Raw genomic sequence first — 72,089 nt, forward strand, 5'->3', positions numbered from 1 at the left:
AGATGAAAAATGCCATGGCCACCTTTTAAAAAAGTGGTAGGCCACATCTTATCGAGGTGTTGGGCCTATCTATATATTATTGACATCTTTAGCAAATCGTGGAAAGCCCACTTGACATATGTTGCTCAGGTATTTTGCAGAATCAGAGAACCAGGTTTAACCATTCGAACAGACAAATGGACACAGCGGAGTTGTGATAACTGGGGCACCGGGTCGAGGCAGTCAAAGTATGTCCTAAGCTTGCTATAAAGTGGAGTCCAATCTGAACTGGCTTCAACCTACCAGCCAGCATCATGTAAGAGCCTGGGCATCCCACTACAGCACTCTCTTGTGAAGACCATGTTCTATACCCCTCAATGTGATTATTGCTCTGATTCCTGTGCTGGCTGCTCTCGACTTCCTAGTCCAAACTAACACATCAGAAAATTGTATTGTAGCAGTATTTAACACGGTCAACAAAAAAGGGGATAAACAGCCCATTGCATATATTTCCCAGCAAACTGTTGGGGCAAGATATGGCATACACCATAGAAAAATAATGTTTTGCCATTGTCTGGGCACTGTAAGTTGCAACCTTATATACATAGTTAGGAGTTTTCTGTGCTGGCATCACAGGACCAATGGAGATAATGGGCGACTGTTGTGATGGAGTCTATCCCTACAAGAACACGGGAAACACAGTTGATCTCTCCAGGCAGAACAAGGATACTAGTCGCTGCACTCAGTGGCGGAACTACCATTGGCGCGGCAGGTGCACCGTGGACCATGACGATCATGTCTGAGAAAACTTACAGTAATAAAACACCCAAGTACGCCGAACATGTGCTTATAACATAGGTTGCGGCACTTTATGTGCTAGCAGTCGGGTTCCCAGGATCGTAATTATGGGAAGTTCTCTACATGTTCTGAGGTAGAAAGTCCACCAAGAGGTTAAATATACAATCAGCCTTCACTTAAAAAACATTTATTATGATTACCCTTTTATATGCCAAACGTACATACCAGTGTTTGATGGCTTTAGGGAGTCAGCAAGTCTTCTGGCCTCCAAACCCGACAGCAGGCTAATTAGCAAAGGGTGACAGCGTGCTGTGCGTCTCCCTACCTGGAGAAAGAGACTGGAAGCCTATGCAGAGAGACAACGTGATGTGAGACACAAAACAGATCTTTTTAATAAATAGTCCCTCATTAAGTTGTTTAAGTATTTACTTTCTTGTCTGATAAAACTAGATGTGGCTGCCTGCTGCGCTGCAAAGTGCCCCCGTACACCCCAGGAGACAGCATCTGCTACCTATGATATAATATAGTGAAAGAAGCACTGGGGAGTAGTAGCTGGTGTATATGTGTATCAGATTTCTATCTCATATATTTTTACCTCCAGGGAAATGTAATAATAACAGTTGGTCTAATGGTTCCTGGAGTGATTGGAAGAGAGGGGACAAACCTCCATCCCTGTGGCCAGGTCAGATCATCTGAGCTCCCAGGCAGGTAACTGGCTGATTAGCAGGTTATGGCTGTGGCAAGTCAATAAAAGGGTGTGACAGCCTGCTGTCCATGTCTCACTGTCTGGGGAGAGAGGTAGGGAAGCTTATGCTTAGAGTCAGCTGATCTTTTAAGTGGGACAAACTTGTCATGTACATCTATTGTGTGTGAGCTGGATCCAAGGCCCCCAGTAGAGGGAACTTATGTTAGAGCTGAACAGACTAGGATTTATTTTATGGCTTTATATTGTGATGCTCAATAGATGCCCAATAAAACTAGTTGCACAAGACTGCTGGAGTTTTGTATCTGTTATTGGCTGCTGTGTAACCAAGTGCTGCTCTTATTTATCATGGTATGTATGAATATGTATGGTAGTTGTATGTATGAATATGTATGGTAGTTGTATGTATGAATATGTATGGTAGTTGTATGTATGAATATGTATGGTAGTTGTATGTATGAATATGTATGGTAGTTGTATGTATGAATATGTATGGTAGTTGTATGCATGAATATGTATGGTAGTTGTATGTATGAATATGTATGGTAGTTGTATGTATGAATATGTATGGTAGTTGTATGTATGAATATGTATGGTAGTTGTATGTATGAATATGTATGGTAGTTGTATGTATGAATCCATGTATGGTAAAATCCTGCTGCTCAGACTACAGTATGATAAGGGAATGTTTGCAGATTACCAGACACAAATTAGATAATACATTTGGGAAAAAAAATGTGGGCTCTTGGAAACAGACTGTATTGTTCTGTTTCACTAGAATAAATGAGAAATATATCTTTATAATGTAAGCCTTATCAGGGTTTCCCAAACCCAGTACTTAGGGCTCCCCAACAGTGCAGGTTTTCCAGATCACATGTGACATAATTAGGACCACCTGTGGATCTGCTACAATGTGTCAGTCAGTAATGAATACACCGTGCTCCAGCAAGGAGATATGGAAAAATGGGATTTTTATACTTACGTAAAATCCGTTTCTCTTAATCCGTTGGGGGACACCGGGACCTTGGGGTATAGAGTAGGACAGGCGAAACGCTGGCACTTTAACTTTTAGTTAAAACTAAAGCTCTGGCTCCACCCCCTCTATACCCCACCTCCTGCTAGAGGCCAGTCTATGTTTAACCAAGCCCGCAGAAATGGAGATAGAGAGAACCAAAGAAAAAAGAGAATAAACTCAACAACACAACATTCTCTTAAACAATCAAACAACATGTCAAACAGAAGGAGAAACCAGAGCGTTAAGGGTGGGCGCCCGGTGTCCCCCAACGGAATAAGAGAAATGGATTTTACGCAAGTATAAAAATCCCATTTTCTCTAACATCCCTTGGGGGACACCAGGACCTTGGGGACATCCCAAAGCTGTCTCACGGGAGGGAACGCTCAGAAGAAACGGCCCAAAGCACCTTTCTCCCAAAACTTGCATCCCTAGAGGCAAATACATTAAATCTGTAAAACCTTGTGAAGGTGTGTACAGAAGACCACGTGGCCGCTTTACACAACTATTCACTGGAGGCACCATGGCGTGCCGCCCAGGAAGCACTTACAGATCTTGTAGAATGCGCCCGTAGATTATCAGGGACAGGCTCCCCAGCCCCACTGTAAGCCTGGCGGATAACAGCTGTAATCCACCTAGCAATGGTCACCTTAGAAGCTGGCCAGCCTCTTTTGTGAGCATCATAAAGAATCAAAAGATCCTCAGTTTTACTTAACTTCTGAGATCTTGTAACATAAATTCGCAAGGCACGAACAACATCTAGATAACGAATAGACTCATCGTTATCGGAAGAAGAGGAATCAGTAAGAGCCAGAATAACAATATCCTGATTCATATGAAACTTAGATACAACCTTAGGGAGGAAGGAAGGTTTAGTTCGAAGAACTGCCCTATCCTCATGAAAAACTAGCAGAGGATGCTTGCAAGACAAAGCCGCAAGCTCTGAAACTTTGCGTGCTGTAGAAATGGCCAAAAGAAAAACGTTTTTCAAAGTTAGAAATTTGAAATCCACCGAATTCAAGAGTTCAAATGGTGGATGCTGTAAAGCCCTCAACACTAGATTCAAATCCCATGGCGGAACCGGAGGCCACCAAAACCATCATACACGCACTCATCATCTCCCGCCTGGATTACTGCAACCTCCTCCTCACCGGCCTCCCCCACTCCCGTCTCTCCCCCCTCCGCTCTATACTCAATGCGGCCGCAAGACTCATCTACCTCTCACGCCGCTCCTCCTCTGCCTCCCCTCTCTGCCTTGCCCTACACTGGCTCCCCTTCCCCTACAGAATTATTTTCAAACTCCTCACCACCACTTACAAGGCTCTCTCCCACTCTACTGCCCCTTATATCTCTAACCTCCTCTCCATTCACACTCCCACCGCTCCCTGCGCTCGGCCAATGACCGCCGCCTCTCCTCCACTCTGATCACCTCTTCCCATTCCAGAATCCAGGACTTTTCCCGTGCAGCCCCCCTTCACTGGAATGACCTCCCTCGCTCCATCCGCCTCTCTCCTACTCTGGGCTCCTTCAAACGTGCACTCAAAACTCACCTCTTTCTCAAAGCCTACCAACCATCCACCTAACCCCCATCTCCTCCGCTCTTTCTCCCCTCTCTCCCATTCCCTCAACTGGCTCTTCTTGTGCCTGGTCTGTTTAACCCTCCCTTAGGATGTAAGCTCGCATGAGCAGGGCCCTCTTCCCTCCTGTCTCCTTACCCGTTCTTCTGCTCCGTGTCTATTGCATCTGCCTGCCTGGAGTTTCTGAAGTATTGGTACTTTTTGTTTATTGTTCTGTACTGTTATACCCTGTATAGTCTACTGTTTGTACTATGTGCGGCGCTGCGGAAACCTTGTGGCGCCTAACAAATAAATGATAATAATAATAATAATAATAATATAAGGAGGTTGAACATGGAGAACACCCTGAATGAAAGTTTGCACGTCAGGTATAACAGCAAGTTTTCTTTGAAAGAAAATTGAAAGAGCCGACACCTGACCCTTAAGAGAACTAAGAGGCAAACCTGCATCCAAACCCTCCTGCAGAAACCCAAGTAACCTGGCCAGACGAAAAGAAAATGTAGGATATCCCTTCTTCTCACACCAACCAATATATGTCCTCCAGACTCTATGATAGATTCTGGCTGAAGCCGGCTTTCGAGCACGGAGCATGGTCTGAGCCACCCGACTCGAAAACCCCATAGCTCTTAGGATCCTGGCTTCAACAGCCACGCCGTTAAAGCCAGACGATGCAAACCCTGATGACAAAAGGGACCCTGGGTTAGAAGATCTGGTCGTATTGGCAACCGCCACGACAGACCTCCTGCCATGAAGAGTACGTCGGTGTACCAAGCCCTGCGAGGCCAATCCGGCGCTACTAGAAGTACTGGAACACCCTCTCTCCACCTTTTTCAGTACTCGTGGAAGCATGGCTATCGGAGGAAAAAGGTACACTAAGCGGTACTTCCAAGGGACGGACATAGCATCTACCGCGACTGCTCCGGGATCTCTTGCACGGGAACAGTAGCTGGGAACCTTGTGATTCAACCGAGATGCCATCATGTCGACATCCGGTTGACCCCATTTCACCACTAACTGTTAAAACACCTCCGGATGGAGAGACCATTCCCCTGGATGCAGAGTCTGCCTGCTTAGGAAGTCTGCTTCCCAATTTTCTATTCCAGGAATGAAGACGGCAACGAGTGCCGCAATGTGAGCTTCGGCCCACAGAAATATCCTGTGAGTCTCCTTCATCGCCAACGGACTCCTGGTGCCGCCCTGATGGTTGAGAAATGCCACTGCTGTGACATTGTCCGATTGAATCTTTACTGGCTTTCCCTGCAGCAATTGTTGCGCACTTCTTAGAGCGTGAAACACTGCGTGCAGTTCCAAGACATTTATTGGAAGCTTGGACTCTTTGAGAGTCCAAAGCCCCTGAAACCGAGCCTGAAGACAGACAGCCCCCCAACCCCGAAGGCTGGCGTCTGTTGTTATCAGAAACCAATTACAAATTGAGAACAAGCGGCCCCTGGTGAGATTCTGCCTGTGTAGCCACCAGATCAGAGACTGACACGTCTGCGGAGACAGGCGAAAAACCTGACTCGCCAGATTGCAATGAGATTTGTTCCACTGCGACAGAAGTTCCAACTGAAACTGTCGTGCATGGAACTGAGCAAACTGGATTGCTTTGAATGATACCATATTGCCCAGAAGCCTCATTGCATAATGAATGGAAGGTCTCCTTGCCACCAACAGGTATTTCACCATCCTCTGTAAAGCTAAAATCTTGTCCTGAGGAAAGAATACCCGTGTCAGATGGGTATCGAATAGGAGACCCAGAAACACCATCCTTTGGGATGGGATTAACTTGGATTTTTTGAAGTTGATAATCCAACCGTGTGACTCCAGGGTCTGGATTACTACCTGAATATGCAACAGAAGCTTCTGCAAAGAATCTGCCTTTAAAAGCAGATCGTCCAGGTAAGGGATGATTGTAATCCCCTTGGCCCTTAGCAGAGCAGCCATAACCGCCATGATCTTGGTAAAGATACGTGGGGCTGTGGCGAGACCGAACGGGAGAGCCTGAAATTGGAAGTGCTCTGACCGAACCGCAAACCTCAGCAGGGACTGATGACCCTTCCAAATGGGCACATGGAGATAGGCATCCTTGATGTCTAGAGCCACCATAAATTGTCCATGTTCCATGCCGAGAATTACCGAGCGTAAAGATTCCATCTTGAAGCTGGGCACTCTGACCTGAGTGTTCAAAGCCTTTAGATTGAGAATCGGTCTGAACAAGCCGTCTGGTTTTGTCACAAGAAAAAGATTGGAATAAAACCCCAAACCTCTTTGAGAATGAGGAACCGGAATAATCACTCTGGAAGACAGAAGGGATTGAATCGCTTCTGTTAAAGCCAATCACTTTCTTTGACATGACGGAAGCCCGGTGGTGAAGAACCGTCAAGGTGGAAGACCGAGCAGAACGATCTTGTAACCCTGGTTCACCACTCCCCGGATCCAGACATCGGTAGTGGACTGACACCACCGATCCCTGAACCGCAGAAGACGGGCTCCCACCACTGACAACAGTGGAGGAGCAAAAACCCCGTCATGCAGACTGTTTGTCTGCCGGCCTTGCGGCTGGACGTCGTGCAGACCAGGCCTGACGTCCCCGCTGCAAACCCCCTCTAGGAGTGGATGGCTGACCTCTAGAGGATTGTCCTGAGGAATATTGTCCTTGAGACCTACCTGCGGAACGAAGGGCCCGAAATCTGAACATCCTCTGTTTGGGAACACTGACCGGGAGGAAAGTGCTCTTACCTCCTGTTGCCTGACTAATAAAGGAATCAAGCTGAGGTCCAAACAGAACACCTCCAGAAAAAGGAATGGACTCCAAAGCCTTTTTGGACTCTACATCAGTCTCCCAGGACTTTAGCCAAAGAGTCCGACGCGCTGCAACTGCCAAGGCAGAAATGCGCGCGCCAATCGTCCCTGCTTCCATAGCAGCTTCTCCTAAATAATCTGTTGCCCTTTGAATCTGCTCCACTAAAGGAAGCAGTTCAGAGGATGGCCTGCCTGCCAACAAACCGTCAGACAATTGTTCCGACCAGCGATCAACAGCTTTGTTAACCCATGCTGATGGCAAAGCAGGCCTCAAAGAAGCACCAGCTGCAACAAAAATGGACTTAAGAACGGTCTCGACCTTCCACTCTGTACCATCCTTAAGTGGCCTGGTTAGGCAGAGGAATAGTAGTTACCTTTGCCAACCTTGTCACTGCTGCATCCACCTGAGGAAGCGTCTCCCATTTAGCGAGAACTTCAGGGGGAATTGGATAACACGACTGCAGTCGCTTAGTCGTCTGAAACTTCCTGTCTGGGGAAGTCCACGATTTCAACTGTAACTCGTCCAAACGGGAAGAAGCCGGAAAAACAACTTCCCTTTTTTTGCGTCTTTCAAAAAGAGAGGATCCAAAAGCCTCAGGAACTTGTTCCTCAGGAATATCAAGTACCTGACGCACTGCCTGAAATAACTCCTCCACACTCTGACGATCAGGTGGAACCTCCTCCACCAGAGAAGCAGCATGTATGTTAGAGCCTAGCAGTAACTCACCCTGTTCCTGGGAACCACAATCAGAATCGGACTCATGTCCCGAAAAAGATGCCGCCACCCACTTCCGCTTACATGAGGAAGACGGTGCGGCCGAATGCATCATCCTCTCCAAGGAGGAAGAGACCGCTACCAGACCATGTACTGAGGACGCCAGACCCTGTACCCAGGCTGGTTCTACATATTGCACTGGAGCAGCAACAGGCAAAACCTGAGCTAAGGAAGCTGAATCAGAAGATTGAGCAGCCTGAGACTGTACCTTCTGAGCAAGCAGTTCCACCGTCTTAAATAGAGATCGAGCCCAAGCAGGCTCCTCCGTGTTAGAACAGACAGCAACTGTTTCACCAGGAGTAGTCTCCGTGGGCCGACAGGAAACACACAGAGCCTGTGTTCCTGGCTGCCCAGACGGTAACTTAACATGACATACAGCACAGGTGAAACATAGCATAGTAGCACCAGCCCTGCCACGTGTAGATTTTTCCCTCTCAGACATGTTCAAAGATGGGACAAAACAGTACAGTGAAATACACACAATACAGATAACAAGCAGCACACAAACTACAAGAGAAAGTGAGCCTGCAATACAGCCAAAAGCTCTTTAGTGTATAAAAAATACAAAGGCTATACACACCACCCCCAACCCTTTACCTTACAGTATACAGGATAGAAAAGGGGAGAAGCAGGAGCTTTTAAAATGGCTGCCTATTTAGGTGTCTGCACACGAGGATGAAGAGACTACCACGGGGGAAGTGCACAAGAGGAAAACACTCCCCACAGGGCCCAGCTCTGGACTGGCTATCATCTAAAACTGATAAGCACCTCCACAAATCCACAGCCTAGCAGGGCTCACTGAGACAGTGACCCTTGCCTGACCCTTGTTCCCTGAGCTAAAAATAGAACCTTATCTTTACCCAATTAAACAAACTGCTTTAGTAAAAAAACAGCCAGCTCAGGGAACCCACTGCAATTTCTACTGTCTCTCTCTCAGCACTATGCTGAGAGTTTCACTTACCTGCTGCCAACCCTCCAGACGCAGTGTGTGCAGACAGCATGCTCTCTGTACAAGGAGGACAGACCCCAGCCACCACCGACTGTGTCTGGCTCCATGGAGAGGGAGCAGGCAGACAAGGAGGACCTACACGGCACCTCCGCTCCCCCCCCACAGCCGTCCGTGCTGTGCGCTTCACAGACATTCCCCATCACTGCCACACACTCTCATCGCCGGTCGCAGCCGCGGGAGAGTAGAAATTAATGAATGAACTGTAGCAGGGAGTCTTCCCTGACAGCCGACTACGCGGCTGAATGAGCCGCCGGCTGTCAGACCTCAGAGACCCCCTGACCACAGAAAACGGCTGCTAGGCAGCCCGTGCACAGCCCGCTTCGCCGGGCACTTGAACTAGACTGGCCTCTAGCAGGAGTTGGGATATAGAGGGGGTGGAGCCAGAGCTTTAGTTTTAACTAAAAGTTAAAGTGCCAGCGTTTCACCTGTCCTACTCTATACCCCAAGGTCCCGGTGTCCCCCAAGGGATGTTAGAGAAACCTGCACTGTTGGGGAGCCCTGAGGACTGGGTTTGGGAAACCCTGCCTTAGATGTAGTATTTCTGACACCAGTGTTATATATAATCACGTTTTACACTTAGGTAGAGTACTACTGGCATCTACTGTCTAAAGTTATGATTGGATTACAATGATCTCTTATGGTAACAGAGTATAAAAGGTATATAAGACTCTTCATTGTGAAGATTGTGAATTATCTTCTAACCTTGGACAGGACTGAGGTTCCGGCGCAGATTCAGACATTGTATGTTTTCCTCATTTATAAAAGCTAAGTAAAAGACCTTTTCTTTTTACATATTCTGTATCAGTTGTCATAATTTTTTTATTTAACACCCAAAATCCATTTGTTATTAGCACCTTTCTCTGTGTATAAGCACAATAAAAGTATGAGGGATTAGTACTACTCTATGCTTCACACAACACTGAAATGCAGTTACCTTTCAGGTAGTATTTATGAACTAGAATTTCATTATTGTAACCCCGATAATCAAATACAATACACCGCAGACAAGAGAGACAGCTCACCACCCAGGGTGGTTGTTATGACTATGGACAAGTCACAGTCTTTCAGCTGGAATTAAAAAGAGAACATCTTTCAAATAATACCATACCTCCCAACATTTGAAGGCCCGAAAGAGGGACACATTTGCCACGCTCCCGTTGAGACTAATCCCCGCCCACGAACGTCCTTTTGCGTATGCTTAGTAGGCACGGCTGCTATTTTGCGCATGCGCAGCAGCATTTTCAGGACACGTCCTGCCCCACTTCCTCTTAGACCACCGGGGAAACTGGCTGCTATGTCCCGGTATCAAATTGTAAATCGAGCAGGAAAGTCCACTGAAATCAGGACACTTGGGAGGTGTGTAATACCCAACAATAGTGTAACATTGTATATAATGCACAATTTCTTATAGATATCAGGATCCATACGATCAAGGCAATAAGATGTTTATTGTCAGGAAAATAAAAGTAAAAGGCAATAATCAAAGATGTGTGATACAAAATGTAAATAATGTTGCTGCATACTTAGTGGCAGTGTAGGAGGCAAATATTCAGCCAAGCAGTTACTACAGTAGATGATCCATCGTGCAGAGAATCCAGCCACATCTCACATACGTTGTGTACAAAAGGTCTCAGCTCTGGATTTCTGCTATAAGATGAGCTTAACTGCCTGATGCTCAGTCATCGCAATGCACACAAAGACATCTCCTTGATCTAATAACTATGAAATGAACGGACACACTACAACAGTGCTAACATCTAGAGAACCTCCAGCTCTCCATGCATCTTCTGATGCCGGCTCATATTGGAGCAGTGGCGAAAGGACTTCCCACACTCCTTACACTTGTAAGGCTTCTCCCCCGTATGGACACGATGATGTTTCTTCAGTTCCGAGCTGAGAATAAAGCTCTTCCTACATACATCACAGGTAAATGGGCGCTCACCTGTGTGGGTTCTCCGGTGCCTTATAATCTGGGACCTCTGACTAAAGCTCTTCCCACAGTCCGTACATGTAAATGGTTTAATTCCCGAGTGAGTTCTTTGGTGTATAACGAGGTCTGAGCTGCGAATAAAGCTGTTTCCACACTCGATACATATAAAAGGTTTTTCCCCGGTATGTGTCCTATAATGAACCATCAGGTCGGCACTCTGACTGAAACGCCGCCCGCACTCTATACAGGCGTAAGGTTTCTCCCCTGTGTGAATTCTCTCATGGTTCTTCAGCCCTGAATTCTGGCTGAATTGTTTTCCACAGTACACACAGGTGTAGGGTTTCTCTCCTGTGTGAATTCGCTCATGCTTCCTAAGGACTGAGCTTCTGCCAAAGTGTTTCCCACAGAAGATGCAACCATAAGGCTTCTCTCCTGTGTGCGTTCTTTGATGAACAATAAGATTGGATTTCCCAATAAAGGTTTTCCCACAATCTGTGCATACAAACTCTCGTCCTGTCCTCTTCTGTTCTGAAGCTTGGAACTTAGTGTGACCGTCACAGATACCACTACTGGCAGCAAGCATGGGACTGAGTTCCAAATTTAAGGGACTGTGCAGCTTTTGGTGCTCTAAATATTTCACCTCGTGACTAAAACTCTGTCCACACTCAATACAGATATAGGAACTAGAACTGATAGTCAGGGAGGACTCTGGACTGTCCTCACTCTCTGACCCACCAAAGCAGACGCCTGGATTAATGAGGCTTCTCCGCTGATTGCTGGTAATCAGTAGATTCCCAAATGCTTTTGAAGGAAGAGGAACATCGACTGCTAGGGTTTGTGGCATCTTTACTGGATCACACCTAGTTCTGCGGTTTCTTCTCCTCGGAGTTTCATCATTTCCATATGTCTGCTCAAGGTTTTGCACCGCTGTCATGTCTTTTGTTGAATAAACAGTTTGACTCTCTAAAAAGATAGGTAAATTCAAGATAATTACTTACATACTGGTAACCCGCTGTTACGCGAGATAAACAATAAAACAGTAGAAGTGAATTGTATTCATGTCGTTGAGGAAGAATGAGGCTTTTAGCAATAAATGTGCAGGATCTTCCAATTTTTGTCTCACCCTGCCTGGCCGGACCACTGTTCCACCTTCCTGTATAAAAGTACTGTTTAATGTTAGGATCATTTACAAGAACTCTTTATGTTTACTCCACAAATGAACGTTTGTGAAGTAAAAAAATAAATCCTAAAAAAAGATAAAAGTGGGAGTTTGTTAATCACAGCGATCATTCTTGTTACTACTGTCCATTATAACTCCCACCAGCTATATCGTCTGCAGTATAATGCACTGAAATGTATTAACTCCATTATGTTACCCAAGTGTTGGGCTTTCTGTAAGTGTTGTAGTGTTGGGGTACTGCAGACTCTGGAGTATATATATATATATAACATCACGTTAATATATATTATATATTCACCTTGTCATGCAGTAGTGAGCACTAATATATAGAGGAAGCAGCAGTCATGTCTAATGGACTTCTATCCATTTACAAATCACTGTTACACTTTCTGCCTTTGAAAGACAAACAAACCTGATAAGCTAAATGCAGATACATTAAATTACAAAACTGACAAAAAGTGTAAACATCTGACAGAAGGGAAATGTAATTTTATGGCTTTGTCAAAGCGAATACTAGCGAGACGCCTGTCTAACCTATTTCCTCAATACACTAACTGTGGATGAATATCACAATAGTAGATAAGGATTAGAATCTGCCGAACTAGGCAGGAGGATGCTTATATAGACTGGACTATATGACAATTATCCATTTATCCATTAAATGGAAGAGGAAAAACATATAGATTACAACTATATATTTCAAAGAAGTCACAGAAGAGAATCAGCTCCATAATAAGGAAATAATACAAAGCTAATCAGAAATGAGACCATTTGGTTTAATTAATATAAAAGCAACAGCTATTTCACTTTAAAACAAGACTCTTTGTAACTCGAGCAGTGTTTGTAAAGTGGATACACAGCTCTATATTTAGTGTGAAGATACAGATATATACTAAAATGGGGCTTCATTTATCTAGATGAAGGACAGATAACAGACATTGCACTTGACTCTACAATTTTATTTTCACTTGACATAATTTTGTACACAAAATTGAACATTTAAGAACTTTCGTTTTTTTTATTAATTCACATATTTACAATTTTGCTGGTAATCAGGGGTTCCATAAATTTTTAATTAAAATACATAAAAAAGTTATGACTCACAAACTAAGTGTACACAAAGGGTTAGCATGAAAAAAGATAAGATGCACTGGGAAATAATATAATGTAAAATGGACCAATCTGTTACATGTTACCGTCATATTGTGTTGTGTTACTTAGTGTTGTGGAAAATATCTATCCTGTCCCTCACACTGCCCAGCTGTCCTGTCTGCCCATCTCTGCACACAATGCCCACACTACACCACGTATACTACATAGCCTCCAGTACATCACTAAGGGTCCTCACATTGCCCAGCTGTCCTGTCTGCCCATCTCTGCACACAATGCCCTCACTACACCACGTATACTGCATAGCCTCCAGTACATCACTAAGGGTCCTCGCAATGCCCAGCTATCCTGTCTGCCCATCTCTGCACACAATGCCCACACTACACCATGTACACTGCATAGCCTCCAGTACCATCACTAAGGGTCCTCACACTGCCCAGCTTTCCTGTCTGCCCATCTCTACACACAATGCCCACACTACACCACGTATACTACATAGCCTCCAGTACCATCACTAAGGGTCCTCACACTGCCCAGCTATCCTGTCTCTGCCCATCTCTGCACACAATGCCCACACTACACCATGTACACTGCATAGCCTCCAGTACCATCACTAAGGGTCCTCACACTGCCCAGCTTTCCTGTCTGCCCATCTCTACACACAATGCCCACACTACACCACGTATACTACATAGCCTCCAGTACCATCACTAAGGGTCCTCACACTGCCCAGCTATCCTGTCTCTGCCCATCTCTGCACACAATGCCCACACTACACCACGTATACTGCATAGCCTCCAGTACCCTCACTAAGGGTCCTCACACTGCCCAGCTATCCTGTCTCTGCCCATCTCTGCACACAATGCCCACACTACACCACGTATACTGCATAGCCTCCAGTACCCTCACTAAGGGTCCTCACACTGCCCAGCTATCCTGTCTGCCCATCTCTACACACAATGCCCACACTACACCACGTATACTGCATAGCCTCCAGTACCATCACTAAGGGTCCTCACACTGCCCAGCTATCCTGTCTCTGCCCATCTCTGCACACAATGCCCACACTACACCACGTATACTGCATAGCCTCCAGTACATCACTAAGGGTCCTCACACTGCCCAGCTATCCTGTCTGCCCATCTCTACACACAATGCCCACACTACACCACGTATACTACATAGCCTCCAGTACCATCACTAAGGGTCCTCACACTGCCCAGCTATCCTGTCTCTGCCCATCTCTGCACACAATGCCCACACTACACCACGTATACTGCATAGCCTCCAGTACATCACTAAGGGTCCTCACACTGCCCAGCTATCCTGTCTGCCCATCTCTGCACACAATGCCCACACTACACCATGTACACTGCATAGCCTCCAGTACATCACTAAGGATCCTCACACTGCCCAGCTGTCCTGTCTGCCCATCTCTGCACACAATGCCCTCACTACACCACGTATACTACATAGCCTCCAGTACATCACTAAGGGCCCTCACACTGCCCACCTGTCCTGTCTGCCCATCTCTGCACACAATGCCCACACTACACCACGTATACTGCATAGCCTCAGTACATCACTAAGGGTCCTCACATTGCCCAGCTGTCCTGTCTGCCCATCTCTGCACACAATGCCCACACTACACCACGTATACTACATAGCCTCCAGTACATCACTAAGGGTCCTCACACTGCCCAGCTATCCTGTCTGCCCATCTCTACACACAATGCCCACACTACACCATGTATAGTACATAGCCTCCAGTACATCACTAAGGGTCCTCACACTGCCCAGCTATCCTGTCTGCCCATCTCTACACACAATGCCCACACTACACCATGTACACTGCATAGCCTCCAGTACATCACTAAGGGTCCTCACACTGTCCAGCTATCCTGTCTGCCCATCTCTACACACAATGCCCACACTACACCACGTATACTACATAGCCTCCAGTACCATCACTAAGGGCCCTCACACTGCCCAACTGTCCTGTCTGCCCATCTCTGCACACAATGCCCACACTACACCACGTATACTACATAGCCTCCAGTACATCACTAAGGGTCCTCACACTGCCCAGCTGTCCTGTCTGCCCATCTCTGCACACAATGCCCACACTACACCACGTATACTACATAGCCTCCAGTACATCACTAAGGGTCCTCACACTGCCCAGCTGTCCTGTCTGCCCATCTCTGCACACAATGCCCACACTACACCACGTATACTACATAGCCTCCAGTACATCACTAAGGGCCCTCACACTGCCCAGCTGTCCTGTCTGCCCATCTCTGCACACAATGCCCACACTACACCACGTATACTACATAGCCTCCAGTACATCACTAAGGGCCCTCACACTGCCCAGCTATCCTGTCTGCCCATCTCTACACACAATGCCCACACTACACCACGTATACTACATAGCCTCCAGTACATCACTAAGGGTCCTCACACTGCCCAGCTATCCTGTCTGCCCATCTCTGCACACAATGCCCACACTACACCACGTATACTACATAGCCTCCAGTACATCACTAAGGGTCCTCACACTGCCCATCTGTCCTGTCTGCCCATCTCTACACACAATGCCCACACTACACCACGTATACTGCATAGCCTCCAGTACCATCACTAAGGGTCCTCACACTGCCCAGCTGTCCTGTCTGCCCATCTCTGCACACAATGCCCACACTACACCACGTATACTACATAGCCTCCAGTACCATCACTAAGGGTCCTCACACTGCCCAGCTATCCTGTCTGCCAATCTCTACACACAATGCCCACACTACACCACGTATACTACATAGCCTCCAGTACATCACTAAGGGTCCTCACACTGCCCATCTGTCCTGTCTGCCCATCTCTACACACAATGCCCACACTACACCACGTATACTACATAGCCTCCAGTACATCACTAAGGGTCCTCGCACTGCCCAGCTATCCTGTCTGCCAATCTCTACACACAATGCCCACACTACACCACGTATACTACATAGCCTCCAGTACATCACTAAGGGTCCTCACACTGCCCATCTGTCCTGTCTGCCCATCTCTACACACAATGCCCACACTACACCACGTATACTGCATAGCCTCCAGTACATCACTAAGGGTCCTCGCACTGCCCAGCTATCCTGTCTGCCCATCTCTACACACAATGCCCACACTACACCACGTATACTACATAGCCTCCAGTACCCTCACTAAGGGTCCTCACACTGCCCAGCTATCCTGTCTGCCAATCTCTACACACAATGCCCACACTACACCACGTATACTGCATAGCCTCCAGTACCATCACTAAGGTTCCTCACACTGCCCAGCTGTCCTGTCTGCCCATCTCTGCACACAATGCCCACACTACACCACGTATACTACATAGCCTCCAGTACCATCACTAAGGGACCTCACACTGCCCAGCTATCCTGTCTGCCCATCTCTACACACAATGCCTACACTACACCATGTATACTGCATAGCCTCCAGTACCATCACTAAGGGTCCTCACACTGCCCAGCTGTCCTGTCTGCCCATCTCTACACACAATGCCCTCACTACACCACGTATACTACATAGCCTCCAGTACCATCACTAAGGGACCTCACACTGCCCAGCTATCTTGTCTCTGCCCACCTCTACACACAATGCCCTCACTACACTACGTATACTACATAGCCTCCAGTACATCACTAAGGGTCCAACCTCAGAAACAGCCGGAGAACGTAAATTAAGAATCCTGCATCTGAAAACAAGATGAAAGTCCTACAAATAGAAGCATGATATAATGGACTGCCATTATCAGTGCTGTAATACAGATATGCACTTATAACCTGACCTAGTCCTTTACACGTCACTTCAACAAATGGGAAGACCCAACCTGCAAATATATTTACTGAACTAGTAATCTCTTAGAATCCCAACACTATGACCATTATTTACATCTCTCACCTGTGTGAGACGTTTCCAACATTTCATGTGTGGCGCTTCTTTGCTGCAAGGTATCAATGGCGCTCCCCTGCCGGAATAACGACGCCTGACTCATCTGACGGTAATCTACAGAAAGAGATAGAAGCAAAGCTCGGCACTCAGAAATATACATAATATAGTACAACCCCAAATGATTCAGGATTCTAATACAGTGTTTGTCTGGGGAACTACAAAAACCAGAAACTTAGAATGATCTGAACACGGAGCTCACTCCCTACTCAATGTTACCATGTTCCCAGAGGCTACGGACCCATAAACGGCAATGAGTGTTCTCCTATCACAAAGAAAACACAATGCATCAGCTCAATAAACACTCATGGAGGAGGACTGGTCACCAGAATGTAGAGATTGGGTGCTAGCTAACCCCCCCCACCCCCCACCACCATTCGCCCTGTAGAAGGTCTCTCTGCTAGACCCCTACCTGCGGATATCTATCATGTCCTCTAACTGCTCCTTACTTCTGGAATTTCATCCGCTCTATGTGACTGCTCCTTCAATCATCAAGATTTCCAGCATCTCTGACTGCTCCTAACCCCTGGATCTCAATCCCTCTTGACCTGCATCATCTTAAAAGCTAAATATGGAAAACCAGAATATGGGATAGCTGAAATGGTAAAACGCTTACTTAACACACAAGACGTAGCAGGACTGAGGTCAGTTATCTCCAAATGCTTTTACATATTGATGCAGGAGTTAGAGATAAGTCCATTTACAGAACACTCCTGACAGAACTGAATGCAGACTAGTTATTATACATCTATGAATACTAAAAGAATCAATAACTGAACTATTCAACCGGTCACCAGTATGTAGAATGTAGGCTGTGACTGGATTACTTATAAATAACTTATGGTATAAATTTATTTAAAGGAAATAGCGCAGGGCGCTTATTTATATAATTGCACATGCACTTATATTTGATACTGTGTAAATTTTGGTAAGGGAAATTTTTAATTTCTGAGACCAGGGGGAGAAAAATTAGTTTTTTCTGTTTTAACCTTTCAAGAGGAAATGCCTTATTTCTGCTATATATCCGATACAATAAGCCTTTGTTTTGTAAGCCTTTTGTATATCTTGATGTAAGGAAATGCCTTGTTTGGGGTTTACAACTTTTCCTGGGAAATTCTTTTCTTTGGAGGAAATGTGTATTCTGCAACTGTTGGAAGAAAGAACTCATGCTAATCTCATGCTAATTAGACCTTTTGATGTATGAGGGTCATAGGAAGATGTAATTAGACTTGCTGTCCACTGTAAGATGCAGGATATCACAGCAAGGTTTTAAGATATCACAGATAAGTGTAAATATTGTTAGCTTTGCAATGCATGTAAATCTGTGTTTGTGTAAACACATTGCATCCTGATTCTAAAAATAGCTGTGTCAAAATCAGTATAAAAAGCACTGTCTTGTATACTGAAATGTATCATTCTGATGTCCATCTGACCTGACCACTGATACCTTTAATCAGTGGAACCGTCCTTGTAAGGGCACCTGAGCGAAATAAAACATCAATCTTTGCTTAAAGACCCTGCTTGATAACGTCTTCAATACTGCTGCAATCCTGTGACCTAATCTAATCCATTGTCTGGCTGTTTCTGAGGTTGGACCCAGCTCTCCAGCACCACCACTCTGCCGCTACCCAGCAGCTGGCCAGTGTGATAGGCCAGGGGGCATCCATCCACAGCACCATGATCCATAGTAAGCAGTCAGGGGTAACAGCCCAAGTGTACCAGCACGGGAGTACACTAGCAGTGAAAGTTACCCAGAAGGAACGTGGTTCTGGGCGCCATAAAGGAGTCCAGTGGTGGCAGCAGGCTCCTCCTACTGCGATAGGAGAGGCGTATTTGGAATAACGAAAGGGGACGGTGGCAAAGAAAGCCTAGCCGCTTCCCAGCAACAACAGACAGGGTGACATAGGCGGTCCAACCTGTCACATAGGCCCTCTGCAGAAAAGTGAAAATTGAGGAAGAAGCTGCAACTACAGGCAAGTGAGCCTGAAATCAGTGCCTGGGATATGAATGGAAATACTGCTGGAGCAAAGGATTGCAGAAGATGGTCTACATGTTTTATGTACAAATGGGTGTGTGTGCGTATATGTCATGTGTGTGTATCTGTGTGTGTGTCTGTGTGGGGGGAGGGATGGGACACAATTTACAGGTCATTGCTTCTGTCTGCTCTCTGTAGCAGAGGCTCTGTTCACACACACGAATAGATGAAAAACAACTACCTGCATATACCCTCGGTGAAGACACAAGAGCCCTCGTCCCCTCCCCATGTTTCCACATGACGGACAATGAGGAACACACATAAGCAAAAAATATTACATTGTAACTGCCACGGAGAACATACATAATGGAAATAATATGGAAATGATATAGAGGATATAAATAATATAAATAATGAGAATGAAGATGGTGCAGATGATATATGGGAATTGTACTGAGATATGGTATCCATGTTGAACTGTTTTATATTATGTGTAAGATTATATGATGGTGGATGTACATTGTAATTGCCTGTGTGAAGCAACCAGAATATATCATCTTAAATGAAGCTCTTTATCTTCTGATATACATAACATTGCCTCTGTGATGTGTCAGGATTCTTAGCAAGAATTCCAGAGTTTAATGTAAAATGAAGCAAAGTGGTTTATTAAGCACGAAACATACAGATTGGACTGAGGTGAATGAAAACAGCAGATAAACACAGGTACTGGATGTCAGATGGCAGGATTGCCAGACAGAGCTGAGGACTACGGTATCCAGGCAGGTGGGATGATCAGCAAGCAGAGAACAACTGAATGTCCATGTTAAGCAGGGACAGTCTGCAGCACAGGAACTGGATAGCGGAAGATGCAATAGTCTGCAGCACAGGAGCTGGAGATGTAATATACTGCAGGCACAGGAGCAGGATAGATGAAGATGCAATAGTCTGCAGCACAGGTGGTGTAACAGTCTGCAGGCAGGAATACACAGAGGTCAAGGTAAGCAGACAGGATCGGAGAAGGTGCAACAGCCTACAGGCACTGACAAATGAGGGTCAAACAAACCGGGGGTCAAAAATCAGATGGTCCACAAAGCAAAGCCAGGGTCATAAGCTCAGATGCAAACAGAAGGACAAGCAGGAGTCTGTACCAGGAAGTCAATGAAGATCCATACACAGGAGGATACAGAAGAACCAGCAGAAAAGACAACAGATGAACTGGCACAGTTGGCAGGAAGAGGCAGTCTTATAAAAGCCAGCCACAGGTGAAAGGGATCCAAGGGTAATGAGCCTGAAGATACATATAATGGAACAGTCCAGACAGAAGCCCTCGCAGGCAAGAGCTAAAGAAATCAAAGCAGCATCCCCATAGAAGATGCAGCAGGAGGCAGAATGTGACATGATGTTGTGACAGGATTGATATCCTAAGCTACCCTATGCCTTCCTTGCCATTGTATCCTCCTTAATCCCAAACGTGCCCCCTCTAAGCGCTATAGGAGGCGCTCTGTTGCCATCACCAGTCTCCTTCATCAGCACCTGGAACAGCTTACTTTTACTGCTAGAGAACCCGATTGCTGGGCCCCTGGGCTGGTACCTGTGACCTCATCCTTCAGATCAGGGTTGCTGACCGCTCACAAATCCCAGAGCTGCAGGGTAGCGGCAGAGCGTTGTTACTAGACGCTAGGTCTCAAACCTCAGAACAGCTGGATAACGAATTAGATTTGGTCTAATCTGTAGGTCACAGAATTACCGCAGTAAGTAGGTGTCAGGCAGAATCTTGAAGCAGTGATGTTTATTAGCTCATAAATGGTCCTTATAAGGCCTGTTACACATTAGTTAGAGGTACTAGTGAGCATCCACAAGTAGAGATGATATATATTTTACATGGACAACAGAGCTCTTTTTATACATTTTTAGACACATAACCTAGCAGGATGTAATCCAGCCTCCTGCCCCTGTAACCCATATAGATGATTATATATGATTAGTGCAGCCTGCACTGAATCAGTCTGGAGGGGTTTTACACTTTTAACATGTTGCTAGTGGCAGGGGGGAGTGTACTTCCCCGATGTCCACAAGCTGCCAAGGAGAGGGAGGCACAGCCTCCTCTCCACCCACCTAAAAATACTTCCAGGGAAAATGCCGTCAGGGTCTGGACTCCCCTCGGGCCGAAAACAGTACCAGAGGATGAGTGAACAGACCTCGGGGCAGTAGCCCAGAGCCTGCTGCTCAAATACAGGACTTAGCCTGCTAGATCCCAATGGATTCGCTGCATCGCCTGGATTCATTGATACTCACCATGTTCATTCTTCCTGGGGCAGCCGATTTGGGACCTGGATAATACCTCTGACAAATTGGATACTCAAAATCTCACTAGAGGCCTAGTAGCTTGCCAATGGATAAAAATCTGATCCCCCTTCCATGCAACGAGTGTACAGCAAAATATGGTAACTCACAACTAAGAATAAAAAATTTGCTTATCTGAATAATAAAACTCACAAATTCTCCCAAATCTGGAATCAATGGTATTATTATAACAACTCATCCCATCAAAAATCCCCTAATAGCGAACGTTTAGACCTTACCTGGTAGTTGCATAATTCTAACTTAACCTGCATTTGATGCTCTTGACTGTTCCTTACATGACATTTATCTTCTTTGGAGTTTGAAAGGCCCCCGGAGTACAAATTTAACCCCCCCCCCCCACCCTATTCTCACCTCTCCTCTTTATGATTACATTTTAATATGCACCTCCGTAGCAATCGTGGTCTCCTATTTGTGTGTTTGTTCACCTGTGCAACTTTACATTGGTGTCAGCAAGTATTATCCTCCATATTTTTTGAGCAATTGTTGCCTTCATGTATGTACCCAACGCCTGTTTTGGTTGTGTTTTGTTATAATTGAAAAATTAAAAAAAAGGTTGTGTGTTTGGTGAGGTTTCCAATAAAACACTGGGAACCAGATACCACTTCCAGAATGGAAATCACAGGAGACTCCATAAGGACCAGCTTTAGTGTTACAAATACTGATCTACAGAACATTGTGTCTGTATGTCACATATCCTGCGGATTAATAATATGGAAAATGAGGAGTGATCCTATTACCACACCATACAACCTACAAGTTTATATAGTCTGCACTGTGTGTTTTGAAGTTTTCATTGTTTGTTTTTTAGTATAATGTATTCTTCTTACATCCTCCAATATCACAGTGAATCCCTGTTCTAGTTATCCTCTAATTTATATAAATATTGTCCTCCTGATCTCTATTATTACTTATCCAACATATCTCCTCTAATATCAATGTGTCCTGCTCTACCAGTACATACAGATATATAATTACAGACACCCCAGAGAGGACCCTATAATATATATATATATATATATATATATATATATATATATATATATATATATATATATATATATATATATATATATATATATATCTATATATATATATATATATATATATATATCTATATATATATATATATATATATATATATATATATATATATATATCTCATTACAGACACCCCAGAGAGGACCCTATCTACCAGTGATGGAGGCTACATACAGATATATATAATTACAGACACATCTAGAGAGGAGCCTATCTACCAGTGATGGAGGCTTCATACAGATTATATATATATATCATTACAGACACCCCAGAGAGGACCCATCTACCAGTGATGGAGGCTCCATATAGAGGATATATATATATATAATTACAGACACCCCAGACAGGACCCTATCTACCAGTGATGGATGCTCCATATAGAGGATATATATATATAGAGGATATATATATATATATATATATATATATATATATATATATATATATATAATTACAGACACCCCAGACAGGACCCTATCTACCAGTGATGGAGGCTCCATATAGAGCAGGCCTGTCCAACCTGCGGCCCTCCAGATGTTGTGAAACTACAAGCCCCAGCATGCTTTGCCAGTAGACAACCTGTTGATAGCTGGAAGGGCATGCTGGGACTTGTAGTTTCACAACATCTGGAGGGCCGCAGGTTGGACTGGCCTGATATAGAGGATATATATGTAATTACTGTTACGAGTCGCGGCAACTTGCTTCCTGTTCTGCCTCATGACGACCGGGACGTCACTTCCTCCCGGCCGTTGCCTAGGCAACGGTCCGGACGCCAGCAATGGTTAGCGCCGTGTCCCGGCATCTAGGGCAGCCGGGTGCATGTGCATAATTACAGCCCAGCTGGGCTAAGTGTTCCCTGCTGTGCAGGGCACTGTTCATTGGCCCCTGCATGTTTATAAGCCCTTCCTGCCATACTAAGCCTGCTGTGTACCTTTGCTCTCTGTGTTCCTTGTGGATTCTGACTAATGTTGCTGACCCTTGCTTGTTTACTGACTACGTTTGTTTGCCTGTGCCATTTGACCTTTGCCTGGACTCCTACGCTGCTGATTTGCCTGTGACCTCTGACCCCGGCTTTGTGTTCTGGATATTCTGTCTGCTGCCGGCCTCGAACCTTGCCTGGACCTCACTCTGCCATTTGCTCCTACCCTCTATCGCTGGGTTCCCCTCAGTCAGCGCACAATTCACGACCCTCAGCTGTCTGCGGCCAAGCCTGTCTCCACCACTAGGGGCTCCAGCGAAAACCAGACTTCTGAGCAGACTCCGGGTTTTGTGTTGCGGGCTGTTGGGGTTCCTAACATTATAACCGGCCCCACAAGATTTACTCTTGAAGTGAGTAAACAATTTTCTCGGACCTATGGAACCCAGTCCGGCTCAAGTACTGGCGGGACTAATTCAGACCCTGTCCCAGATGGTCCAAGAATTGTCTCAGCGGCAAACCGCCCAAGAGCAAGCATCAAGAGCCTCACAAGCCGCTCAGCCTTCCGTGGTAGAACCTAAAATGAACCTCCCAGATCGCTTTTCAGGAGACCGCAGGCTCTTCTGCAATTTTCATGAGAGCTGTAAACTCTATTTCAAATTAAGGCCACTTTCGTCTGGATCACCTCAGCAAAGAGTGGGAATTATAATCTCCCTTCTACAGGGGGATCCTCAATCTTGGGCGTTCAGCTTGGATCCCAACAGTCCTCAGCTGCAATCCGTGGACGCATTCTTTCAAGCTCTTGGTTTGATCTATGACGACCCGGATCGAGTGGCTTCCGCAGAAGCGCAACTGCGGTCCTTAACGCAAGGACGACATTCTGTTGAAGATTACTGCTCCAATTTCAGCCGTTGGTCCTCGAACTGTGAATGGAATGACCCGGCTCTTCGTAGTCAGTTCCGACTGGGGTTGTCTGAAAACAAGTTAAAGATGCGCTTGTCCAGTATCCTACTGCTGGGTCACTAGAAGAGCTCATGCAATTAGCCATTCGGATCGACAGAAGATTCAGGGAAAGGAAAGCGGAGAAGGAAAATCCTTCGGCCTTTCCTCCTATGCCTTCTCCCATAGATCCAGTGGAACCAATGCAACTGGGAGTATATCGGTTGTCTTCGAAAGAACGCACCCGGAGACGAAATCTGGGCCTCTGCCTATACTGCGGAGAGAAGGGCCATTTGCTCCGTTCTTGCCCCATCAGACCGGGAAAAGACCAGGCCAAGTGAACACGGAGAGAGTTCACTTAGGTCTACAGGTAATCTCTCCGAAAAAATTCCCTACTAATACCTGCCCAACTCTCGCATGGCGAACAGGAGATATCTATTCCTGCATTTGTGGATAGTGGAGCCGCTGGAAACTTTTTAGACTTGACACTTGCCCGGTCCCTGGGTTTCTCAGCAGTCCCTCTGGAAACCACTATCACTGTACATGAGCTCAACGGGAACCGCCTGAACAAAGGTGAGATCCATCATTGCTCACCTCCTCTTCTGTTAAAGGTGGGTGCCCTTCACTCCGAGACCATCTCATTCTACTTAATCCATTGTCCTTCGGTACCGCTTATCCTGGGTTATCCGTGGTTGGCCCTCCATAATCCCAGAATTGATTGGACTACGGGAGAGATAATCAAGTGAAGTTCCCTGTGCTCCTCCACCTGTCTATCCTTTCCACTTAGGGTGACTCATACTTGCCCAGTACAGTTACCCTTTCCGTATCGGGAATTCTTCGATGTTTTTCCAAGAAGGAAGCAGATATCCTCCCTCCTCACCGGGAGTACGACTGTGCCAATGATCTTATCCCAGGGGCCAAGCTACCCAAGGGAAGGTTGTACGCCCTGTCCATTCCAGAAACATTAGCCATGGAATCTTACGTAGAGGAGAATCTGCGAAAAAGGCTTTATTAGACCGTCCAAGTCACCTGCAGGGGCAGGCTTCTTTTTCGTAGGTAAGAAGGACGGCAGTTTGAGGCCCTGTATTGATTATCGAGGGTTAAATAGGGTAACTATTAAAAACACATACCCTTTGCCTCTTATTTCGGTCATCTTTGACCAGCATAAGGATGCCATGATCTATTCAAAGATTGACCTTCGAGGAGCATATAACTTGATTCGTATCCGTGAAGGCGACGAGTGGAAAAAGGCCTTCAATACCCAAACAGGCCACTACGAATATCTCGTCATGCCCTTCGGTCCAAGTAACGCTCCAGCCGTTTTCCAAGACCTGATTAATGACGTCCTTCGTGAATTTCTGGGCTCCTTTGTAGTCGTCTACTTAGATGACATCTTAATCTATTCTCAGTCCCTTGAACAACATGGTGAACATGTACAACTGGTTCTTCGGAAACTCCGTCATTATCACCTCTATCCACAGTCTCATTTCTGGGGTATATCATCTCCCTGGAAGGATTTGCCATGGATCCCGTGAAGGTGCAGGCCATTCTCGACTGGGTGCAACCCTCGAATCTTAAGGCTATACAAAGGTTCCTAGGGTTCGCCAACTATTATAGGAAATTCATCAAGTCCTTTCTACTCTCGTTTCTCCTATCACAGCCTTAACACGCAAAGAAGCGGACACTAAAAAGTGGTTCCCCATTGCTATCTCTGCCTTCAAAGCCTTGAAACAGGCCTTTGTATCAGCACCGGTGCTCAGACATCCAAATCCAGACCTTCCATTTGTCATTGAAGTGGACGCCTCTGATGTAGTAGTGGGAGCGGTGTAATCCCAAAAGGATTTGAGTGATCATCGCCTTCACCCCTGTGCCTACTTATCCCGGAGATTCTCTTCTGCCGAAGAGCATTATGATGTTGGCAATTCGGAGCTGCTGGCCGTCAAGTGGGCTTTAGAGGAATGGCGCCACTGGCTTGAAGGTGCGAAACATGTTATTACAATTTACACTGACCATAAAAACTTGTCCTACATTGAATCGGCTAAATGGTTGAATTCTAGGCAAGCGCGGTGGTCCCTCTTCTTCTCCCGTTTCCACTTCATCATCCTCTACCGGCCGGGCTCAAAGAACCTCAGAGCTGATGCTCTGTCTTGTAGTTTTGTCTGTCTCTGAACCCTGTCCATTGTTCCCGCTTCTTCTATTTTGATTGCCTTCACGCAGGAACTTGGTAAAAACCTTCAACAATTTCAGCCACAGGCACCTCCTGAAACTCCAGCGGACAGACTCTATGTGCCGGTACATCTCAGAAAATTGGTCCTCTTCGAGTGTCATGACAACAGGACTTCTGGACATCCCGGTGTTGCAAAGACCATCGAAATCCTTTCTCGTGTAGTCTGGTGGCCATCATTATCTGCGGATGTTAAAGAATATGTATCATCTTGTGATCTGTGTTCCAAGAATAAGAGTTCTCGAAATTCTCCCTCTGGGTTACTTATGCCGTTACCAGCCCCAGTCAGACCTTGGACCCATTTGTCCATGGATTTCATTGTTGATTAACCTCCGTCTTCTGGGTGCAACACCGTCTGGGTAACGGTAGATTGATTCAGTAAAATGGCCCATTTTTTTCCGTTGACAAAATTACCCTCAGCACGCTCTCTGGCCGCCTTGTTTATTAAGCATGTTTTTCGATATCATGGGTTGCCGGAGGATATAGTATCAGATCGGGGATCACAGTTCATTGCAGCATTCTGGAAGGCTTTTTGCTCCCTCTTAGGGATTAGGCTCAGTTTATCATCAGCCTACCATCCACAGTCTAACGGGCCAAACCGAGAGGGTGAACCAATCCCTGGAGCAATATCTACGGCTCTATACATCTTAAAATCACGACAATTGGTCTGACCTTCTCCCATGGGCTGAATTTGCGAACAACAACGCATGCCACACTTCTTCTCGGTACTCTCCCTTTTATTGTAACCTTGGATATCATCCCAGAGTCAACTCATTGTCCTCTCTTTCTAGGGATAGGCCACCCGGCTTAAGAAGATCTGGAAATCAGTTCATCAATCTCTACTCCGAGCATCTTTTAGGTCTAAAGTTTTTTCCGACCTGCATCGCTCTGCCTGTTCCCTTAAGGTAGGAGATTCAGTGTGGCTTTCTACTCGGAACATAAGACTCCGTCAACGCTGCAAAAAATTAGGACCCAAGTTTATTGGTCACTTTACCATCATAAAACAAGTCAACCCAGTGGCTTTCAAACTGAAGCTCCTGAATCTCTAAAAATTCCAGTACGTTCCACTGTTCCTTGCTAAAACCTGCCCGGTCTTCTCAGAAGTTCAGACCTCGACAGTCCTCTAGGCCTCACCCAGTCTCAGTGGATGGACATCAAGAATTTGTTGTCGAGAAGATCTCGATTCTAAAAAAGTCCAGGGTCAGGTTCACTACCTCATTCATTGGAAAGGGTACGGCCCTGAGGAACGGTCATGGGTACCACAAAGGAATCTGCACTCAGATAAACTACTCCCTGATTTCTTCAGAAAATTTCCTGACAAACCTAGGTGTCGGGGTTCCTTGACCCCTCCTCAAGGGGGTGGTACTGTTACGAGTCGCGACTCGCTTCCTGTTCTGCCTCTGAGTCTCGGCCGTGCCTCATGACGACCGGGACGTCACTTCCTCCCGACCGTTGCCTAGGCAACGGTCCGGACGCCAGCAATGGTTAGCGCCGTGTCCCGGCATCTAGGGCAGCTGGGCGCGTGCGCATGTGCATAATTACAGCCCAGCTGGGCTAAGTATTCCCTGCTGTGCAGGGCACTGTTCATTGGCCCCTGCATGTTTATAAGCCCTTCCTGCCGGTTATAGTCCCTGCTTGCCATACTAAGCCTGCTGTGTACCTTTGCTCTCTGTGTTCCTTGTGGATTCTGACTAATGTTGCTGACCCTTGCTTGTTTACTGACTAAGTATGTTTGCCTGTGCCCATTTGACCTTTGCCTGAACTCCTACGCTGCTGATTTGCCTGTGACCTCTGACCCCGGCTTTGTGTTCTGGATATTCTGTCTGCTGCCGGCCTCGAACCTTGCCTGGACCTTACTCTGCCATTTGCTCCTACCCTCTATCGCTGGGTTCCCCTCAGTCAGCGCACAATTCACGACCCTCAGCTGTCTGCGGCCAAGCCTGTCCCCACCACTAGGGGCTCCAGCGAAAACCAGACTTCTGAGCAGACTCCGGGTTTTGTGTTGCAGGCTGTTGGGGTTCCTAACAATTACAGAAACCCCCAACAGGACCCATCTACCAGTGATAGAGGCTCCATACAGATATAAATAATTACAGACACCTCCAGAGAGGAGCCTATCTACCAGTGATGGAGGCTCCATACAGATATATATAATTGCAGACACCTCTAGAGAGGAGCCTATCTACCAGCGATGGAGGTTCCATATAGATATATATAATTACAGACACCCCCAGAGAGGAGCCTATCTACCAGTGATGGAGGCTCCATATAGAGGATATATATATATATATATAATTACAGAAACCCCAGACAGGAGCCTATCTACCAGTGATGGAGGCTCCATACAGATATATATATATATTTACAGACACCCCAGAGAGGAGCCCAGAGCTGGATTAAGGCTTCGGGGGGCCCGGGGCACTTAAGACAGGGGGGGCCCTAAAATCTAAAATTAAGGGCATAGTGACACATCCTGCATTACATCACCTACAGCCCACAGTATGACACTTACAGCTCTCCCAGAGGGCTCGCTTAGGTTGTCTGCATAAGAAAAATCATTGCTTCCACAAACTAAAATACTGTACATTAAAACAATCATCAAAACACCACATTAAAATGGGTATTGACACCACACATTAAAACTAGCAATGATATCACACATTAAAAATAAAATTTATAATGCACATTAAAACTAGCAATGATACCGCTACCCTCCTACAGACAAAAAAACTGCATTGTTGTGTACACCATTGAACAGTCACGAAAAATTGGGATTGTCCCACTAGAATCACAACATTTCACAGACTTTGCTGCTCTCTCCTACCTGTTCTTCTCACTTTCACCACCTGTGCTGCAGGTTTCTTTAGTTGCGGCTTGTCTGGATCCTGGAATGTTAGGGGCCCTATTTGGGGGAAAAAAATGGGTACATTTAGAAAATTACAGCCACCCCCGGCGTTAAATCAGTACCACCCATGATTAATAATTAGGCCTTTCGCCAGCCCCAACATTAAAATAATAGTATTCACATTTAATAAATAAACCTATTTACCTCCCTACAAACAGCCCCAGCAATAAATTAATAGTATTTACATTTCAGAAATATACCTATTTCCCGCAACCGTCACTTGCATTAAATAATTCATAGGCACATTTAATAAAGGGACATCATTTTCCCCAAACCACCCCATCTTAAATTAATTGTCCCGACTATTGTGTCTCTCACCCTTTTTACTTACTGTGCCTCTCTTCTCCCCCTTTTTCCTCCATACTGTGCCTCTCTTCTCCCCCTTTTTCCTCCATACTGTGCCTCTCTTCTCCCCCTTTTTCCTCCATACTGTGCCTCTCTTCTCCCCCTTTTACCTCCATACTGTGCCTCTCTTCTCCCCCTTTTACCTCCATACTGTGCCTCTCTTCTCCCCCTTTTACCTCCATACTGTGCCTCTCTTTTCCCCCTTTTACCTCCATACTGTGCCTCTCTTCTCCCCCTTTTTCCTCCATACTGTCCCTCTCTTCTCCCCCTTTTTCCTCCATACTGTGCCTCTCTTGTCCCCCTTTTTCCTCCATACTGTGCCTTTCTGCGTTATTCCCTTTTTTTTTAACTTACCTTTCTTTTAGCTTCTTTCTTCTCTTCTGTCTTCTTGTTTCTTTCTTGGTCCTCTTCGCGCTGATACTCACTGAATGACAGGCGTGACTTGATGATGTCACGCCTGTCATTCAGTGTTGACAGTGCAGAGAGGAGGGAGGAGGAGGGACGCCAGCGCCACGGTGAGGTAAGTAGTGTATCTTTTTTTTTTTTTTTTACTACCCGGCTCCCCCCACCAACGAAGGGAGCCCCCCGCCCCCAGCCGATAAAATCAGTAGAAGTTATGCGCGCGGCGGCGGGGGGCCCTCGGAGAGAGGGGGGCCCGGGGCACGTGCCCCCTGTGCCCCCCCCTTAATCCGGCTATGGAGGAGCCTATCTACCAGTGATGGAGGCTACATACAGATATATAATTACAGACACCCCAGAGAGGACCCTATCTACCAGTGATGGAGGCTCCATACAGATATATATAATTACAGACACCCCCAGAGAGGAGCCTATCTACCAGCGATGGAGGCTCCATATAGAGGATATATATGTAATTACAGACACCCCCAACAGGACCCTATCTACCAGTGATGGAGGCTCCATATAGAGGATATATAATTACAGACACCCCCAGAGAGGACCCTATCTACCAGTGATGGAGGCTACATACAGATATATATCATTACAGACACCCCCAACAGGACCCTATCTACCAGTGATGGAGGCTCCATACAGATATATATATATATATATATATATATATATATATATATATATATATATATATATATATATAATTGCAGACACGTCTAGAGAGGAGCCTATCTACCAGCGATGGAGGCTACATACAGATATATATCATTACAGACACCCCCAACAGGACCCTATCTACCAGTGATGGAGGCTCCATGCAGATCCAGGTTTCTGTGGGTCATGTCACTGTCAGATGGAGCCACTGCATTCAGCTTCGTGTATCACAAGATATCCATTGGGGAGTTTGGACCCCATTCCACGTGCCAGTGCCGCTCAGTAGCACCCTGCATGAAGAGATACAGCAATTATAAGTCATTGTGTCTCTTTGGTTCACATGCAATGACTATAACTAAACTGTAAGATCTGTGGGACAGTAACACAGTTTGTTTTATGAAGGTCCGAGGTTGGCTCAGCTGATCTGTGAGGGATGTGAGAAGACTTCTTATCAGCTGAATACATCACCTCCCTGGGGTTGTGACATCATTGGAGGGGGCTCTCAGTAATGCAGATAGAAAGAGCACGCAAGTAGAGACTAACATACCAGAAGTATGACCATTTTCTCCTGTTTATGTGTATATGTGAAGCATAATTAATTAGTGTGTTTTAGGTTTCATCATGAATAACACTCACTTTATGCAGTAATGTCAATGATAACCATTTTGTTTGGTCCACCAGCCAAAACCCACCCTGGTAACACAATATAATAAAGATATTACAGAGCTTTGTGGCTGCTGTTCTGGATAACAATTATTTTATTATCACTCACGTCTACCCCTGTCCTCTCCCACCTGGACCGTTACCCCCTCCCAAAACTGATAACCAGTCATCTCACACTCCCTCAGTTTATTCTAAATTCATTGGCCAAAACAGTCTTCTTTACCTAGTGCGGTCCACGCTGGTCACATGACTAATCACCTGATACAGAGCCAGGCCCCGCCCCCTCCGACATAAAAGGATGTTTTCTCCACCCATAAGTGCATATTATGTTCCAATCTCTGCATATTTATCCTGATCTCACCTGGCCCGTTCTGTGCATTATATCCATCTCCAGTCATCTCATATGATTGTACATCTCCACCTAAGAAAGCACAATAACCATCAGTAATACACTATAATGCCTAAACAAAGAGCAGCGTTGTCAGCGCTGATGCTGTAGGTAGCACAATGAGCAGCCCCCATACCAGACAGTAGATAGATACATAGATATATATAGACATAGGTGTTAGTGTAGTAAGATTAAGGGCGGACAATAAATGTGTTTTATGTTTCTATTCCCAAACGGCGTTCAAACTTTTACAACTAATGTCAGCGGCCAAAACATTCTTCCTTTAGGCACAAAAGTCTGTGCTACTCATGGGACTGAGTACCTGATGCAAGCACTGTCCTCCCTCACCTGTATATTAGGTATAACACTGGTAGCGGTCTCTCTCACCTGTATATTAGGTATAACACTGGTGGCTTCTTCTCTGACCTGTATATTAGGTATAACACTGGTGGCTTCTTCTCTCACCTGTATATTAGGTATAACACTGGTGGACTCTTCTCTGACCTGTATATTAGGTATAACACTGGTGGCTTCTTCTCTGACCTGTATATTAGGTATAACACTGGTGGACTCTTCTCTGACCTGTATATTAGGTATATAACACTGGTAGTGGTCTCTCTCACCTGTATATTAGGTATAACACTGGTGGCTTCTTCTCTGACCTGTATATTAGGTATAACACTGGTGGACTCTTCTCTGACCTGTATATTAGGTATAACACTGGTGGCTTCTTCTCTCACCTGTATATTAGGTATAACACTGGTGGCTTCTTCTCTCACCTGTATATTAGGTATAACACTGGTGGCTTCTTCTCTCACCTGTATATTAGGTATAACACTGGTGGCTTCTTCTCTCACCTGTATATTAGGTATAACACTGGTGGACTCTTCTCTGACCTGTATATTAGATATAACACTGGTGGCTTCTTCTCTGACCTGTATATTAGGTATAACACTGGTGGACTCTTCTCTGACCTGTATATTAGGTATAACACTGGTGGCTTCTTCTCTGACCTGTATATTAGGTATAACACTTGTCGAAGTCGTATAATTGGATGAACGAAAGTATATTGGTTAATATTGTTTTGCCGTGCGATTGCGATTCGTACGCCACGTAACACAGATCCGTACGCCACCTAACACAGCGCGTGGTGCGATCGCACGGTAAAATACGCACGTACACACGCGCATTACAACATTAAGTTATTTATATAATTCATATTCATGCTAGTCCGTTACACTGTAATTTATGAGCAGATAGTATTTGGTTTATTATTAGTTTATATAATATGATTATATGTACACTTCAGTGATATTTAAGGTTCAGCTTATAGGAAAGGTGTCATGTCTAATATCATATTAATCCCCTTTACATCAGCAGCTGTTCGGTGCATTCGGCGAAGAGATCGCACATTGCATACTCTAGTTATTGATGTTAGGGAATAAACCTTTAATATGATATTAACTGTCAAATGCTAATGGACTGACTGTAATTGGAGTTTGGCGGGAAGAACAGAGCTCATCCCCTTGAGAGACCCCCACCTTTGGATTCCTTAGATTGAATCAGCCTATGATGTGTAACCCCCTGGACCCTCCTGATGTCTGGACCAATAGAAGCAAGCTATATCACCTGCATTGTTTCACTGTATCTCTGTTTGCATATAAGCAGTAGCTCTCATGTAGTGTTCAGTCTACTCTGACCACAGTTATCTAAACAGATATACTGTCCACTGGGACCCGTGGAAGCGCAGCGATTGCAGCGGTATGTATTTATCTTTTGGTATTGGCTGTACTGTATTTTATTACAATCATGTATTGAATTGTTAACTTGTTACATCTGCTAAAATAAATCACTTTGTGCGTTAGAAACACAATACAATCGCTTGGGCAATGCTTATTTGAAAACGATACAATTACTTTAATAATTTGGGGGCTCTTGAGTTTGGAGGTTACGTTGCCGGAAGGTATGCAACGCTGACGGAATTCGGTTCCCCAACAAAGGGTGGATATTGATGGACGCGTCTCATACGGGAAAGAACGCAATGTGTTTAAAACCTGTTGTCCATTTTGTGTTGAGAAGCCGAATGTCCGCAGTTCCGTAATCTGAAGAAATGCTAACTAGAATCTAGGGACAAGAAAGAAAAATGTTTCTTTATATTGTCGTTATGCGTTTTCAAAGGTATTGCATTGCCTAGTGTATGTGTACTTCCCGTTTAGCGTAGGTTCAGGTAGTATGTGGAATTTTAGGTAGCATACAGTGTTATAGGTAATATACGGTATTCTAAGCTGTATATGGTGCGGGTTTTTATGGTAGTATGTGGTATTTTGAGTAGCATACAGTGTATTGAAGAAGTACGTGATTTGAATAAGTAGTATACAGGGTATACGGTGAAAACAGATTTTGTGGAGAGCCAGGATATCGAGGAGCTGATATTTCTGTTGTCCATAGTGATATTTCTGTGTTAGGAGGTGTGTGGACGTAGCCTGTGAAACCATCCACGGATAAAAATCTCTAGTAGGTTCTGTTTGAAAGGAGAACAGGTAAAAAGTCTTTTTGTGTAGCGTTGAGAAATAGGTTGTTTTCACAATGGATGCGAAGCAAACGCTAGAGATAGTTCATGTTGTGCTGCCTAATGAATGACCGGTTAGTTCGGCAAGGTATGTTATGCATAATAAATATGGTGCATACGCAACGGCATATTGCGACAAGTGGGTCAAGATGACCAAGGATTGTGAGAGACCTTTCCCAAACATAGGTAGTTTTGAGTCGGAGGTGTTAAGTAATGTTAGAAATAAAGTGCAGCTAATTACATCAACAAAAACGAGAATTAAACATGATGATTGTTTAAAATTGTGGCAAATGGAAGGCAACACGTGGCAGAGCAGCGAGTGCACAGCGGAAGTAGGCGTTGCGAAAAGCGCGCGCACAGCGGAAGTGAGTGTTGAGAAACGTGGAGAACTGAGCGCACGTACGCCCTCGCAGCCGAATGTGATTGAGGTGATAAGTACAGCCAATACCAAAAATGTTAAGAATGTAACCAGTAACTTGTATCCTATAATTTACGATAAGGATAAGCTATCAAGGGAAGGTGAACCCACCGTCATTTCGGCCACTGCCCATGCTAGTAACATGCAAGAGGCACCACATGGACAAGGAAAGGGAACGGTTCCACCAGCAGGGGCAGCGGCTGAAATTGGTGAGAATAATGTAGAGATTAATAGAAGGGGAGACATCCATTATACTGCAACAGCAATTCCAGCAACTAGTTCAGAATGTAGTGATTTAGTAGGTTTGCATCCTGTCCGCACAATAGCAGTTCCCAATGGGAAGGCAGACAGAGATGGCGTAGTTCCCATAAGACATGTAGAAATGCATTGTCCATGGACTAGATCTGAACTGCGTGCAATTATAACTGAGTTCCCAGACCCTAGGAAAGATTTAGCCAAGTGTCAGAAATTTGTTAGCGATTTAGGTTATGCACATGAGCGAACTAATAAAGATTGGCGAGTGGTGTTTAGGGCCTGTCTTCCTCCCGGTACTGATATACAAAAGTTTATTAAGGATTGTATGTTGGAGAAAGAGAAGGAAAATATTAAATGCATAATCCCTCAGTTGGCCATATACTTTCCTGTGATAGTGGACTGGAGTAAAATTTTCACTATCAAACAACAGGATAATGAAAATACAGTGGACTATTTTTCTAGAGCTCTGATAGCGATGGCCAAATACACTGGGTTATCAGACATAAAGGATAATGTACACTACAGGGAGTTTGCCGTTTCAGTTCTAATGGATGGCCTCAGAGAAAATTTGAAAACAAGGGTGCAAACTTCATTACCGAACTGGAGAGGGATCACTGTAGATGCTCTCAAGGAGTCAGCTATAGAACATGATAAGAATATAAATAAACAGAAAGAGACACTAAGTGATAGGTTAATGATGGTGAGTATCCAAGCACTAGAGAGACGGCATACACAACCACAGCATAACAACACCTGGTTTAAGGAAAAGAAACAACATGAGGTGAGGAAGTGTTTTAGATGTGCTAAAACGGGACACCAAGCAAAGGACTGTACAATGACAAGAGCGGAAGCAAAGAGACTACGCCCATCTAAGGGGGAATCACACAGACACCCACAGAGACGGCGCACACAAGTCTCAGAGACTTCTCAACAGTTTCCTGTGCACCTCATAGCAGCCAATGCCCCTGGGGGAGAACCATAGCCAACCCTAGAGGTTAGGTCAGACCTGTAGTCCTACAACCAGGTGGGGTAAATGTTAATCTGTGGTAAGTATCAGTGTGCAGGTTTAGAAAAAAAAAAAACTGATTTAAAAAGGTAATCTTTGTTGATTTTGCTTGTTTGTTTATGTTGTCACATGCTTGCTTTCCTAATCGCTGGCCGAGGGAAAAGAATGGAAATGTTTGTTTTGTTTGCTGTTTAAAGATAACTATCTTGTTTTTCTCCTCACAGATAAGGGTACACAGAAGAAATTTTGACTTAGTGTTTAAAGGGGTGGGATAGAGAAAAATACAAAAATTTTACTCTTGAAAGACAAATTAACAATAGACCATTGGAACACTCTTTGTTTTAGGCTGCAGTGACTCATGATAATTTGTTTGGCTGAGAATCATTATCCAAAAATGAAGTATGTACATACTTTGCTCCAAAATATCATTTTATGTATCTCAGATGAGTCATCAAGAGTTAATTTTTACATTTCTCTGTCATAAGTCAGAAAGTCCGTTGAAAAGGTATGTAGTTAATGTGATACAGAGTTCTTAATGAACAAATGACGGACGACACTGGATTGCACAGTTGACGTAAGACCCCCTAGTCAAGTATGGGGAGAGGTCATAGTTTAGCAAATAGCTAAGGGGATTAGTGGAATGAATACAGCCATTTTCCAATAGAGTCCAATCCAGCTGTCATTTGTGTTGTAAAATCTCCCTTTCTGCATGTATGTTTGTATTCAAATCTTTGTATTCCTTTTATTCATTGCTTTCTTATTTCTCATTCTTTACATCTATGCTAGTACCTCTCTATCTTTCTTTTTCTCTCTCTCTCTGCTCTGGTAGAGATAAAAACAGACACAGTCTCATCAATGGGGCTAAGACATATTTTTTTACATAAGACAAATTCAGGGATACACACACTAGATTGACATGAGTCACAGAAACAGTCAGGGGTTTTTGTTTTCATGCGTATAGAAACTGCTAATTTTAAGCAGAAAGGTTCTGTTGTGGAAATACAATTCATGTTTTATAGATTGCATATTGGGTTTTTTTGTGGTTCGTGCCTCCTGCACAAAAATGTGCCTTTATATGGATGCACAAAGGGTGGGGACAGGAGATTGCTAGAGGATAGGCATACAGATATGCATCTCTGTATAGAACATTGGAGTAGGATTTTTACCACAAGATACGACATAATGTGAAACCCTAGAAAATATAGAATTTTCGTGTTTTATATTTTTTTTACTGTTAAACTGACATGTACTGGGTACTGTTATATTTGAAGAAAGTGTTATAGAAATAGACCCCTTTGTCTTTCTCACTTAGTCAAGTAGCTGAATGTGAGGTACTGAGAAGGGCATGCGAGTTGGCAGAGGGAAAATCGATGCATTTTTCTAGTCTAGGGGGCGATGTTGAGTTGACTGAAAAATCTTTTTATAGCAATACCAGCACATGAGTAGGACACTACATAGAGGACTTTATACAGTGACACAGTTACCAACTGAAGTAGCTGCTAGTAAGGTCCACACTTACACACACAACTATACATAGCTGTCAAATAGACAGCAGGGTTTTATGTGACAGCTAACAAATCTATGTTGTTTTGTTTTTCGTTGTATTGTTTTAGTTTTAAAATGTGAACACACACACACACACATGCACACATACACATATTAGTTAATATATGAAGATTTGGGTTACCTGAAGAATTTCTCCAGGTGAAACAAATCCACATCATCCAATTGCCACCATGCCAGGATCCTCAAGTATACAGTGGTGTACCGATAAAATATAGCTAGGTAGATGTGTATTGAAATGTGTCTAAAAATGTATTACTATGTCATACTCAAAGCTTTTGTTATTCTAGGTGATAGCCCTAGAGTTATAATAGGTGATAGGGGTATTCATGTTATTGATAATAAATGTATAATTTATGAGTAGTGGTAACAAATTACATGCTTTTGATTAGCCACAAACCAGTGTGAACATAAAGTAACGGTACTAATTAGAACGAATTGAATAGAATGAGAGTTGGAACTTGATGGAAGAGGCTGATAGCTTTAGCCACTAGTCCTCCACACTATCAATGCCACTCCTGAGATGCCTCTTAACCTGTCGATTTTTGAAATGTTCTTGACCCCTCTTGAGATGAATTTGTAACTGAGAGACTCGTTTAGACCTTGAGAGGGAAGGTAAATAGTGAGACAGCAACCGAGAACGTTTAGAACACTGTTTCCTGAAGGGTTACATTAACTGTCAGGATGTTGGACCGAGATAGTAAGTTGTGGAACAGTAAAGTTCTTAGGCTCAGGTTATTTGACAGACAGGTACCAGGTGTAAGCTACCAGCACTAAAAGTAGCAGAGACACTGGTACCCATTCCACCCAATGCAGAAGAGCCAACACTCACAGAAGGGTCCAAGGGCACTCATAAATCTGTTCTGGAAGGCCTCAAATGCAGTTAGTAGCACCTGAGCCAAAGGCTAAGACAGCTGTCCATCATGAAGTTGTAGTTTTCCTGTTCTGTGTTTCTCTCATCACATTTTCTTTTCAGGACGGTCAATTCTTTTGATTATTGACAGGTGACAGAGGCTGGTTCAGGTAATGATATTGATGAGTTGGGGATGAAGGAGAAGTTAGTAGCATAATCGGTCCAGCCAATTACCCTATTCAATTCAGGGGTAAAGGAATATTTGGAAACTCTGGAGCTTGGAGAAAGTGCGAGGGGCTATTGTCTGAGTAGCATTACGTCCGTAAGTACGTTGACCACCAGTGATGCTAGTCCAGTAATATTCAGACTTGAGCAGGCATCCTTGAGAATGATTATCATTCTTGGGAGGGTAAGGTTTTAGACCAATCAAAGTGCTGGGCGTGCTCTCACGAGCCTCAGTAATTATATTAAGTAGGATTAGTTCTCTTTCCACTAAATATTCTTGAGGTACCTGAATTATGGGTGGGAGGTCACTAGGGGAAAAGTACAACACCTAGGTCCCTTAGTCTGGAGTCTCCCAATATTAAACCTGAGTATTGGGAGACTGGGAAGAACGAACAGACAACAGCCCGCCCACAAGCAGGGCCGGATTAAGGGAATGGAGGCCCCTGGGCTAAGGGGGCCTCCATTCCCCCATGAGGGCCCCCCCATGATCCGAGCTGCCCCCGGCCCCCATCCCCCCCCCCCCCGTGATCCGAGCTGCCCGCGCCCCCGCACTTACCTTCTTCTCCGGCGCGCTGTATGCTCTTTACTGAGGAGATCTCGTGAGAGTGAGACTCACGAGATCTCCTCAGTAGGGAGACTACAGCGCGCTGGAGAAGGACCGCAGTGAAAGTGCTCAGCAGCACTGATCGCGCCGGGGGCGCCCCCGCCCCCGACCGATCAATACTGCTGCTGAGCACTTTCAAGGGCCCCCTGGATTCCATAGGCTCCTGGGCTGTAGCCCAGTTAGCCCTATGGTTAATCCGGCCCTGCCCACAAGTGTTGATGAAAAGAACTGATGACATTATTAGAAGTGTGTATATTAACGCAGGCTGAAGGAGATTGTATATGACATTATTGATAGACATAGGATGATGCTATTGATGAACATGAAGTGTTTAAATGTATTCTGAGCTTAAGGACATGTGTAGGACAGATGAACCTGTAAAACTTGAAGAACTGTAGTAGAGTATTCTGTATAGCTGATGCGTGTTCTATTGTACTCTGTACCTTTCCAAATAATGTATTACGTGTTTTACTGCACCCTTGAAGGACATACAAAATGTTATCTCCAAGCTCCAGAAGTGTAAGGTCTATAGTAAAAGAAGAAATTGTTTTGAAGATTGAGACTCTCTTTTATGATAACTTGTTTAGATCTACAAACAGCGTGGTCATACCCCAAGGGGGACTTGCATTACATAACAATGAAACGTGGTACTGAGATCCTGCATATAACATCTTTAAGGTAATAGTTTATTATACTATCAAAGGGTGGAACTGTCGAAGTCGTATAATTGGATGAACGAAAGTATATTGGTTAATATTGTTTTGCCGTGCGATTGCGATTCGTACGCCACGTAACACAGATCCGTACGCCACCCAACACAGCGCGTGGTGCGATCGCACGGTAAAATACGCACGTACACACGCGCATTACAACATTGAGCAGCCCCCATACCAGACAGTAGATAGATATATAGATATATAGACATAGGTGTTAGTGTAGTAAGATTAAGGGCGGACAATAAATGTGTTTTATGTTTCTATTCCCAAACGGCGTTCAAACTTTTACAACTAATGTCAGCGGCCAAAACATTCTTCCTTTAGGCACAACAGTCTGTGCTACTCATGGGACTGAATACCTGATGCAAGCACTGTCCTCCCTCACCTGTATATTAGGTATAACACTGGTAGCGGTCTCTCTCACCTGTATATTAGGTATAACACTGGTGGCTTCTTCTCTGACCTGTATATTAGGTATAACACTGGTGGCTTCTTCTCTCACCTGTATATTAGGTATAACACTGGTGGACTCTTCTCTGACCTGTATATTAGGTATAACACTGGTGGCTTCTTCTCTGACCTGTATATTAGGTATAATACTGGTGGACTCTTCTCTGACCTGTATATTAGGTATAACACTGGTGGCTTCTTCTCTGACCTGTATATTAGGTATAACACTGGTGGCTTCTTCTCTGACCTGTATATTAGGTATAACACTGGTGGACTCTTCTCTGACCTGTATATTAGGTATAACACTGGTGGCTTCTTCTCTGACCTGTATATTAGGTATAACACTTGTCGAAGTCGTATAATTGGATGAACGAAAGTATATTGGTTAATATTGTTTTGCCGTGCGATTGCGATTCGTACGCCACGTAACACAGATCCGTACGCCACCTAACACAGCGCGTGGTGCGATCGCACGGTAAAATACGCACGTACACACGCGCATTACAACATTAAGTTACTTATATAATTCATATTCATGCTAGTCCGTTACACTGTAATTTATGAGCAGATAGTATTTGGTTTATTATTAGTTTATATAATATGATTATATGTACACTTCAGTGATATTTAAGGTTCAGCTTATAGGAAAGGTGTCATGTCCCCACCTTTGGATTCCTTAGATTGAATCAGCCTATGATGTGTAACACCCTGGACCCTCCTGATGCCTGGACCAATAGAAGCAAGCTATACCACCTGCATTGTTTCACTGTATCTCTGTTTGCATATAAGCAGTAGCTCTCATGTACTGTTCAGTCTACTCTGACCACAGTTATCTAAACAGATATACTGTCCACTGGGACCCGTGGAAGCGCAGCGATTGCAGTGGTATGTGTTTATCTTTTGGTATTGGCTGTACTGTATTTTATTACAATCATGTATTGAATTGTTAACTTGTTACATCTGCTAAAATAAATCACTTTGTGCGTTAGAAACACAATACAATCGCTTGGGCAATGCTTATTTGAAAACGATACAATTACTTTAATACACTGGTGGAATCTTCTCTGACCTGTATATTAGGAATAACGGTTGTAAGAGGGACCTCGCTTCAGTCCTGAGGGACCATTAATAAATACAGATTACTGACTGGTAGTGATGTCACACTCGGGAGATACAATAAGAGATGCAGGAAGTAGTACGAGCAGAGATCAGGACAATGTGTATTACAAGGTATATAGACGTTTACAAGTCTGGATGTTCTGAAAGGAAAGTTACAATTATCCTTTCCCCATTGCAGGACTGGGGCAGAGACATGTATTATACGCTGCAGGCTGTTAGATAACAGTAACTTTGATATAGTAACATATTTTATATTGGCCTTTCCACTCTAAGCGTTATTAGGGGAAGCGACTTTAGTTTTTAAGGTTAAAAATGGTAAATAAAATAAAAGCAGTAAAAAGATAACAACAACATTACATTTGCCCCCCACCCGCTGATTACACACAGTGACGCATATCAGCGGTGTCACCACTGCAGCCCATTTACCGGTTTTCCTGTCTCGCTCTTCATTACTGGAAGCTCCGCACTAATGTGGGTGACAATCAGACATTCCAGGGCGTGTAGAAGAGGGAAGGACCCGCGCTCTGGAAAAGAGAGAGATTCAAACACCTTAATGTACCGACTAGAAGAGGATATAACTACTGAGACTCGTCCTACTAATCTGTGCTTCACATATGGAGAGCAGCTCACAATGCTGGGGCCCCCGATTCTATAGCCCTAGGAGCAAATATTATATAGTATAATGTACTACCTGTATATAGGGGATGTCCTGGTTTACATAATATACCCTATAGTATACAGTATAATGTACTACCTGTATATAGGGGATCTCCTGTATAGTATAATACACCCTGTAGTATACAGTATAATGTATTACCTGTATATAGGGGATCTCCTGTATTATATAATATACCCTATAGTATACAGTATTATGTACTACCTGTATATAGGGGATCTCCTGTATAGTATAATACACCCTGTAGTATATAGTATAATGTACTACCTGTATATAGGGGATCTCCTGTATAGTATAATATACCCTGTAGTATATAATTTAATGTACTACCTGTATATAGGGGATCTCCTGTATAGTATAATATACCCTATAGTATACAGTATAATGTACTACCTGTATATAGGGATCTCCTGGTTTATATAATATACCCTGTAGTGTATAATGTAATACCTGTATATAGGGGATCTCCTGTATAGTATAATATACCCTGTAGTATACAGTATAATGTACTACCTGTATATAGGTGATCTCCTGTATAGTATAATATACCCTGTAGTATACAGTATAATGTACTACCTGTATATAGGGGATCTCCTGTATAGTATAATATACCCTGTAGTATACAGTATAATGTACTACCTGTATATAGAGGATCTCCTGTATAGTATAATATACCCTGTAGTATATAGTATAATGTACTACCTGTATATAGGGGATCTCCTGTATAGTATAATACACCCTGTAGTATACAGTATAATGTACTACCTGTATATAGGGGATCTCCTGTATAGTATAATATACCCTGTAGTATATAGTATAATGTACTACCTGTATATAGGGGATCTCCTGTATAGTATAATATACCCTGTAGTATATAATATAATGTACTACCTGTATATAGGGATCTCCTGGTTTATATAATATACCCTGTAGTATATAGTATAATGTACTATCTGTATATAGGGGATCTTCTGTATAGTATAATATACCCTGTAGTGTATAGTATAATGTACTATCTGTATATAGGGATCTCCTGGTTTACATAATATACCCTGTAGTATATAGTATAATGTACTACCTGTATATAGGGGATGTCCTGGTTTACATAATATACCCTGTAGTATATAGTATAATGTACTACCTGTATATAGGGGATCTCCTGTATAGTATAATATACCCTGTAGTATATAGTATAATGTACTATCTGTATATAGGGGATCTCCTGTATAGTATAATATACCCTGTAGTATATAGTATAATGTATTACCTGTATATAGGGGATCTCCTGTATAGTATAATATACCCTGTAGTATACAGTATAATGTATTACCTGTATATAGGGGATCTCCTGTATAGTATAATACACCCTGTAGTATACAGTATAATGTACTACCTGTATATAGGGGATCTCCTGTATAGTATAATATACCCTATAGTATACAGTATAATGTACTACCTGTATATAGGGATCTCCTGGTTTATATAATATACCCTGTAGTGTATAATGTAATACCTGTATATAGGGGATCTCCTGTATAGTATAATATACCCTGTAGTATACAGTATAATGTACTACCTGTATATAGGTGATCTCCTGTATAGTATAATATACCCTGTAGTATACAGTATAATGTACTACCTGTATATAGGGGATCTCCTGGTTTACATAATATACACTGTAGTATACAGTATAATGTACTACCTGTATATAGGGGATGTCCTGGTTTACATAATATACCCTGTAGTATATAGTATAATGTACGACCTGTATATAGGGATCTCCTGGTTTACATAATATACCCTGTAGTATATAGTATAATGTACTACCTGTATATAGGGATCTCCTGGTTTACATAATATACCCTGTAGTATATAGTATAATGTACTACCTGTATATAGGGGATCTCCTGTATAGTATAATATACCCTGTAGTATACAGTATAATGTACTACCTGTATATAGGGGATCTCCTGTATAGTATAATATACCCTGTAGTATATAGTATAATGTATTACCTGTATATAGGGGATCTCCTGTATAGTATAAGATACCCTGTAGTATATAGTATAATGTACTACCTGTATATAGAGGATCTCCTGTATAGTATAATATACCCTGTAGTATATAGTATAATGTACTACCTGTATATAGGGGATCTCCTGTATAGTATAATATACCCTGTAGTATACAGTAAAATGTACTACCTGTATATAGGGGATCTCCTGTATAGTATAATATACCCTGTAGTATATAGTATAATGTATTACCTGTATATAGGGGATCTCCTGTATAGTATAATATACCCTGTAGTATATAGTATAATGCACTACCTGTATATAGGGGATCTCCTGTATAGTATAATATACCCTGTAGTATATAGTATAATGTACTACCTGTATATAGGGGATCTCCTGTATAGTATAATATACCCTGTAGTATATAGTATAATGTACTACCTGTATATAGGGGATCTCCTGTATTATATAATATACCCTGTAGTATACAGTATAATGCACTACCTGTATATAGGGGATCTCCTGTATTATATAATATATTACCCTTATATAGGGGATCTCCTGTATTATATAATATACCCTGTAGTATATAGTATAATGTACTACCTGTATATAGGGGATCTCCTGTATAGTATAATATACCCTGTAGAATATAGTATTATGTACTACCTGTATATAGGGGATCTCCTGTATAGTATAATATACCCTGTAGTATACAGTATAATGTACTACCTGTATATAGGTGATCTCCTGTATAGTATAATATACCCTGTAGTATATAGTATAATGTACTACCTGTATATAGGGGATCTCCTGTATAGTATAATATACCCTGTAGTATACAGTATAATGTACTACCTGTATATAGGGGATCTCCTGTATTATATAATATACCCTGTAGTATACAGTATAATGTACTACCTGTATATAAGCGATCTCCTGTATTATATAATATACCCTGTAGTATATAGTATAATGTACTACCTGTATATAGGGGATCTCCTGTATTATATAATATACCCTGTAGTATACAGTATAATGTACTACCTGTATATAGGTGATCTCCTGTATAGTATAATATACCCTGTAGTATATAGTATAATGTACTACCTGTATATAGGGGATCTCCTGTATAGTATAATATACCCTGTAGAATATAGTATAATGTACTACCTGTATATAGGGGATCTCCTGTATAGTATAATATACCCTGTAGTATACAGTATAATGTACTACCTGTATATAGGGGATCTCCTGTATTATATAATATATTACCTGTATATAGGGGATCTCCTGTATAGTATAATATACCCTGTAGTATATAGTATAATATACTACCTGTATATAGGGGATCTCCTGTATTATATAATATACTCTGTAGTATACAGTATAATGTACTACCTGTATATAGGGGATCTCCTGTATTATATAATATATTACCTGTCTATAGGGGATCTCCTGTATAGTATAATATACCCTGTAGTATATAGTATAATGTACTACCTGTATATAGGGGATCTCCTGTATTATATAATATATTACCTGTATATAGGGGATCTCCTGTATAGTATAATATACCCTGTAGTATACAGTATAATGTACTACCTATATATAGGGGATCTCCTGTATTATATAATATATTACCTGTATATAGGGGATCTCCTGTATTATATAATATATTACCTGTATATAGAGGATCTCCTGTAGAGTATAATATATCCTGTAGTATATAGTATAGTGTACTACCTGTATATAGGGGATCCCCTGTATTATATAATATATTACCTGTCTATAGGGGATCTCCTGTATAGTATAATATATCCTGTAGTATATAGTATAGTGTACTACCTGTATATAGGGGATCCCCTGTATTATATAATATATTACCTGTCTATAGGGGATCTCCTGTATAGTATAATATACCCTGTAGTATATAGTATAATGTACTACCTGTATATAGGGGATCTCCTGTATTATATAATATATTACCTGTATATAGGGGATCTCCTGTATAGTAAAATATACCCTGTAGTATACAGTATAATGTACTACCTGTATATAGGGGATCTCCTGTATTATATAATATATTACCTGTATATAGGGGATCTCCTGTATAGTATAATATACCCTGTAGTATATAGTATAATGTATTACCTGTATATAGGGGATCCCCTGTATTATATAATATATTACCTGTATATAGGGGATCTTTTGTATTATATATTACCTGTATATAGGGGATCTCCTGTATTATATAATGTATTACCTGTATATAGGGGATCTCCTGTATTATATAATATATTACCTGTATATAGGGGATCTCCTGTATAGTATAATATACCCTGTAGTATATAGTATAGTGTACTACCTGTATATAGGGGATCCCCTGTATTATATAATATATTACCTGTCTATAGGGGATCTCCTGTATAGTATAATATATCCTGTAGTATATAGTATAGTGTACTACCTGTATATAGGGGATCCCCTGTATTATATAATATATTACCTGTCTATAGGGGATCTCCTGTATAGTATAATATACCCTGTAGTATATAGTATAATGTACTACCTGTATATAGGGGATCTCCTGTATTATATAATATATTACCTGTATATAGGGGATCTCCTGTATAGTAAAATATACCCTGTAGTATACAGTATAATGTACTACCTGTATATAGGGGATCTCCTGTATTATATAATATATTACCTGTATATAGGGGATCTCCTGTATAGTATAATATACCCTGTAGTATATAGTATAATGTATTACCTGTATATAGGGGATCCCCTGTATTATATAATATATTACCTGTATATAGGGGATCTTTTGTATTATATATTACCTGTATATAGGGGATCTCCTGTATTATATAATGTATTACCTGTATATAGGGGATCTCCTGTATTATATAATATATTACCTGTATATAGGGGATCTCCTGTATAGTATAATATACCCTGTAGTATATAGTATAGTGTACTACCTGTATATAGGGGATCTCCTGTATAGTATAATATACCCTGTAGTATACAGTATAATGTACTACCTGTATATAGGGGATCTCCTGTATTATATAATATACCCTGTAGTATATAGTATAATGTATTACCTGTATATAAGGGATCTCCTCTCTATAAGGCTTCTCCATACGATGTATAGTCAGGTTCAGGATGACAGGGCGTGGTCTTGACTGCAGTGGCTGCTGGGAGCTGGGTTCTACCCAGATGCATCATGGGAGAGGAAGTATTTCTCTGGCTTGTGAAATTAAGTTAAAAACTACATCTCCCACAATGCATAGCGGCACAGTCGACGACGCCGCGTTTTACTGGCACCAGGAGGTTCAGAGTCAGAACTACATTTCCCGTCATGCACCAGGAGAAAGTCCTTCTATTCAGGAGTACCAATGTGGACTACAACTCCCGTCATCCCACATATACACACACATCCCACACAGTGTAACACACACACACATCCCACACAGTGTAACACACACACACATCCCACACAGTGTAACACACACACACACACACACAGTGTAACACACACACATCCCACATAGTGTAACACATACACACAGTGTAACACACACACATCCCACACAGTGTAACACATACACACACAGTGTAACACACACACACACATCCCACACAGTGTAACACATACACACAGTGTAACACACACACATCCCACACAGTGTAACACACACACACAGTGTAACACACACACACATCCCACACAGTGTAACACACACACAGTGTAACACACACACATCCCACACAGTGTAACACACACACACACATATCCCACATAGTGTAACATACACACAGTGTAATACACACACACATCCCACATAGTGTAACACACACAGTGTAACACACACATCCCACATAGTTTAACACACACATCCCACATAGTGTAACACACACACACAGTAACACACACATCCCACATAGTGTAACACTCACACATCCTACATAGTGTAACACACACACATCCCACATAGTGTAACACACACACACAGTGTAACACACACATCCCATATAGTGTAACACACACATCCCACATAGTGTAACACACACACAGTGTAACACACACATCCCACATAGTGTAACACACACACAGTGTAACACACACATTCCACATAGTGTAACACACATCCCACATAGTGTAACACACACATCCCACATAGTGTAACATACACACAGTGTAACACACACACATCCCACATAGTGTAACATACACACAGTGTAACACACACACTTTCCACATAGTGTAGCACACACACATCCCACACAGTGTAACACACACACATCCCACACAGTGTAACACACACATACACATCTCACATAGTGTAACACACACACACATCCCACATAGTGTAACACACACATCCCACATAGTGTAACACACACACAGTGTAACTCACACACACATCCCACATAGTGTAACACACATACTTCCCACATAGTGTAACACACACACATCCCACATAGTGTATCACACACACACAGTGTAACTCACACACACACATCCCACATAGTGTAACACACACACAGTGTAACTCACACACACATCCCACACAGTGTAAGACACACACAGTGTAACTCACATCCCACATAGTGTAACACACACACACATCCCACATAGTGTAACACACACACATCCCATACAGTGTAACACACACACATCTCACATAGTATTACAAACACACAAACACACATATCCCACATAGTGTAACATACACACAGAGTAATACACACACACATCCCACATAGTGTAACATACACACATCCCACATAGTGTAACACACACATTCCACATAGTGTAACACGCACACAGTGTAACACACACATCCCACATAGTGTAACACACACATTCCACATAGTGTAACACACACACATCCCACATAGTGTAACATACACACAGTGTAACACACACATTCCACATAGTGTAACACACACATCCCACATAGTGTAACACACACACATCCTACATAGTGTAACATTCACAGTGTAGCACACACACATCCCACATAGTGTAGCACACACACATCCCACATAGTGTAACACACACACACAGTGTAACACACACATTCCACATAGTGTAACACACACACATCCTACATAGTGTAACATTCACAGTGTAACACACACACATCCCACATAGTGTAACACACACACAGTGTAACACACACATCCCACATAGTGTAACACACACATCCCACATAGTGTAACATACACACAGTGTAACACACACACATCCCACATAGTGTAACATACACACATTGCACATAGTGTAACACACACACACATCCCACATAGTGTAACACACACACATTCCACATAGTGTAACACACACATCCCACATAGTGTAACACACACACATCCTACATAGTGTAACATTCACAGTGTAACACACACACATCCCACATAGTGTAACACACACACAGTGTAACACACACATCCCACATAGTGTAACATACACACAGTGTAACACACACACATCCCACATAGAGTAACATACACACAGTGTAACACACACACATTCCACATAGTGTAACACACACACATCCCACATAGTGTAACACACACACATCCCACATATTGTAACACACACACACACACATCTCACATAGTGTAACACACACATCCCACATATTGTTACACACACACACACACATTCCACATAGTGTAACACACACACAGTGTAACACACACATCCCACATAGTGTAACACACACATTCCACATAGTGTAACACACACACACACATCCCACATAGTGTAACATACACACAGTGTAACACACACATTCCTCATAGTGTAACACACACATCCCACATAGTGTAACACACACACATCCTACATAGTGTAACATTCACAGTGTAACACACACACATCCCACATAGTGTAGCACACACACATCCCACATAGTGTAACACACATCCCACATAGTGTAACACACACACACACAGTGTAACACACACATTCCACATAGTGTAACACACACATCCCACATAGTGTAACACACACACATCCTACATAGTGTAACATTCACAGTGTAACACACACACATCCCACATAGTGTAACACACACACAGTGTAACACACACATCCCACATAGTGTAACACACACATCCCACATAGTGTAACATACACACAGTGTAACACACACACATCCCACATAGTGTAACATACACACAGTGTAACACACACACATTCCACATAGTGTAACACACACACACACATCCCACATAGTGTAACACACACACATCCCACATATTGTAACACACACACATCTCACATAGTGTAACACACACACATCCCACATAGTGTTACACACACACACATATCCCACATAGTGCAACATACACACACACATCCCACATAGTGTAACATACACACAGTGTAACACACACACATCCCACATAGTGTAACACACACACAGTGTAACACACACATTCCACATAGTGTAACACACACACATCTCACATAGTGTAACACACACACAGTGTAACACACACACATCCCACATAGTTTAACACACACACACATCCCACATAGTGTAACACACACAGTGTAACACACACATTCCACATAGTGTAACACACATCCCACATAGTGTAACACACACACACACAGTGTAACACACACATTCCACATAGTGTAACACACACATCCCACATAGTGTAACACACACACATCCTACATAGTGTAACATTCACAGTGTAACACACACACATCCCACATAGTGTAACACACACACAGTGTAACACACACATCCCACACAGTGTAACACACACACACACACACACACACAGTGTAACACACACACATCCCACATAGTGTAACACATACACACAGTGTAACACACACACATCCCACACAGTGTAACACATACACACACAGTGTAACACACACACACACATCCCACACAGTGTAACACATACACACAGTGTAACACACACACATCCCACACAGTGTAACACACACACACAGTGTAACACACACACACATCCCACACAGTGTAACACACACACACACACATATCCCACATAGTGTAACATACACACAGTGTAATACACACACACATCCCACATAGTGTAACACACACAGTGTAACACACACATCCCACATAGTTTAACACACACATCCCACATAGTGTAACACACACACACACAGTAACACACACATCCCACATAGTGTAACACTCACACATCCTACATAGTGTAACACACACATCCCACATAGTGTAACACACACACACAGTGTAACACACACATCCCATATAGTGTAACACACACATCCCACATAGTGTAACACACACACAGTGTAACACACACATCCCACATAGTGTAACACACACACAGTGTAACACACACATTCCACATAGTGTAACACACATCCCACATAGTGTAACACACACATCCCACATAGTGTAACATACACACAGTGTAACACACACACATCCCACATAGTGTAACATACACACAGTGTAACACACACACTTTCCACATAGTGTAGCACACACACATCCCACACAGTGTAACACACACACATCCCACACAGTGTAACACACACATACACATCTCACATAGTGTAACACACACACACATCCCACATAGTGTAACACACACATCCCACATAGTGTAACACACACACAGTGTAACTCACACACACATCCCACATAGTGTAACACACATACTTCCCACATAGTGTAACACACACACATCCCACATAGTGTATCACACACACACAGTGTAACTCACACACACACATCCCACATAGTGTAACACACACACAGTGTAACTCACACACACATCCCACACAGTGTAAGACACACACAGTGTAACTCACATCCCACATAGTGTAACACACACACACATCCCACATAGTGTAACACACACACATCCCATACAGTGTAACACACACACATCTCACATAGTATTACAAACACACAAACACACATATCCCACATAGTGTAACATACACACAGAGTAATACACACACACATCCCACATAGTGTAACATACACACATCCCACATAGTGTAACACACACATTCCACATAGTGTAACACACACACAGTGTAACACACACATCCCACATAGTGTAACACACACATTCCACATAGTGTAACACACACACATCCCACATAGTGTAACATACACACAGTGTAACACACACATTCCACATAGTGTAACACACACATCCCACATAGTGTAACACACACACATCCTACATAGTGTAACATTCACAGTGTAGCACACACACATCCCACATAGTGTAGCACACACACATCCCACATAGTGTAACACACACACACAGTGTAACACACACATTCCACATAGTGTAACACACACACATCCTACATAGTGTAACATTCACAGTGTAACACACACACATCCCACATAGTGTAACACACACACAGTGTAACACACACATCCCACATAGTGTAACACACACATCCCACATAGTGTAACATACACACAGTGTAACACACACACATCCCACATAGTGTAACATACACACAGTGTAACACACACACATTGCACATAGTGTAACACACACACACATCCCACATAGTGTAACACACACACATTCCACATAGTGTAACACACACATCCCACATAGTGTAACACACACACATCCTACATAGTGTAACATTCACAGTGTAACACACACACATCCCACATAGTGTAACACACACACAGTGTAACACACACATCCCACATAGTGTAACACACACATCCCACATAGTGTAACATACACACAGTGTAACACACACACATCCCACATAGTGTAACATACACACAGTGTAACACACACACATTCCACATAGTGTAACACACACACATCCCACATAGTGTAACACACACACATCCCACATATTGTAACACACACACACACACATCTCACATAGTGTAACACACACATCCCACATATTGTTACACACACACACACACATTCCACATAGTGTAACACACACACAGTGTAACACACACATCCCACATAGTGTAACACACACATTCCACATAGTGTAACACACACACACACATCCCACATAGTGTAACATACACACAGTGTAACACACACATTCCTCATAGTGTAACACACACATCCCACATAGTGTAACACACACACATCCTACATAGTGTAACATTCACAGTGTAACACACACACATCCCACATAGTGTAGCACACACACATCCCACATAGTGTAACACACATCCCACATAGTGTAACACACACACACACAGTGTAACACACACATTCCACATAGTGTAACACACACATCCCACATAGTGTAACACACACACATCCTACATAGTGTAACATTCACAGTGTAACACACACACATCCCACATAGTGTAACACACACACATCCCACATATTGTAACACACACACATCTCACATAGTGTAACACACACACATCCCACATAGTGTTACACACACACACATATCCCACATAGTGCAACATACACACACACATCCCACATAGTGTAACATACACACAGTGTAACACACACACATCCCACATAGTGTAACACACACACAGTGTAACACACACATTCCACATAGTGTAACACACACACATCTCACATAGTGTAACACACACACAGTGTAACACACACACATCCCACATAGTTTAACACACACACACATCCCACATAGTGTAACACACACAGTGTAACACACACATTCCACATAGTGTAACACACACACATCTCACATAGTGTAACACACACACATCCCACATAGTTTAACACACACACACATCCCACATAGTGTAACACACACACAGTAACACACACATTCCACATAGTGTAACACACACACATCCTACATAGTGTAACATTCACACTGTAACACACACACATCCCACATAGTGTAACACACACACAGTGTAATACACACATCCCATATAGTGTAACACACACATCCCACATAGTGTAACACACACATTCCACATAGTGTAACACACACACAGTGTAACACACACATCCCACATAGTGTAACACACACATTCCACATAGTGTAACACACACACATCCCACATAGTGTAACATACACACAGTGTAACACACACATTCCACATAGTGTAACACACACATCCCACATAGTGTAACACACACACATCCTACATAGTGTAACATTCACAGTGTAGCACACACACATCCCACATAGTGTAGCACACACACATCCCACATAGTGTAACACACACATCCCACATAGTGTAACACACACACACAGTGTAACACACACATTCCACATAGTGTAACACACACATCCCACATAGTGTAACACACACACATCCTACATAGTGTAACATTCACAGTGTAACACACACACATCCCACATAGTGTAACACACACACAGTGTAACACACACATCCCACATAGTGTAACACACACATCCCACATAGTGTAACATACACACAGTGTAACACACACAAATCCCACATAGTGTAACATACACACAGTGTAACACACACACATTCCACATAGTGTAACACACACACACACATCCCACATAGTGTAACACACACACATCCCACATATTGTAACACACACACACACATCTCACATAGTGTAACACACACACATCCCACATATTGTTACACACACACACACACATTCCACATAGTGTAACACACACACAGTGTAACACACACATCCCACATAGTGTAACACACACATTCCACATAGTGTAACACACACACATCCCACATAGTGTAACATACACACAGTGTAACACACACATTCCACATAGTGTAACACACACATCCCACATAGTGTAACACACACACATCCTACATAGTGTAACATTCACAGTGTAACACACACACATCCCACATAGTGTAGCACACACACATCCCACATAGTGCAACACACATCCCACATAGTGTAACACACACACACAGTGTAACACACACATTCCACATAGTGTAACACACACACATCCTACATAGTGTAACATTCACAGTGTAACACACACACATCCCACATAGTGTAACACACACACAGTGTAACACACACATCCCACATAGTGTAACACACATCCCACATAGTGTAACATACACACAGTGTAACACACACACATCCCACGTAGTGTAACATACACACAGTGTAACACACACACATTCCACATAGTGTAACACACACACACATCCCACATAGTGTAACACACACACATTCCACATAGTGTAACACACACATCCCACATAGTGTAACACACACATCCCACATAGTGTAACATACACACAGTGTAACACACACACATCCCACATAGTGTAACATACACACAGTGTAACACACACACATTCCACATAGTGTAACACACACACACACATCCCACATAGTGTAACACACACACATCCCACATATTGTAACACACACACATCTCACATAGTGTAACACACACACATCCCACATATTGTTACACACACACACACACACATTCCACATAGTGTAACACACACATCCCACATAGTGTAACACACACATTCCACATAGTGTAACACACACACATCCCACATAGTGTAACATACACACAGTGTAACACACACATTCCACATAGTGTAACACACACATCCCACATAGTGTAACACACACACACATCCTACATAGTGTAACATTCACAGTGTAACACACACACATCCCACATAGTGTAGCACACACACATCCCACATAGTGTAACACACATCCCACATAGTGTAACACACACACACAGTGTAACACACATTCCACATAGTGTAACACACACACATCCTACATAGTGTAACATTCACAGTGTAACACACACACATCCCACATAGTGTAACACACACACAGTGTAACACACACATCCCACATAGTGTAACACACACAGTGTAACACACACACATCCCACATAGTGTAACATACACACAGTGTAACACACACACATTCCACATAGTGTAACACACACACACATCCCACATAGTGTAACACACACACATCCCACATATTGTAACACACACACACATCTCACATAGTGTAACACACACACATCCCACATAGTGTTACACACACACACATATCCCACATAGTGCAACATACACACACACATCCCACATAGTGTAACATACACACAGTGTAACACACACACATCCCACATAGTGTAACACACACACAGTGTAACACACACATTCCACATAGTGTAACACACACACATCTCACATAGTGTAACACACACACAGTGTAACACACACACATCCCACATAGTTTAACACACACACACATCCCACATAGTGTAACACACACATTGCACATAGTGTAACACACACACATCTCACATAGTGTAACACACACACAGTGTAACACACACACATCCCACATAGTTTAACACACACACACATCCCACATAGTGTAACACACACACACAGTAACACACACATTCCACATAGTGTAACACACACATCCCACATAGTGTAACACACACACATCCTACATAGTGTAACATTCACACTGTAACACACACACATCCCACATAGTGTAACACACACACAGTGTAATACACACATCCCATATAGTGTAACACACACATCCCACATAGTGTAACACACACACAGTGTAACACACACATCCCACATAGTGTAACACACACAGTGTAACACACACATCCCACATAGTGTAACATACACACAGTGTAACACACACACATCCCACATAGTGTAACATACACACAGTGTAACACACACACTTTCCACATAGTGTAACACACACATCCCACATAGTGTAACACACACAGTGTAACACACACACATCCCACACAGTGTAACACACACACATCCCACTCAGTGTAACACACACACATCCCACACAGTGTAACACACACACATCCCACATAGTGTAGCACACACAAAGTGTAACACACACACATCCCACACAGTGTAACACACACACATCCCACACAGTGTAACACACACACATCCCACATATTGTAACACACACACATCTCACATAGTGTAACACACACACATCCCACATAGTGTAACACACACACAGTGTAACACACACATCCCACATAGTGTAACACACACACAGTGTAACTCACACACACATCCCACATAGTGTAACACACATACTTCCCACATAGTGTAACACACAGAGTGTAACACACACACATCCCACATAGTGTATCACACACACACAGTGTAACACATACACATCCCACATAGTGTAACACACACACAGTGTAACTCACACACACATCCCACACAGTGTAAGACACACACACAGTGTAACTCACATCCCACATAGTGTAACACACACACAGACATCCCACATAGTGTAACACACACCTGCCACACACAGACATCCCACATAGTGTAACACACACCTCCCATACACACAGACATCCCACATAGTGTAAATCACACACATATCATAGTGTAACTCACGCACACATCCCAACACGCACAGTGTAACTCACACACACATCCCAACACACACGGTGTAGCACACACACACACAGTGTAATTCACACACACAGTGTAACTCACACTAGTACTTCCAACTAGTGTGTAACTGTCCTTGTAAGGACCCTTTCAGCAAATAAACATCACTGTGTCGTGAACATAGAGAGCTTGCAGTTATTTATAAGGAATAATTCATAACTGCAGTATAAATAGGTTATATCAAATGAATCCATTGATAAGTTTAAAGTGTAAATTTTAAAGACTGCTGTAAATGTGTTTGATGGCTTTGCACATCCCAGTGTGAGATGATAACCATGCCACCTTTAGCAGCTTCAAAGATCTTTTACTGTTAGTTTTAGACACTTGAATAGACTTTGTGGGGCCGATCACAGCTGGAGATCCTTGTAGGCAGGATGTGAAAGCCTATACAGGTATATAGAAATATGACCTTCAAAGGAAAATGTTGTCCTGGTTCATATTTTAGGAAATCTGGGTGGGACTCCATACTGAGGAGCAGAAATCACACCAGGGTTGTGAATGACAGGTACGGGTGGTATCCGTGAACAGCTAAAATCACATATCTTTGGAAAAGGTATGTCACATTGTCATAATTCCATCATGTTTGGTATTTAAATGTACAGGAGATTATGACCGGTTTATTGAAGGGGGAGTTATGTCGCTGGGATCTATCTTTGAAGAATTTCCCAGATGTCAAAACTTTGGTAATATTTGTGAGTCAACTACAGTGACACCCAGGGGACATCCCTGCCTCCTATTAGCATTAAACACTGCCCCTGTGAAGACCATCCCATTTGAGTTTGCTTAAAAACCTGTGTTTTGAAGGAGCAAGGGTCAGACTTTTTGGGAAACCAAGTTACATTGATAAGCTGTCTATCTTCCTAGCCAATTCCCCATGGTGCAGATTATGCAATCCAAGTAAGTGCTATTCTGAATCTAACCCTTTTTATTTTAGACTGCTTTGCTTGTTATGTCAATATATTAATTGTTATTCATTATTTTTTTTATCTGTATGGCCTGTATTTTTGTATATTAAATCTATAATTTAAAAATTTGCGTCCTTGATACTTTAACGAATCCATTAGCCTGTTAAGAAGAGACAGATTGCTCGACCAACTTAACCCTTGGAATGCGAGTGTGTGATTTGTTGATACATTTGATTAACAAGCTGTGTGTGCTTGTATTTACATTTGTGTAACAGTCTGGAGGTGTGAAGAGTTAACCCTGTGTGTGCTGGTGTGGGTCTTGCTAGTCTGTGAATAGCTAGAAGCCTGTGTGCCAGTGTGGGACAGTATATTGGGGTCCTATTGCCCATAACCAATAGGTGGTGGCTGTACCTGAAGTGTCTGGGGGTGTGAGAGCGCTGTGTTTGGGGGCGATTCCGTAGGTCTGTAACCTGTGTGATAGGTAGAGAGAGACTGCGGGCTGAAATCATACAGCGAACACCCCAAAGTCACAGCAGCTGGGAGCGTGTTCGTGACACACTGCTTGAAGATTCTGCCTGACGCCTAATTCGTTCCCACGGCTGTCCTGTTTTGAACCCAGTGTCTCTGTGTCAATGCTCTGCCCGCTACCCAGCAGTCCTGATCCATAGTAAGCGGTCAGGAGGTACCAACCAATCCACAACAAAGAGGCGCTGCAGTAGCTCTACCAGCTACCCTAGAAGTAAGCGGTTCTAGGTGCTGCGAAGGAGCCTAATGGTGGGAGCGAGATTCTCCCACAACTACTGCACATTTGCAGTCAGCGAATGTCTGCTGGTAAGGTAACCTTTATCCTTCTTATCCCAACAGACTGGATGGCGAATTAGCCCATCCGATCACAACCCTGATCAGTCAAGATTTCCTTGGAAATACCTATTCGGGAAGTTCTGTTGCTATCGTATTGTATTTTATATTATAGCTTTGAGATACCTGGAGTGATATTCCACTATGACCAGCATGTACTGATGGCCACAGCCTGATTATTCTAATAGACCTACCAAATCCATTCCAATATGCTCGAATGGGGTCTGCACCAGGTGAATGGGAACTACCGGGACCTGCGGCTTCGGACATGTTCTCTGACATACCGGACAGGTCCGGAAAAACATATTTACCGCCATGAACACACCTGCCCAATAAAACCCGAGTAATATACATTCCCGCATTTTGTTTACTACCAAGTGTCCCCCCGCACAGACTGTATGTGCAGCTTTAAGTATAAGTGGAACATGAATCTGTGGCATCAGCAATTGATCTACAATTTTACCTTGAACTTTAGCAATTCTATACAACAAATCATTTTTCACGATATAATAGGCAATACCTTCTGCATGGCTGTCGGCCTTCTCTACACCATTTACCTCAATGAAAGTTTTATAGATATTCACTAAGGTAGCATCTCCAAATTGGTCTCTCTCCGTTTAAACAATTTAGATAATACTGACCAATCTGAGTCCTCAACAGGAGACATGGCACCTTCACCCGAAGTTCTGCCAACTAATGATAACAGTATCCCCCATCCTTTTAGACTGGTCCATGTTTTGTAGCAGAGCATGACACTTCTCCTCTCTTATCCTCATGCTTGGTTATCAAGATTGGACCTTCACCCGGTGATTCTATTGTCAAGGTGTCCGGTTGCATTTGCCACTGGAGGATCTGTTTAAACAGCGGAAAGTTTCTGCCAAGTATCAAAGGGTAATACAGTTATAGGGTAACTGCCACTATTATCATGACTGTTTGTCCATGTATGGTAACAGTCAAAAGAGTCCTTTCATATTCCTCAGCAGTTTCCAGATCTATATTGCCAAAGGAACCTAGAATGATTTTGCGATCGCCCATGAACAATCCATAGGTCCAATAAATATTGGGCATTGTGCCCACAAATGTCCAGGCTCTATGCACTCAATGCAGTTTTGGCTTACTCTTTGTCAGAGAAACTTTTCTCCCCAATGCTTGGTCCAATATTCCGTATACCAGGTTTTGGCTGAGGCACAAACTGTGGAGTGGTCAACGGACTTTGGCCATAAGCTGCAAGTTACTGTATCGCTCTACTACAGTGACCAATTCTTCATATGTCCGAGGGTCTATCTGCAGTGCTCACCTTTGGAGCCCTTGGTCCATATCTCTGTCACAATGGTCGATAGCCAGAATTTCGATCATCTGGACCGCAGTGTTCTTTTCTGGCTGCAAATTTTTTTTAATTTATTTTTTATGTCAACAGTTTTTATGAAATTTTCAAGAGTTATATGGGGTATAGAAAGCAAGAAAGGGGAAAGGGAAGGATAAAATGGGGAAGGGGGAGGAAGGTACATAGTGGGGTAAGAACACAACAATATATTGTCAACAATTCAGCCTATATAAACAGGTACCGGGAACTCCCTATTAGGGAAATAACGACATTACTGAGCACAATAAGAGGCATCTGACTGAGTCGGCTGCAGAGGTTCTATGAGCACGGGTGCTGTGAGGTTTGACTAGAAAGGGCCAGAGGGGCCCTGTCCTGCAACTACTTCTTAACTGTTATACAAAGTTCAACTAACTGAGCACGAACCATCAAATCTTTGGACAGTCTTCAATCATGATATCGTTGAGCCTTCCCCAAGCCGATGACCCTAATCCGTGATGCGGTTTTCTGCTGCTGATAGTTACCAATATGGACCTCATCCAGGTCTATATAAGTACACTGAGCTTCACCCAAAAGATATGGAGCTGGAAGTTCAGCCCAACTCTCAGGTGGCCAATTGGCATGTTCAATCGCTACCAGATATGCTTCCTCATCACCGTTCAAAGTTAATTTCTGCAGCGTGGGTGTAGCTGGAGCTTCCCTGTCACATCTCCCCTGAACAATCTCCTTGCGGAGAAGATGAGTACTCTCCTCCTGTACTGCTGACGCATTCAACAAGGCTCTTAGTATATCTTACATTTCCACAGAAATTTGGTCTGGGAAGCGGAGACTTGCTTCCCTTAGCATCCCACAATAACACCACTGTGATGAGGTTGCTATTTACACAACACATCACTCTGGGATAGCTGAATAAAGTGTCCAATTTTATTGTCAGGATGGTAAGGACAGCAGTTTGTTCAGCATATAATGACACCTGTAGCCATTCAAATCCTGTGACCCTGTCTCTGTCTAGACATATATCTTCTAACTCATCCCGGGCCAACTAGCTTCAGTCATCCCGCCCACAGAAATCTTTTATTCTCCTCCCAAACACTAATTACATCCATGTGGTGCACTTGTGTGTCTGTGTGCTGTATAAAAGCCTGAGATGGGAATTTAACCCTGTCTGTAGCCTGTACCTGCAGGGATATAATGTAAGCAATTGAAATGTAGTGTTATAATAAAGGCAATAAGAGAAGTGACGGTAGCAGTAAGGTAACATTCCCTCTTTACCCATCTCATGGGCGTTCCCCTGGTGTGGTGACAGCTACAAGTAGCTCCAACTTCAAGTAGCATTACCCCTCTTGTCAACAATAGATCATTATTATTATTGTTTATTTATGAGGCGCCACAAAGGGTCTGTGTCACACCTGAGGACCTATCTGTACCCAGACTGGGTTATGTCTCTGGAGCTGGACTGGTGACTACATGGACAAAGCTGGGTGGCCTGATAATGTCCCTCTGCATGTAGTGAATGGACTGGTGCAGATGGTGGTTACACTAGCAGAGGAGAGCAAACAGGAACTGGATTGCTGGACCGGAATGCTGGAAGAAGATTGCTGTAACCGGAATGGAACCAGAATGCTGGAATGGAACCAGAGTGGATGGAACCAGAGTGCAGACTGCACTGTCAGGGCTGGATTAATAGCAAGTCTGCAGCAAGATAGATAGCAAGACTGCAAATTGCTGGGAACCAGGTTGGCGTCTGAAATACAACGTTCCATTGGCAACAGGTAAGGGCTCTAGGAAGTCCTTTTATAGTTGTTGTTGATTCCTGCTTGGAGACTGCAGGCAGCTGGGCAGAAGCAGCACTCTGAGTTGCTGAGATAGATCAGGTGACTATATCCAAGATGGCAGCTTCCATGGACTGGTTTTGGAGGGAATCTGAAATGGAGGCTGTTATCACCTGATTGGCTAAGAGGACTCGTGACCAAATCCAAGATGGCCGCACCCATACTCTGATTCTGGAGGGATCTCTGGAGTGGAGAAAGACTGGACAGCATCTTACAGAGAGGTCTGGGGACCACAGGGACAACTTGGAAAGTCAGCGAAGAGGTAAGTTACAGAACGTGAGAGCCTGGTGTGTGACAGTACCCCCCCTTTTGAGGGTGGACCCTGGACACCTCTTGGGCTTCAAAGGGAATTTTGCATGGAAGATACGGACCAAGCATGGAGCATATACATCAGTGGCTTTAATTCAGGCTCGTTCTTCTGGGCCGTAACCCCTCCAATCAATAAGGTACTGAAGATGACCATGACGAATTTGTGAATCGAGTATCATTTCTACTTCAAACTCGACTCTTCGTTAAGTTTGGATTTTAGAAGTCTTAGGGAGTGCAGAATGAAACCTATTCAGGACCAAAGGTTTCAACAAGGATATTTTGAAGGAATTTGGGATTCGTAGGTATGGAGGAAGTTTGAGTTTGTAAGGTCCTGGGTTGATGACTCGCTCTATGGGAAATGGAGTTATGTAGCGAGGGACAAATTTCCTGGAAGGTACCTTAAGCTCAGGTTGCGAGTGGAGAGCCAGGCTCTATCCCCTGGTTTGAGACTGGGTATTGCTCGACGTTTGCGATCAGCAACATTTTTGTAATTGGAGGAAGCCTTTAACAGGGAAGAACGGACTTCCTTCCATATTTTATAGAACTGACGTAATGTGTTATCAGCAGCAGGTACAATGGCAGAAGAATGGCAGAAGGAAGAGGCTGTAACTCAGCTATTCTGGGAAACTTCCCTTTACAAGGCAGCGCCGCTTTAAATTTAAGCGCCGAAGACGCCGAACTCGCGGGAGTTGAAGAAACCGGAGGTTAATACATTTACCCCCTAGACCGTAAAAAAGGGTGTAGACCCAGAGGAGGAGTGGTACTGATTATTGTGGGAGAATTCTGCCCAGGGTAAGAGTTCTTTCTAGTTGTCTTGTGAAGATGAGATAAATATGTGAAGAAAAGTTTCTAAATCCTGATTCCCCCTCTCAGTTTGGCCATTTGTTTGGGGTGATCGGCAGACAAAAACTTGAGCTTCACGTGAAGAGCTAAACACAAAGACCGCCAGAACTTGGCCACGAACTGGACCCCACGATCTGAGATTATTTCTGAAGGCAAGCCATGAAGCCTGAAAATCTCCTGAATAAACAATTGAGCCAGTTTTAGATCAGAGGGTAGTCCAGTGAGAGGGACAAAATGGGCCATTTTGGAGAACCTGTCAACTATAACCCAGATGGTGTTGAACCCATTAAAAACTGGTAGATCAGTCATGAAGTCCATAGACTTCGCAATTTCTTACAAAGTGCTGGAGCTACAAAAATGTTTCCCAGAGGCGGGGTAGGAACAATATTGGTGGTAGAAGAGGACACAGGATCTTGAACCATGGCACGAGAAAGAATATCGCTCTTACAATTCTTGGATCCTGGCCACTAGGTTACTTTGAAGTCAAATCTGGAAAAGAACAAGGCCCATCTAGCTTGTCTTGGATTGAGACACTAGGCTGACTTTAGGTACAGAAGGTTTTTATGATCTGTGATAACGGAGATGGGATATTTGGCACCTTCCAACAAATGTCTCCATTCTTCCAAAGCCAACCTAATTGCTAATAATTCTTGATCTTCTATAGAGTAGTTTTTCTCTGCTAGCAGAAATTTGCAAGAAAAATAGCCACAGGGATGAAGATATCCATCTTCAAAACATTGAGATAAAACAGCACTGTGACTGGATCACTGATAAATAACTTTTGGTATAAATTTATTTAAAGGAAACAGCGCAGGGCGCTTATTTATATAATTGCACATGCACTTATTTTTGATATTGTGTATATTTTGTCGAAGTCGTATAATTGGAACGAAAGTATATTGGTTAATATTGTTTTATTGGCCTATTGCACTTAGTATGCCACGCTACATGTGGCTGCACTGTAAAATACTATTAAAGCAATTCTATCGTTTTCAAATAAGCATTGCATAGACGATTGTATTGTGTTTCCAACGCACAAAGTGATTTATTTTAGCAGATGTAAATAGTTAATAGTTCAATACATTATTATATTATGATACAGTACAGTACAGCCAATACCAAAAGATACATACATACCGCTGCGCTTCCACGGGCACCAGTAGACAGTAGTTCACCCTTGAACACTGTGGTCAGAGTAGACTGAAGATTGAGAGCGCAGCTATGATTATATATACATTCAGTGTTACAGAGAGAACAATGCAGATGACGTGGCTTGCTTCTATAGGTCCAGACTTCGGGTGGGTCCAGGGTAAACAGAACATAGGCTAGTTCAAACAACCCCCTCAAAGGCTGAGGTCAACATTCCAGATGAATCTCCCGCCCAGAAACCAGCTACAACTAGTCTATTAGCATTTTACAGTCTGATATCAATCTGACAAGATATTGCCTAACATCAATAACTAGAGTATGCAATACGCAATCTCTAAGGCGATGGAACCGGACAGCTGCTGATGAATAGGGGATTAAAATGATATCAGACATGACACATTTCCTATAACCTGAACCTTAAATAACACTGAAGTGTACATATGATCATAATATATAAACTAATAATAAACTAAATACTATCTGCTCATAAATTACTGTGTAACAGAACCAATATGAATATGAATTACATAAATAACTAAATGTTGTCATGCGAGTGTGTGCGTGTGTGCGTGCATATTTTACCGTGCGATCGCCGTATGCCACGTGTAGCGTGGCATACTGAGTGCAATCGGCCAATAAAACAATATTAACCAATATACTTTCGTTCATCCAATTATACGACTTCGACAAAAGTCATTTCAATTAATATCAAGCAAACTTGATTGTCTTTGTCTGAAATTATTCGTAGAGCACGCTACGGCGTGGAAGGGCTTATCCAGCCGCAACACGTGGCAATAACTGTTTTTACACCTTAGTATACATTCGCACCAACACACACATTTGTAAATAGTACACATTAATCGTAGTCACAACACATAGTTATGTCGAAATATAGTAGAATTCATATTTAATAAAGGAGGTATATGCATACTAGTGAAACCTACGGTTCAGGTTAAGGGAAATGTGTCTGATATCATATTAATCCCCTTTACATCAGCAGCTGTCCGGTGCATTCGGCGAAGAGATCGCACATTGCATACTCTAGTTATTGATGTTAGGGAATAAACCTTTAATATGATATTGACTGTGAAATGCTAATGGACTGATTGTAATTGGAGTTTTGGCGGAAGAACAGAGCTCATCCCCTGGAGAGATGACCCCCACCTTTGGATTCCTTAGATTGAATCAGCCTATGATGTGCAACTCCCTGGACCCTCCTGAAGCCTGGACCAATAGAAGCAAGCTATACCATCTGCATTGTTTCACTGTATCTCTGTTTGCATATAAGCAGTAGCTCTCATGTAGTGTTCAGTCACCTAGACCACAGACTGCAGACCTGAATGACTGTTCACTGGATCCAGAGCGCCTGCGATAAGTAACGGCTGTACTTATTATTTCGCTTGAATTATTCTGCTACTTTTTGAGAATAAATATTTGTGCGTTGGAAACACAAACCGAGATTCGACAATCGTTATTGGATAGCGACAAAACGCTTTTAACAAGGCTATGATCATGACTGTTTACACACGTGGCAACAATACCGGAAATACACATACTCAATGCAGGAAGTACACATACCCTATGCAATGCAATACCCTTTAAAACGCAAAACGACAATAAAAAGAAACATTTTTCTTTCTTGTCCCTAGATTCAAATTAGCGCTCCTTCAGACTATGCAACAATGGACATTCGGTTTCTCAACACAGAATGGACAACAGGTTTTGAACATATTGAGTTCTTTCCCGTATGTGACGCGTCTTCCACCCTTTGGTGAGGAACCGAATTCCGTCAGCGTTGAGTACCTTCCGGCAACGTAACCTCCAAACTCAGAGCCCCCAAATTATTAAAATAATTCTATTGTTTTCAAATAAGCATTGCATAGACGATTGTATTGTGTTTCCAACGCACAAAGTGATTTATTTTAGCAGATGTAAATAGTTAATGGTTCAATACATTATTATATTATGATACAGTACAGTACAGCCAATACCAAAAGATACATACATACCGCTGCACTACCACAGGCACCAGTGGACAGTAGTTCACCCTTGAACACTGTGGTCAGAGTAGACTGAAGACTGGGAGCGCAGCTATGAGCATATATACATTCAGTGTTACAGAGAGAACAATGTAGATGACGTGGCTTGCGTCTATAGTGGTCTAGTTGTAACTGGTTTCTGGGCGCGAGAATCATCTGGAATGTTGACCCTCAGCCTTTAAGGGGGTTGTTTGAACTAGCCTATGACCTGTTTACACTGGACCCATCTGAATTCTGGACCTATAGAAGCAAGTCACGTCATCTGCATTGTTCTCTCTGTAACTCTGAATGTATATAATCATAGCTGTGCTCCCACTAGCTTCAGTCTACTCTGACCACAGTATTCTAGAGTGAAATACTGTTAACTGGTACCCGTGGGAGCGCAGCGAGCGCGGTATGTATTTATCCTCTGGTATTGGCTGTACTGTATAATCATCATGTATTGAGCTTTGTGTGTTGGAAACACAACACAATCGCTTGGGCAATGCTTATTTGAAAACTATTGAATTACTTTAATAATTTTGAGATAGGAAATCATTATTTCTGAGACCAGGGTAGAAAATGTGTTTTTCCTGTTTAGCCTTGCTAGAGGGAATGCATTTATGTCTAAGATATATATTTGATTTCTGATGAGCATTTGTAAATCTGTTGTGTAGTCTAGAGAATGTGCTCATTAAGGCTAATTAAGTCTATTCAATGTGAGTGACCAACACCTGAATGCAGAACAGGGGGCTGTTACCTGAAAACAGGTCCTGTTCGACAGACAGGAACTCTAAACAATGGAGACAGAACATCTGAAGAAATCAGGGGGATGTGGAAGTTAAATTGTGTTAGATGCAAAATTAGATTACATCCTGAGATCTGAGGGAATATTCTAGATGGATTAGAGCCAGCTAGGTCCAAGAGGCTGGCTTACCTCTGCTAGGAGTTATGTCAGAACTGTATAAAATGTGAGCTGTGTGAGCATGTAATGTATTCTTCTGATTTCAACATCTGAACTGATCACTGATACCTCTAACCAGTGTGAGCAAATAAACATCTTGCTTCAAAGACCTGCTTGGAAGCATCTTCAATATTGCTGTATTCCTGTGACCTGCAGATTAGACCCTAAACTAATCAGTTCTCTGGCTGTTCTGAGGTTTGGACCCAAGCTTTCCAGTACCACAGCTCTGCCTGCTACCCATGCAGCCCTGGTCAGTGTGATAGGTCAGGGGGGATCCATCCACAGCAACCCTGATCCATAGTAAGAGGTCAGGAGTACCTGCCCAGGTACACCAGCAATGAGGTATGCTAGCAGTGTCAGTTACCCACAAGGAACGTGATTCTGAGTGCCATATAAGGAGCTCAGTGGTAGCAGCAGGCCCCTCCCACTGCGGCAGGAGGGGCGTATTTGGAATAACGAAAGGGGACGGTGGCAAAGTAAGCCCAGTCGGTTCCCAGCAACAACAGACAGGGTGGCATAGGCGGTCCATCCTGTCACAAGCACCCACACCTACTGCAGAGGCATCCACTTCCAGGATAAAAGGTCGGGATAAATCAGGCTGGCAAAGAACTGGAGCGGAAATTAAAAGTTGTTTAATGCAATTGAATGCTGCTTCTTCAGACCAATTAAAAGGGATCTGACCCCTTTTTGGTAAGGGCTGTGATAGGAGCCACATGAGTGGAGAAATTTTTAATGAATTTTCTGTAATAAAAACCCAGAAAGTGTTGGACTGCCTTGAGAGTGTTTGGAAGAAGCCAGTTGAGAATCCCCTTGTAAGTCAGTACAAGAAATAATATAATCTAAGAAGGAGATGTATGGGACTTCAAAGGTGCATTTCTCCAATTTACAAAAGAGCTAGTTGGTACGGAGTTGTGAAAGAACCTCCTTGACATTGGTACAATGTGATTCCAGATTATTGGAAAAGATAAGGATGTCATCCAGGTAGACGACAGCTGTTTTGTAGAGGAGGTCACGGAAAATTTCATTGACATAATACTGGAATACCACTGGGGCATTACTCAATCCTAATGGCATGACTATGTACTCGTAGTGTCCATCACAGGTGTTAAAAGCGGTCTTCCATTTGTCCCCTGCACGAATTCAAATGAAATTGTAAGCCCCTCCTAAATCTAATTTGGTGAAGATGGTGGCTCCTCTGACACGATCAAACAATTCCGTGATTAGGGCAAAGGATAACGATATTTGATGGTAATATTGTTCAAACCACTACAGTCAATGCAGGGGCGGAGACCGCCATCTTTTTTCTTCACAAAAAGAAACCTGCTCCGGCAGATGAGGAAGAGGGATGGATAAACCCCTTCTCAAGGTTTTCCTGGATGTACTCAGACATTGATTTAGTCTCAGAGAGAGAGAGAGCGGGTAGGTACGTCCCCTAGGAGGTGTATTCCCTGGCATCAAATCGATAGGACAGTCCCACTCTCTATGTGGTGGTAAGGAGTCAGCACCAGCTTTACTGAAGACATCGGAGAAGTCCCTCTAAGGCGGCGGTTCCCAAACTGTGCGCCGCAGCTCCCAGGGGTGCCGCGGCGCTGTCACTGGGGTGCCGCGGGCCAGCCATAAAAAAAAAAAAAGAACACAGAAACTTACCAATCCGTCGGGCTTCCGGACCCAGCAGCCTCCTCTCTCCCACAGCTGTCACTGAATATTGACGTCAGTAACAAGCTGCGGGAGAGAGGAGGCTGCTGGGTCCCGGCGCCCGACGGATTGGTAAGTTTCTGTGTTTTGTTTTTTTTATGGCTGGCGCCTGGCGCGGGGCAGAGGATGGGGACAGAGAGCAGAGGAGGGGGACAGAGAGCAGAGGATGGTGACAGAGCAGAGGAGGGGGACAGAGAGCAGAGGATGGGGACAGAGAGCAGAGGATGGTGACAGAGAGCAGAGGATGGGGACAGAGAGCAGAGGATGGTGACAGAGAGCAGAGGATGGGGACAGAGAGCAGAGGATGGGGACAGCGGGGCAGAGGAGGGGACAGAGAGCAGAGGATGGTGACAGCGGGGCAGAGGAGGGGGACAGAGAGCAGAGGATGGGGACACAGCGTGAGAGGGGCAGAGGAGGGGGACAGCGGGGCAGAGGAGGGGGACAGCGGGGCAGAGGAGGGGGACACAGCGTGAGAGGGGCAGTGGAGGGGGACACAGTGTGAGAGGGGCAGTGGAGGGGGACACAGCGTGAGAGGGGCAGTTGAGGGGGACACAGCGTGAGGGGGCAGTGGAGGGGGACACAGCGTGAGAGGGGCAGTGGAGCGGGACACAGCGTGAGGGGGCAGTGGAGGGGGACACAGCATGAGAGGGCAGAGGAAGGGACAGCGTGAGAGAGGGCAGAGGAGGGGGACATTGTGAGAGAGGCCAGAGGAGGGGGGACAGTGTGACAGAGCAGAGGAGGGGGGACAGCATGACAGAGGGCAGAGGGGGCAGTGTGAGAGAGGGCAGTGTGTCTGGATGCAGAGGGGGCAGTGTGTCTGGATGCAGAGGGGGCATTTTTGCATACAACTAAATAAGTATTTCTGTCCTGACCTAAATACTTATTAGAATTTTTTGACCCAACTACTTCTAAAACAGGACTGCTCAGTAATTATTTTGGAGGGGTGCCTTGAAAAAATATGGAGACTCTAAGGGTGCCGCGAACTGCAAAAGTTTGGGAACCACTGTTCTAAGGTAAGGATGGAAGCTCTTGAGCAAAGGACACTGTGGTCTGAAGTGGTATAACACGATGGAGGCAGGAGTCCTTACAAGATTACACCCCAAGATGTAATCTGAGACGTAGTCCAATCAATCCGGGGGTTATGTAACCGAAACCAAGGTAAACCTAGAACAACTAAGGAATGTGAAGCTTTGGGAATGATAAGAAGCTTAAGCAAGTCTGAGTGCAGAACCCCCAGTCTAATCTTGAGAGGATGAGTCTGGTGGGTGATAATACTATTTGAGATGCGACTTCCATCCACTGCCGTGATGTAGAACAGTTGAGGTAACAGCTTTGTGAGTAATTGCAATTTTTGAACCGCTGTGTCAGTAATGAAGTTTCCAGTGGCACCAGAGTCAAGAAGAGCTGGAGCCGAGCATGTTCAAGAGTGATTGTTAATACAAAATCAGTTTTTTTGTGGAGAAGAATTGACTACTCCTAACCTAGCTTCTCCATCAACGGTTAAGAGCGGGAGTTTCCCAGATGCTTGGGGCAGAAATCAAGTAAGTGTTCCAAAGCTGCTGTTACGAGCTGCGGCAGGGGGCAGCACGGTGGCTTAGTTGTTAGCACTTCTGCCTCACAGCTCTGGGGTCATGAGTTCGATTCCCGACCATGCCCATATCTGTGTGGAGTTTGTATGTTCTCCCTGTGTTTGCGGGGGTTTCCTCCGGGTGCTCCGGTTTCCTCCCACAGTCCAAAAACATACTAGTAGGTTATTTGGCAGCTACCAAATTGACAATAGTCTCTCTCTCCGTCTGTGTGTGCGTGTTAGGGAATTTAGACTGTAAGCTCCAATGGGGCAGGAACTGATGTGAGTGAGTTCTCTGTACAGCGCTGCGGAATCAGTGGCGCTATATAAATATATGATGATGATGATGATGATGATAGCCGCCGCGGCTCGCTCTCTTCACAACCTGGCGTCCCAGCCGTCTCCTTGACGACTGGGACGTCACTTCCGGTTCTTGCCCGACCGTTGCTAGAGCAACGGCTGGACGCCAAGCTTCTCAGCGCCACGTCCTGGCAATACAGGGCAACGTGTGCGGTAAATCAAAACAACCTGCGGGCTAATGAACATTTGTATTTATTTATTAGGCAGTGCCTAGGGCTGGTATTAGGGCAAGGCCCTGATTGGCTATCTTCAGTATTTAGCCTCCTTGCCGGTTATAGCGTTCCAGCCCTGTGCTGTGCTGTGCTGACCTGCTGTGAGATTTCTATATGCCTGATCTCCCGTTGTGATCCTTGCCTGTACATTGGACCTTGTCTGTTTGCCTGGGACCCTGACCTTTTGGCTTGTATTCTGGACTTGGCTGTTTGCCTGGGACCCTGACCTTTTGGCTTGTATTCTGGACTTCGCTGATTTGCTACGGACCTCTGACCTCAGCCTGCTCATCCGCTCCAGTCTGGGCTAGCGCCCCCGGTTCCATCTGCGCTGTGGCCATCTTGGATGAGCTGTTACTACTCTGAGCCTTAGACCTGGGAGGCATCCGAGT

The 72,089-nt window shown here is 43.5% G+C and overlaps 1 protein-coding gene across 4 annotated transcripts; it reads right to left on the minus strand.

Annotated features, from left to right (window-relative positions):
• Positions 1–10,084: 10,084 nt before the first annotated feature.
• LOC142143284 (uncharacterized) lies at positions 10,085–47,397 on the minus strand. Of its 4 annotated transcripts, XM_075200996.1 has the most exons (6): positions 47,300–47,397; positions 41,919–42,016; positions 31,688–31,747; positions 30,809–30,953; positions 16,842–16,946; positions 10,085–11,548 (listed from the first exon to the last, which is right to left on the minus strand). In XM_075200996.1, exons 4-6 carry the CDS (start codon positions 30,849–30,851, stop codon positions 10,413–10,415), a joined length of 1,284 nt encoding a protein of 427 aa, XP_075057097.1. In that variant the 5' UTR covers positions 30,852–30,953; positions 31,688–31,747; positions 41,919–42,016; positions 47,300–47,397; the 3' UTR covers positions 10,085–10,412. The 4 variants fall into 4 exon arrangements, with proteins under 4 accessions (XP_075057097.1, XP_075057098.1, XP_075057099.1 ...); XM_075200997.1 differs by lacking the exon at positions 31,688–31,747; XM_075200998.1 differs by lacking the exons at positions 30,809–30,953; positions 31,688–31,747.
• Positions 47,398–72,089: the final 24,692 nt, after the last annotated feature.

The sequence above is a fragment of the Mixophyes fleayi genome, chromosome 3 (assembly GCF_038048845.1).
Source record: "Mixophyes fleayi isolate aMixFle1 chromosome 3, aMixFle1.hap1, whole genome shotgun sequence".
NCBI classification, from domain to species: Eukaryota; Metazoa; Chordata; class Amphibia; order Anura; family Limnodynastidae; genus Mixophyes; species Mixophyes fleayi.

Coding starts and splice junctions, on each gene's coding strand:
- LOC142143284 (XM_075200997.1), bottom strand. CDS start 30,851: ATGACCCACAGAAACCTGGATCTGCATGGAGCCTCCATCACTG. Junction 16,947..30,808: donor GCATGGAGCCTCCATCACTG/GTAGATAGGGTC, acceptor CTCTTTCTGTAG/ATTACCGTCAGATGAGTCAG. Junction 11,549..16,841: donor GTTGGAAACGTCTCACACAG/GTGAGAGATGTA, acceptor CTATCTTTTTAG/AGAGTCAAACTGTTTATTCA.